The sequence below is a fragment of the Apium graveolens genome, chromosome 4 (assembly GCF_009905375.1).
Source record: "Apium graveolens cultivar Ventura chromosome 4, ASM990537v1, whole genome shotgun sequence".
In the NCBI taxonomy this organism is placed as follows: Eukaryota; Viridiplantae; Streptophyta; class Magnoliopsida; order Apiales; family Apiaceae; genus Apium; species Apium graveolens.
In genome coordinates this window covers 65,303,931-65,376,019 of record NC_133650.1, presented here as the reverse complement: position 1 = coordinate 65,376,019, position 72,089 = coordinate 65,303,931, and the positions used below count along the sequence as shown (strand labels likewise).

The 72,089-nt window shown below is 34.2% G+C and overlaps 3 protein-coding genes across 3 annotated transcripts; 2 read left to right on the top strand and 1 right to left on the bottom strand.

The window, feature by feature from the left end:
* Positions 1–14,951: 14,951 nt before the first annotated feature.
* On the bottom strand, positions 14,952–19,341 carry LOC141718593 (uncharacterized). Its single transcript, XM_074520971.1, has 8 exons — positions 19,033–19,341; positions 18,589–18,927; positions 18,301–18,439; positions 17,168–18,027; positions 16,290–17,072; positions 16,060–16,246; positions 15,281–15,484; positions 14,952–15,148 (listed from the first exon to the last, which is right to left on the bottom strand). Exons 1-8 carry the CDS (start codon positions 19,339–19,341, stop codon positions 14,952–14,954), a joined length of 3,018 nt encoding a protein of 1,005 aa, XP_074377072.1.
* Positions 19,342–31,751: 12,410 nt separating this feature from the next.
* LOC141718026 (plant UBX domain-containing protein 1-like) lies at positions 31,752–36,359 on the top strand. Its single transcript, XM_074520356.1, has 7 exons — positions 31,752–31,975; positions 32,081–32,180; positions 32,287–32,355; positions 33,170–33,237; positions 33,427–33,556; positions 33,675–33,779; positions 35,893–36,359. Exons 1-7 carry the CDS (start codon positions 31,955–31,957, stop codon positions 36,096–36,098), a joined length of 699 nt encoding a protein of 232 aa, XP_074376457.1. The 5' UTR covers positions 31,752–31,954; the 3' UTR covers positions 36,099–36,359.
* Positions 36,360–37,283: 924 nt separating this feature from the next.
* LOC141716752 (glucose-6-phosphate 1-dehydrogenase 6, cytoplasmic-like) lies at positions 37,284–43,438 on the top strand. The gene is made up of 16 exons (XM_074518936.1): positions 37,284–37,367; positions 37,784–37,971; positions 38,143–38,228; positions 38,427–38,493; positions 38,594–38,780; positions 39,034–39,191; positions 39,282–39,350; positions 39,812–39,870; positions 39,969–40,005; positions 40,232–40,303; positions 40,743–40,890; positions 41,386–41,481; positions 42,098–42,168; positions 42,539–42,654; positions 42,942–42,987; positions 43,073–43,438. The coding sequence occupies exons 2-16, from the start codon at positions 37,801–37,803 to the stop codon at positions 43,238–43,240; spliced, it is 1,551 nt and encodes a 516-aa protein (XP_074375037.1). The 5' UTR covers positions 37,284–37,367; positions 37,784–37,800; the 3' UTR covers positions 43,241–43,438.
* The last annotated feature ends 28,651 nt before the right edge of the window (positions 43,439–72,089 follow it).

The window sequence follows — 72,089 nt, the reverse complement described above, 5'->3', positions numbered from 1 at the left end:
AAATCAACAGCTAATAACCCCTAAATCAAAAGGCCCCAAATTTCAATTGAAAACATTCATACGGGTTATAAACCCTAATTTTGAAATTCGAGAATTAAACCCACTTTTGAGCATGTTATTGAACTCTAAATCAGACGTTTGACATATGAAAATTATCAGGAAAACAAGCTCTACAACATGCAATCATCAAATCATACAAACAATCATCCGAACAAAAATTCATATTTTTAATAAAAATAATTCGAAAATAAATAAATTTTCAGAAAATAAACCTTGATTTCTGCTGTGATTTGGAACACAGAATCTGATAGAACACCTCAAGACCTTCGGATTGAGTACTCGAGCTTTGAAAACATAGATCAATAACACCTTTGTTTTGCTGTTTGATTCTTGGAAGATTATATGAATATAAGGTTTTTCTCTGGAAAATTATATAATTAACTGTCTGCAAATGATTTTGATACGAAATAAAATACGGGAAAAGGCTATTTATATTTACGGAAAAATAGTATCTCGTTGGATCATTCCGGATATAAAACGGTACGTTTATTTGTAAAAATTGATCCAAACGGTATCGGTTTTCGGGACAGTTATCCAAACCAGTACAATTTGTACTGCGGTCTTGGTCTCAGCGCCTGGTTACACGTACTACGATGTGATAATTGGGATAATTTAATAAAAAGCTCCCGTTTATCGAAAATACGAGTTTTATTGATTTACCGAAACGAATATTGTATCGAAAATATTGCGCCGGGACCCGCGCAGGACAAACCGTACGCCGGATCGAAAAAGTCGAAATATGGAATATGCTCGGAATATTACAATTCGGTTAGGAAGGAGTTCTCGGAAGAGTTTCGGGTTCCAAAAACGTAACAACGGATGACGTCGGATGGTTCCCGTTTTTATAAAATATATTTTAAAAACCCGGAAAAAAAGATTTTATAAATTTCATATAATTCTAATAAATTCATAAATCAACATAAAAATAATTAGGAAGATATGACAATTATCTATATTTTATTTTGGACATATAAAAATTAAAATACTTAATTAATAATATTTTTAAACATCCAAACACATTTAACACTTAACACATAATTCACAGAATAGATACTGAACACATATAATAATTATTTATTAACAAAAATAATTACACGATATATCCTGGATATTACATCCTTCCCCCTTTAAAAGGATTATGTCCTCAGAATCTCCTAAGAAAACAAATGAGGGTACTTTTCTTTCATATCACTTTCTAACTCCCAGGTTAACTCTTCAACCTTTGGGTTTCTCCATAACACTCTTACTAGCTTTACCACTTTATTCCTCAATACCTTCTCTCTTTTCTCTAGAATCTCTATCGGACTCTCTACATATGACAAATCTGCCTGATGCTCTATTGGCTCATATTCTATTACATGCCTGGAGTCTGGATTATACTTCTTAAGCATCGATACGTGAAAAACATTGTGAATGTGCTCCATGTGCGGAGGTAACGCCAATTCATAAGCTACTTTGCCAACGCGCTTTAGAATCTCAAAAGGTCCGGCATATCTTGGGCTCAGCTTTCCTTTCTTTTCAAACCTCGTTAGTCCCTTCCACGGTGATACTTTCAGTAATACCAAGCTTCCTTCTTCGAATTCCATGTCTTTCCTTGACTGATCTGCATATTTCCTTTGACGGTCCTGTGCGGCTATCAATCTCTTTTGGATAATTTCAACCACTTCTTTTGTCTGCTGTACTAGTTCAGGTCCAAGTATCTTGCGTTCTCCTACTTCGTCCCAATACACTGGAGATCTGCATTTGCGTCCATAAAGGGCTTCATAGGGTGGCATCCCAATACTGGCATGATAACTATTGTTATAAGCAAACTCTATGAGAGGTAAATGCTCGTCCCAACTTCCTTTGAAATCAATAGCACAAACACGTAACATGTCCTCAATTGTCTGGATCGTTCTTTCACTTTGGCCGTCCGTCTGTGGGTGGTAAGCTGTACTCATATTCAATCTTGTTCCCAAACATTCTTGAAAACTTTTTCAAAATCTTGAATTAAATCTTGGATCTCGATCAGATACGATAGACACAGGAACTCCATGACGAACTACAATTTCCTTCAGGTACATATGGACCAACTTGTCGAGTGAAAATCTTTCATTTATAGGCAGAAAATGAGATGACTTGGTAAGTCTATCCACTATAACCCAAATGGCATCATGATTAGCCTTTGTCCTTGGTAATCCAACTATGAAATCCATGGCAATATGTTCCCACTTCCACTCTAGAATTTCCAATGGCTGTAGCAATCCACTTGGTCGTTGATGTTCAGTTTTAACTCTCTGACATGTATAACATCTGCTAACCCATTCCGCAATCTCCCTCTTCATATCTGGCCACCAATAGTTTTTCTTTAAATCTCTGTACATTTTGGTACTTCCTGGATGTATTGAATACCTTGAATAATGTGCTTCCTGTAAAATTTCATTCTTTAGCTCCGTCACTGGTGGAATCCAAATTCTTGAAGAAAACCTAAGAATACCTTGATCATCCTTCTGCGTGCACAATTCCTCACCTACCAAACGATTTATATCTTGATCCATTACATCTTCCTGACACTTCTTTATTTTCTCTAGCAACTCCGGCTGAAAAGTTATACTATACACTTTTGCTTCATTAGGCCTGCAAACTTTAATCTCCAATTCCAGTTTCTGAAATTCCTTATATATCTCTTCAGGTACTGATAACACATTCAACTTTTCCTTCCGACTTAACGCGTCTGCTACAATGTTCGCTTTACCGGGATGATAATTAATCGAGCAGTCGTAATCCTTGATCAATTCTAACCATCTCATTTGCCTCATATTAAGTTCCTTTTGTGTGAATATGTACTTTAAGCTTTTGTGATCCGTGTAAATCTCACACTTTTCTCCATACAAATAATGTCTCCAAATCTTTAAAGCAAAAACTATGGCTGCTAGCTCCAAATCATGAGTAGGATATTTCTGTTCGTGTGGTTTCAATTACCTTGACGCATACGCAATCACCTTATCGTGCTGCATAAGAACGCATCCTAGTCCTTTATGAGAAGCATCGCTATAAATTACGAAATTCCCTTGATCGTCTGGGAGTGACAAAACAGGTGCTGTGATTAATCATTGCTTCAATTTCTGAAAACTTTCTTCGCACTTGTCGTTCCATATAAACTTTTCATTCTTCCGTGTAAGCTTTGTCAATGGTATTGCAATCCTTTAAAAATTTTGAACGAATCGACGATAATATCTTGCTAATCCCAAGAAACTTCTTACCTCGGTGGGTGTTCTCGGTCTTTCCCAGTTTGTAATTGCCTCGATCTTTGATGGGTCCACTTTGATCCCTTCATTACTGACTATGTGTCCTAAGAACTGAACTTCCTGTAGCCAAAACTCACACTTCGAGAATTTAGCATATAACTTCTTTTTCCTTAAAATCTCCAAAGCTATTCTCAGATGTTCTGCATGATCCCCTTCCATTGTTGAATAAATTAAAATATCGTCTATAAACACAATAACGAACTTGTCCAGATACTCCTTGAAAATTCTATTCATCAGGTCCATAAACGCTGTCGGGGCATTGGTCAATCCAAAAGATATCACTAAAAATTCGTAATGTTCATACCTTGTTCTGAAAGCTGCCTTTGGTATATCTTCTGGCTTAATCTTCAGTTGATGATATCCCGATCTTAAATCAATTTTGGAGAAGTACTTGGCTCCCTTCAGTTGATCAAACAAATCATCAATTATGGGTAACGGATACTTGTTCTTGATTGTAAGCTTGTTGAGCACCCTATAGTCGATGCGCAGTCTCATGCTTCCATCTTTCTTCTTGATAAATAATACCGGGGCTCCCCACGGTGACACACTGGGTCTGATTACTCCTTTCTCTAACAGCTCTTGCAATTGCTTCGCTAGCTCTTTCATCTCAACAGGCGCCATTCTATACGGGGCCTTGGATACCGGTTCTGTTCCCGGTGCTAAGTCGATTGCAAATTCAATTTCTCTATCTGGAGGAAGTCCTGGTAATTCGTCGGGAAACACATCTGGAAATTCATTCACTACTGGAATATCTTCAAGTTTCGCTGGCTCTTGACTTCTGTCAATCACATATGCCACGAAATGTTCGCATCCTTGCCGTAGTAACTTCTTGGCTTGAATCATCGTTAAAAACTTCTTTACTTATTTCTGGCCCTTGAACGTTACTATTCTTTCGTCTGGCGTCCTCACCATTACCTTCTTATTTCGACAATCTATCTGGGCATCGTGCTTAGATAACCAATCCATTCCTAAGATAACGTCAAATTCTCCTAACTTAAATGGTATCAAATCTACACAAAACTTACTACCAGAAATCTCAATCTCACAATTCCCACAAACTTGGTTAACAGATACACGTTCTTGATTTGCTAATTCCACAGTCATTATTTCATTTAAATTCTCAACTGGACAATTTAACTTACTAACAAAATCTTGTGAAACAAACGATCGAGTTGCTCCCGAATCTATTAACACTTTGGCACATAAAGAATTCACATTAAGCGTACCTGCCACGACATCAGTATCCTGGATAGCATCCTTCACATACATGTCAAAAACTCTAGCCCTTAGAGTCTCACTCACTGCTGGGGTAGATCCCGTAATCCTCAATGCATTACTGACTGGGGCTGATGTCTTGCAATCCCTGGCTATATGTCCTGGCTTTCCACATTTAAAGCACGTAAATCCAATGGCTGGAACCTTCACTGCTGGATTTCGGATAGGCTGATCCTTATTTGCTGGCTCTCTTGCTGGCTGATTTCGGCACTCCCTTGAATAGTGCCCTTTCTGATTGCACTTGAAACAAACTACATTCAACTTATTACAAACTCCCCCATGCTTCTTCCCACATACTTGACAATCTGGAAAAGTTAATCTCAACAGATTTGGCTGATTCGCATTAACTGGACGGTTGCCCTGGCTTCCGTCGCCTGCATTTTGTCTCCTGAAATTAAAATTCCTCCCTGGCTGAAACTTGCCCTTCTTTAAATTTGGAAACTTCCCTGGTTGTGACTGACCTTCATTCCCTTCAAATTTCCTTTTCTTGCTTTCTTTCTCCTTCTGTGACATCTCACTCTCTGTCTCTGCGATCATAGCCTTTTGTACAACTCATGTGTAAGTATCTAATTCAAAAATGGCTACCTTCCCTCTGATCCATGGTTTCAAACCTTGCTGGAATCTTTTAGCCTTCTTTCTGTCAGTATCCACATACGACGGCACATACCTTGACAATTCCTCAAACTTGCTCTCATAATCTGTCACCAACATGTTTCCTTGCTTTAGTTCTAAAAACTTCAACTCCATCTGATCCTGGACAAACCGAGGGAAATACTTTTCTAAAAACAATTCCTTAAACCTTTCCCAAGTAATAACATCTGTACCTTCCAATGTCTTCATCATTTCCCACCAATAGGTGGCCTCATTCTTCAAATAGTAACTTGCAAACTCAACCTTCTGTTCTTCCTTTACTTTCACTAAGGCAAATGCCTTCTCTATCTCCTTTAACCAAACATTTGCTTCAATCGGTTCTAAGGAACCCTTGAATTCTGGTGGGTTTACTGCCTGAAAAGTTTTGAAAGTTACCTGGGGATTGGTCTGTCTTTGTTGTTGTTGTGCCAGGTGAACTGTTTGTTGGGCCAAGATTTGAAGAATCTGGGCTATTGCTGGGTCTATGGGTCCTGGATTTGCATTCTGGTTTGTATCATCTTGGTTGTTATTGTTGTTGTTGTTGGTTTCTTCATTCTGGGTGTTTGTGCGGGTATTTCTTCTGGGAGGCATTTTCTGTAAAGAATCAAACAACTTATTTAGCTTTTAAACCAAATTCTTTGCAGAAAAGAAAAGTTTTGGTAAAACAGAAATATTTCTTTTTGAAAACAGTTATAACTAAGTAAATTGCATGCTTCTTTACAGAATATAAACAGTTATGGACAACAGGGTATATGGTATCACAGGGGTATAACTGGTGGAATAAATAAGGTAAAGTAAAACAGGTGCAGTAAAATGAATGACAATACTGGAAAGGAAAGGTGTTGATATATATAGATCAAAAGTTTTGGGTAGTACAAGTGTAAAGACGCTTCGAAAGTAAAAGCAAAAAGGGTACAACAACCTACTTATTAGTCAGCATAGCTAGTCTATAAATACAACTCAAAAGTCTACTAATACACACTACACACTACTGTACATACTACATAACCATCACAATACTGCTCAGCATCTCCATCTCTGGATCTCTGACTCAACTCCACAGAAACTCTGGTCCTGCCAGCCTCTCAAAGTCCTCCATCACCTCGGTAGCCCAGCCCATTAGTGCATCAGGACCTCTGCCGGGTAGTGTAGCTCCATGTAGCCTAGCCTCAAGAACCCTCCGTGTCACATGAATCTCCTCTCGAAGCTCCCTCACACCACGATCAACATCAGTAGTCCTAATGATATGTTGTAGCTCTCTAATCTGGGCCAACAAGGAATTACGTTCAAATAGAAGAGTCTCATACCGGTAGTAAGGAACTGGGGGCAATGTAGACTGGAATGGGGCACTCGCAACTGAATGCCCAGTGAAACACAATATTATTAAAAAATTATTATAATTTAAATAAAAATTAATTTAAGCCGCTCTACACAATAATAATAAAATTTTACGTATACCTACAACATTAGAAATGAAAAGTGACGAGTTCAATAAATCAGTATACGTCTATCGAAAAATCGGTACACATGAACCTATAATAATACTAGAAATGCACAAAAAGTCCATCGGACCGGATTTTATCCCGACTTTAAAAAACCCGGTTTTTTTTGGAAACCAATTGGGTCAGGCTTTTTTAAAAATCGAGTTGGGCCGAACTAGGTTTCCTAAGAAATATAAGGTGTGGCGTCCTCCAAACCCGGGTCAGAAGTTTGGGGTCCACACACATACACCTTATTTATAACCTGCTTATAACAATAATAAAGATAATAATAATATGCAGTGACCCTACTTACCAATTACCACAGATCGCAACAGGTTAAAGTATGCACACAAGCCAACCACACTTACTTATATTATAAACCGTTCAAATCCCAACTATCCAACTCAGAACTGAGTATTAAACATTATTACAAACTTTTACAAACTTAAATTATTCCAAAAGAAGCCTACTAGCTTAGCTCGATCAACCTGAACCCCCAGCTCTCGCGCTGGACTGGGGATCCTCGGTACCAACCGGTTCCTTCTTAACTGGAAAAGAACATAAACAACATCGCACAAATGAGCTAACTAGCTCAGCAAGTCACAATGACAAAACTGAGAATAATGATCATCAGGTAAATATGGTTATGATATCAAGTGAACAATGGATTATGATTTAGAATTGGATATTATATTTTCATTTTAAAAACCAAGGTTAGGCTGCTGATCAGTCACACACTAACCCCGAGCAAAGCACACAGCACTGCTCTAACTACTGGATCCAAGGCACACATTGGCCTAACTTGACCATTATATGGTCTGACCACGAATCTGGTCCACAATTTAAAAAAAACAATCCAATTCTACCATAATAACAGAATAAGCAGTAATAAACAATAAACATGATCATTAACAACATTGGACGTTCAATAATGAAAATGGTTTCAATCTGTATAAAGATCAATATGGCATTTCCAAAGCTTGGCTGTTAGGTAATGAAAGAATTGGATAACAAAAGAATCAACATTTCAGGGTTCCAAGGATTTGGTCTTTCAAAGCATAAGATACAATGGTTTGAATGTGTAAGCAATTTGGTTCAGTGTTTAATATTTAGTTTGTATGTATTTGTGGAGTAATATCGTATATTTGAGGTTCGTATTTGGGTATACAACAATCAATGGTCCAGAAAGAATCAGGTTTACGGCTCAAGATCAATAACTGGAATCAAGGTTTTGGGTTCAGTGCTTCAAAGCATTTGCAATATAAAACAGGAATATCAATCACTACAATATCTCGAGAAAGTTCAGAACACTTGCCTGATACTAGCTTACTATACTGCACTCGCTTTCAATCACCACTGTTTTACTCCTCGACTACCTGTTTTCCTTTTCTACGCCTTGCCTCTACTGCTCACATATCATAATCATTTATCAATATTCAACTCATACGATTCTATTCGAAACATACTTCTATCTACCCTTCGTTTTACCCAAATCCGTTAACGGATTGAAAGTTACGCAATAAACAAGTAAACATCGACTATATATACCGACAATTAATCAACAAGTCACATATAACACATAACACGTGATATAATCAATGATATATCCTTTATAAAGAAGTCTCGGGTCATAAATAGACTTTCAGATATTTAAAATAATTTTAAAAAAAATTTCGGAACTAGAACGGGTCGTTGGATCAATTTCGGAATAATAAACAGGGTTCGGTTGGCCAATTCTGCCTTTGAAACAATTTTATAATAATTATCGAGCCTTAGAAACAATTTTAAAATAATATTGTAAAGCTCGAAACTATTTTTCGGAATTTTTAAATCATTTTAAAATAATTAAATCCAATTAAATAATTAATTAAAATCAATTAATAATTAATTAAATCAATTAATTAATTAATTTCCGAATTAATTGACCAATTAATCAATTAAAAATTAACTGAAATTAATTAACTAATTCAGATTTATTTTTGAATTAAAAAATAATTTTTAGAATTAAAATAATAATTTTTGGAATTTTCAGAAATTAAAATCGAATTTTTAAAATAAAAATAAATAGGAAATATGATTTTTGAATAAATTTAAAACAGGAATCCTATTTTTGAAAACTCTGGAAAGTTCAGGGACTGAACTTCATCGTTTTCAAAAGATGAGGTACTAAACTGCAATTTTGACATGGGTCGCCGGAAAAACTTCGGGGGATGGCCGGAGATTGCGTTCTCGGCATCCTCACTCCACCACAAGCTCCAGATAACATCTACAGACAACCAGGATTCGATTCATGCAATCAAAACATATCAATAACCCCAGACTTGGCCGGAAATTGGCCAAGAACATCGCCGGTTTCCGGCGAAACATCGAAAACTTAAAAAGACAACTCCCTACGATTCAAGCATCCTCTGTTAACGAGCTATATACCAATCGATTGCAAATTTTATAAGGAACATAATCCACTATAAATCAACAGCTAATAACCCCTAAATCAAAAAGCCCCAAATTTCAATTGAAAACATTCATACGGGTTATAAACCCTAATTTTGAAATTCGAGAATTAAACCCACTTTTGAGCATGTTATTGAACTCCAAATCAGACGTATGACATATGAAAATCATCAGGAAAACAAACTCTACAACATACAATCATCAAATCATACAAACAATCATCCGAATAAAAATTCGTATTTTTTAATAAAAATAATTCGAAAATAAATAAATTTTCAGAAAATAAACCTTGATTTCTGCAGTGATTTGGAACACAGAATCTGATAGAACACCTCAAGACCTTTGGATTGAGTACTCGAGCTTTGAAAACATAGATCAATAACACCTTTGTTTTGCTGTTTGATTCTTGGAAGATTATATGAATATAAGGTTTTTCTCTGGAAAATTATATAATTAACTGTCTGCAAATGATTTTAATACGAAATAAAATACGGGAAAAGGCTATTTATATTTACGGAAAAATAATATCCCGTTGGATCATTCCGGATATAAAACGGTACGTTTATTTGTATAAACTGATCCAAACGGTATCGGTTTTCGGGACAGTTATCCAAACCAGTACAATTTGTACTGCGGTCATGGTCTCAGCACCTGGTTACACGTACTATGAGGTGATAATTGGGATAGTTTAATAAAAAGCTCCCGTTTATCGAAAATACGAGTTTTATTGATTTACTGAAACGAATATTGTATCGAAAATGTTGCGCTGGGACCCACGCAGGACAAACCGTACGCCGGATCGAAAAAACCGAAACAAGGAATATGCTCGGGATATTACAATTAGGTTAGGAAGGAGTTCTCGGAAGAGTTTCGGGTTCCAAAAACGTAACAATGGATGACGTCGGTTAGTTCCCGTTTTTTATAAAATAGATTTTAAATACCCGGAAAAAAAGATTTTATAAATTTCATATGATTCTTATAAATTCATAAATCAACATAAAAATAATTAGGAAGATATGACAATTATCTATATTTTATTTTGGACATATAAAAATTAAAATACTCAATTAATAATATTTTTAAACATTCAAACACATTTAACACTTAACACATAATTCACAGAATAGATACTGAACACATATAATAATTATTTATTAACAAAAATAATTACAAGATATATCCCGGATATTACATAAGGCACGTTTTAGGCCCGCAGAGCCGGGTCGAACCGAGCTTTTTATTTATATATTAAAAATTATTTTTATATTATATAACTTGAACTGAGTAGTTTAAATACCAGATAAAATAATATCTAGATATATCAGATATAGTACTTTAGACACCGAAATAAATAATTATTTTTTAATATAATAAATAAATTATCATATATACCTTAATTGATTCTAATATTATAATATAATTTTTAAAAATTATAAAAATATTGTATATTTATAAATTTTATATAAAAAATTCATTTTTTTAATCTGGCGCTTCAAAATATTTGGGATCTTATCTGTGTCGAACCAGACTTTTATCCGGGATTTTTTAGATCCGGGTTTTGTTAAATCTGGTATTTTATCCGGATTTTTTGACTTTCGGGCCGGGCGAATTTTCGATAAAAAAGGAGGCTCATTTAAGGTTCGCAGGCCAGGCCGAACCGGACCGGATTTTTTTCCAGGATCGAATTTTCGGGTTTTTTCAGATCGAATCAAATTTCCGATTTCGAATTTTTTGAACATCGTTTTTTAAACATCTCTAAATAATACATTTATACAAGTAGATAAATGAAAACAAAACCTATAACTTCTTTTAAGAATTACAAAACCTGTAACTTAAAAATAATAATGTGCATCTTTCGCCTTTTTATAAATCTAAACCCATCTTTTTAATTATGATACATATTTAAATGGTAATTTTAATCATTTTCCTATATTAATTAGGATATATATTTTATTTATAATATATTAAGCTAAAACTTGAACTCCTTTTCCTTTATTAATTATTTTTTAATTGTTAATTAGAATTCATTGTTTACTTATTCTACAATATCTTTTTTATTTATAACATATTAAAATATATTTTAAAATTATGAAATTTAATCAAATTAAAAAAAATAGATTAAAATGATATTAAGATACCCAAGGCGGCTGCAAGCTTTTCGGCACACAAAACTAACTTTTTATACTGTTCAACTTGGTCACAACCTAAACTTTCAATATCCAATGCAACCTATGCGAAGAAACTGGCTATCTTGTACCAAATGTAAAGCAAAACTGTGTTAAAAATTTAATCATATATTTCTATTATTTTTATTTGAAGAGCTTCGATTTTTTTTTTTTAAAAAAATCACTAACCTTTACGGACAAAGCACCACCAAAACAAAGACTACCCATAAATATTACTAGGAGCAAAGGCCATAAGATAGGTATACAAAAGGATCCAGTCTATTATCAATACTAGTCTTATACATACTTTAGTTTTTTTTTTCAAAAATGTCAATCAAATTTAATTGAATTTTAATTTTAATAATAAATACAATGAATAATATATTTATTATATATATGTTATTAGAGTTGTATAATATTTTTATTATAATATATTGGTGATTTCTTTTCAAATTCATTTATTTTTTATGGTTATTAAAATTTTTCATTATTTTTCTAAATCAAAAAATGGAAACTTCGAATATAGATATTTGTAATATTAATAATTTCAAAGAGGAAACTTCAAACATGTTATTTTTAAAAGATTTAATTATAACATGTTTACAAAAGTTTTACCGCTTTTTTTTTTAATTTAATCATTTTTTCTTTTTCTTCAAAATAATATGTACATAATAAATCAACTTTTTGTACTTAGGTAATAACGATGTTAATAATATTTGTCAATAAATTAATTTTTAATTATTTCAAACCACATTATTTTGTGAAATTTTAGAATTTTTAGATTGTATATTATTATTTATTATTATACTCATGCTATTTACTTTACATCTTAATTACTATCCTTTAACTATTTTTACTATTTTTTTATATTTTTAAAAATATTAACTTTGATAAACTTTAACTGAGATATGTTACATCTACAAATATATAGACACATAATTACTTTTATTTCACAACTTTTTTTGTTTTCAAAGAAACAATACTTTTGTCTCCTAAATGTACTTTTAAAATTTTTTGGTTCAATTTTTATATTTTTAGGCAATATGATTTATTTTGGTCTTGTGTTAAATTAATATCTTTAGAACAATGATATAGTAGAAATTAATTTGATTATATTTATTTATTTTGTAAAAAAAGTGAGTAGTTAGAAATATCAATGCTTATTTTTTGTAATTTATTAAATAACATGTTATATCTTTATTTGTAAATTATGACATTGTAAAAGTACTTTTAATTTTTTTGGTTCAACTTTTATATTTATAAAAAAATATATATATGTTGTGTCTTTAGTTATCATTCATTTATTATTTATTATTTGTTTTGTGGGGTTATATAAATTTATTTTGATCTTATGTTAAATTAATTTCTTTAGAACAATTATAGAGTAGAAATTAATTTCATTAAAAAGACTACTTAAAAGTGAGTATCTAGAAATATCTATTTTTATTATTAGTAATTTATCAAATAATATTTTATATCTTTATTTGTAAATTATGACATTGTAAATGATTATGATGACATTTTGAAACTTTCTTTATAATAATATATAGACACATAATTAGTTTGATTTCACTTTTTTTTGTTTTCAAAGAAACTATACTTTTGTGCTTTTCAAATTTTTTGGTTCAATTTTTATGTTTTTAGGTAATATGATTTATTTTGGTCTTGTGTTAGAATAATATATTTACAACAATGATATAGTAGAAATTAATTTGATTATAAAAACTCCTTTTATGTTAATTTATTTTGTATAAAAGTGAGGAGTTAGAAATATCTATTTTTATTTTTTGTAATTAATTAAATAACATGTTATATTTTTATTTGTAAATTATGACATTATAAAAGTACTTTTAAATTTATTTATAAATTATGACATTGTAAAAGTACTTTTAAATTTTTTGGTTCAACTTTTATATTTCTAGGGATATATATATGTTGTGTGTTTAGTTATTATTCATTTATTATTTGGTTTGTGGGGTTATATACATTTATTTTGATCTTATGTTAAATTAATTTCTTTAGAACAATTATATAGTAGAAATTAATTTCATTAAAAAGACTACTTAAAAGTGAGTATCTAGAAATATCTATTTTTATTGTTGGTAATTTATTAAATAATATTTTATATCTTTATTTTTAAATTATGACATTGTAAATGATTATGATAACAATTTGAAACTTTCTTTTATAGTAATATATAGACACATAATTAGTTTTATTTCACATTTTTTTTTGTTTTCAAAGAAACTATACTTTTGTCTCCTAAATGTAATTTTAAAAATTTTTGGTTCAATTTTTATGTTTTTAGGTAATATGATTTATTTTGGTTTTATGTTAAATTAATTTCTTTAAAACAATTATATAGTAGAAATTAATTTTATTAAAAAGACTACTTAAAAGTGAGTATCTAAAAATATCTATTTTTATTGTTAGTAATTTATTAAATAATATTTTATATCTTTATTTTTAAATTATGACATTGTAAATGATTATGTTAACAATTTGAAACTTTCTTTTATAGTAATATATAGACACATAATTAGTTTTATTTCACATTTTTTTTTCAAAAAAACTATACTTTTGTCTCCTAAATGTACTTTTAAAAATTTTTAAAAATTTTTGGTTCAATTTTTATATTTTTAGGTAATATGATTTATTTTGGTCTTATGTTAAATTAATATCTTTAGAACAATGATATACTAGAAATTAATTTGATTATAAGAACTCCTTTTTTTGTTAAGTCCTGTTTATTTATTTTGTATAAAAGTGAGTAGTTAGAAATATCTATTAAAACATTGTAAATGATTATGATAACAATTTGAAACTTCCTTTTATACTTGTTTATTTGCCTTATTTGCCTTCATAGAGAGGCCTGATCAACTAAGATTTAGGCAGAGTCGTGGTTATATTTTTTTTTATATTGACAATATAAACCCAAAATTGGTGTGTTGTTAGAAAAAGTGCTGTTGGAAAAAGTCTCTTGTAAAAATCAGATGACTGTTTGGTAATTTTTTTTGATTCGTATATGTTTTGATGCAAAAAATTAAAAATAATGATGCTTTTGGTAAGTTTTGATGGTGAAATCAGCATCTGCTTCCCGCATCAGCTGAAAATCAGCTTTTTCTAAAAGCATGGGGGACTCTAAGCACTTTTTAGAAAAACAGCTTTTAAATTTTACCAAACAGTTTTTTAACTGCTTTTCAGCGAAAAACTGTTGCTGTCTGCAACAGTTTTTCAACAGCAATACCAAACACACCCATAATATAATTCACTCCGTCCCAAAATATTTATCCCATTTTAACTTTTTGTACAATTTATGTTAAGTGATTAACTATTAATTTACGTCTAATTTATAAGATTAGTCCAGTGTAATTTTGTTGAATTTGTATTTATGAGTATTTTAATACAATAAAATTTTTATATTTAATATTAATAAGAAATTAAAAATATTAACAATCATATATTGGCAAACTTGAACAATAGAAAGAGAAATTGTTTTGAGGGACTTTTCTTGGCAACAAAACATAGCAATTAGTACTTAGCATCATTAATGTATAAGCTGATAAAAGATTCTTAATCCTTCGGCATGCTAACAGACAAGATTACATCATCTCTTGAGCTAGCACTCCATCATCACCCTGAAGGTCTATTACTTCATCATCCACTTTTGCTAATATATCCAACTCATGCACATCCATATACTGCTCACCAATTGGACCAAGGCCCGTATCATTACACCATAACTCAAATACCCTTCCAAAAGTTTCAACTATAGCAACCCTCGTATCCCAAGTTTCAGCTCCGTGACAAGCAAAATAAGCAGCCAAAAGATTTGCATTTGCATCAATATTATTGACATCGAATTTGAAGATTTTATCAGCCCATCACTGAGTCAGTTGTTGGACTACATGCATGTGTTCATCGATGATACCATGAGTTTTCGCATTCCTCCATTCCCAGTATGCATTTTCATGATCCGACTCGAGGATAACGTCAAAACGATCTTCTAAAAAAGCCCTTTTCATACCTTCAAGAAAGGTATAAAGCTCATTTTGCCTCCTTGCTCGAATACCCAGAGTACCAGCCACCATACGAACTATCATACCTCTGAAGTTTCTAATCACAAGACCTATACCTAAGATATTACATTACCATTAGGGAGAGGTTGATCAGTAGAAAAGAGTCAACATTGATCTTATACCTTCCCTCCGGAGGTAATGTCCACAAGGATCTAACTCCTTGAATTTGTGAGTGATTTGTCAAGTGTATAAGAGAAATAACGTGAGAGTCACCTACTTAAATAGCTGCATAAACCCCTGTGATTCTCCAAAAACCCTGCACTCTTTCCCAAACCACTAAACTGAACTATCTGAGCCAATAGACGTTTGGTTTCTAGGACATTAAATGAAACTGCACACTCTTTTTAGTTCACTCACTGTAAAACCTAACCAGATTGTATACATTGAAGAAGAGAATGAGCCTGTTTGTTCATTTCTCACAAGAATGATGAGTTTGTTACAAAGCTTGAGTAACTAGAAAAGAGACCTACTTTAGTTATATACAAGAGGAGGGAAAATATATTGTTTTTAAATTAACTAATTACAGTTGACTATCACTAATCAGTTGACTATCACTAATCTGTTTATATTGATCAATCCTAACACCCCCCTCAAGTCAAGTTGGAGGGTGAGTTAGACACTCCCAACTTGCCCAGTAGACCATGATGGTGCAGTCCCGTCAAAGGCTTCGTACAAATGTCAGCAAACTGTTCTTTCGATGGTGTATATGACAAGGAAATGAGCCCAGATGCAAGTTTGGTGCGAACAAAATGACAATCTAATTCAATATGTTTCGTTCTCTCATGATAAACAGGGTTCTTGGCAATGTATATGGCAGCCTGATTATCGCATTTAACAGGAACAGGGAACAATGTCTGAGACGTCAAGTTCATAAAGAAGACGAGAAAGCCAGGCAAGTTCAGTAGTTAAACGTCTTAAAGAACGATATTCTGCTTCTGCAGAGGACAATGACACTGTATGTTGTTGCTTTGATTTCCAGAAAATCAGATTTCCCCCAAGCAAAATGACAAAACCACTTACAGATCTTCTACTGTTTGGACAAGATGCCCAGTCAGCATCGCAGTAAGCTTCCAGTGTTAAAGAAGAATTCTTAGTGTATAAGAGACCTTGGCCTGGATCATTTCTGAGATATTTCAAGACATGAATAGCCGCATCCCAGTGAGGCTGTCGAGGCGAAGACATAAACTGACTTAAATGTTGAACACAGAAAGACAAATCAGGGCGAGTATTTGTGAGAAAATTAAGTTTCCCTATCAATCTCCTATATTCTGAAGCATCTGTCAGCAAGGCACCCTGATCAGGTAAGAGTTTAATACTAAGATCTAAAGGTGTCACAACTGGGGAAGAAGTTGAGCAATCAAAGTCGGACAATAAGTCCATTGTGAACTTTCTCTGGGAGATGATCATGCCATCTGGAACTTCAGTGAATTCCATACCCAAAAAATATCTTAATTTGTCGAGATCTTTGATCTTGAAAACAGAATCAAGATATGCTTTAATATCCACAATTTCGTCATCATAATTCCCAACAACCAAAATATCATCAACGTACACTGCTAAATACACCACCAAAGAACCATTCCTTTTATAAAACAGAGAAGAATCATTTTGAGAAACTGTATATCCTCGAGACAATAAAGTAGTCTTCAATTTAGTGTTCCATTGACGTGATGCATGCCTTAAACCATAAAGTGATTATTCGAGCTTACAAACTAGAGTTGAATCAGAAAGTATAAGACTTGGAGGAGGAAGCATGCATCCTCATAAAGATCTCCGTGAAGAAACACATTATTCACGTCCAAAAGAAATAGATTCCACCCTTTCTTGACTGCAGTGGCAACCAGAGCTCGAATTGTGGTCATCTTCACAACTGGGGAGAAAGTCTCAGTGAAATCAACTCCTTCAACTTGTGTAAAACCCCTAACCACCAACCTGGCTTTATATCTTTCAATAGTGCCATCTGAATTTTGTTTAACCTTAAAAACCCATTTACATGATATAGGTTTCTTGCCAGGTGGTAGTTTAACTAAAGACCAGGTTCTATTTGCTTCAAGAGCAGCAATTTCTGCAGAAATCGCCTTTTGCCATTCAGGATACTTAATTGCTTCCTTATATGATGATGGCTCAGTAGGAGGTGATATGTAAGAAATGATATTTGCAGAAAAACAAGAAGATTGCACAGAACTGACAGATGGAAAAATGGGAGTACACATAGAAGTTATGGTACAAAAACAAGTAGTATTATGACAAGAACTAGCAGTTTTGGCATAAGAATGAACATAGTCATTTAAATAATTTGGAACTTTGGAAGATCTAGTTGATTTACGGACCTGCGGTGGATTATCATGAGAAGAACCATTGTTTGTATCAGAATAAGAGAAATCATTAGAAGAACTTGGAGTATGTACTATAGGAACTGGTACATCATGATAATAAGTAGACTCATCTTGAAAGTCAAGTATATGTAAAGGAATGAAATTACCAGTTTTGTGACTAGTGTAAGGAAAAATGGACTCGTGAAACACCACATCTCGTGAAATAAGCACATAATTATTTTCAAGATCAAGAAACTTGTAAGCTTTCTTTCCATAAGGATACCCTAGAAAAATACAGGGTATAGCACGTGGTGTGAATTTATCTCTATGTGGTTTTGTTGTAGAAACATAACTTAAACAACCAAATGGTTTAAGTCTCGAGTAGTCAGGCTTAAGAGAAAATAATAGCTCATATGGAGAACAATTATTCAACAGCTTAGATGGAAAATGATTTATCAGATATGTTGCAGCAAGAACACAATCCCCCCGGAACTATTTTGGTAATCTGGATTGGAATAAAAGAGCCCTAGATGTTTCGAGAAGATGTTTGTGCTTACGTTCAACTACACCATTTTGTTGTGGTGTGTGTGAACATGAAGTTTGATGAATTATGCCATTAGATAGAAGAAAATCAGAAGCTGTTTTGCTGAGACCAAGCTCAAGAGCTGTTCGGACAATCTTAACTGTTCCTTTAAACTGATTTTGAAACATTAAAATGAAATATTTGATGAATTCAAAAGCATTACTCTTAGAACTCAACAAATGAGTCCAAGTAGTACGAGTAAAATCATCAACGATGGTAAGAAAATATTTGTGTTTATTATACGTTTGAACTGAATAGGGACCCCAAGATCTATGTGAAGTAACTCAAACTTTGCAATTGTATGAATACTACTTTTTGGGAAAGGAAGTCTATGTTGACGTGCTTTCGCACAAACATCACAAGCAGAAATTAATTTGGCATCACGAGAATCAATATGACATATAGTCTGTAGTTTAGACAAGGGTAGATGGCCTAATCTATGATGCCAAATTAAAGCTGAAACAATATCTTTATTACAATTGAAATGACTGAAAGAAAATACATTTGTAGAAGAGCACTTTTTTGTATCAGGAGGAGAATGGAACAGATACAGGCCCCTCTGAGAACTACCAAGTTCCAGTGGCTTCCTCAGAGAATGGCCCTGTAAAACACAAGAAGTGGGTGTGAAAAGTATGGAACAATTAAGGTTATGAGTAAGTTTACTGATCGACAGTAAATTGTACTTAAAATAAGGAACATATAGTACATCTGTGAGTACTATATCATGGGTCAAAGGAACAGTCCCAGCATGGGATATAGTGATGATTTCCCCATGAGGTAAAGAAATGTGTATAGGATGGGGTAAAACACTCAATGCAGTGAACAATTCTTTTTGTGAACACATGTGATCGCTCGCACCACTATCTAATATCCAACTAGTACTTTGTGCATCAGAAAAATATATAAAAGAAGTTTTCCTTTGAGAAGTAATACCTGCAAAATTTGCAGTGCCAATAGTAGAGTCTGAAGACTGAGCTATTTTGAGCAGATTCATTAGTTGCGAAATACTAGTCATTGCAGATGTGCCAGAAGAACCAGAACTGACAGAATTGGCAATAGTAGGAGCCAGAGGATGTCATAGTGTTTCTGAGACTTCAACTTGACCAGCCATTCTCTTTCCATTGTTAAATGGTTTGTTGAATTTAAAATCTGGTGGAAAACCATGGAGTTTAAAGCATTTATCAATAACATCAATAGGTTTTTTACAGTAATTGCAGTGAAGTTTCTTGGCATCAGTGCCCCTCTTTCCAGCCGCGTAATTCCCATAGTTTGTGTTGTAATTAAATCGATTTGAGTTCACAGCTAATGAGGCAGAATCAGCAAGAAAATGACTATTAGAATGAATTTCTCTCTGTGTTTCTTCCTGCAGCAAGAGACTATAAGCCTGGCCTATTGAAGGCAAAGGAGATCTCATCAAGATAGATCCTCTTATAGCAGTAAAAGAATCATTTAATCCCATTAAAAACTGAATCATCCTTTGATCCTGCTGAAATTTGGACAATTTCTGAGAAGCACCACAGGTGCAACCACATGAACAAACAGGAATTAAGCATAGAGCATCAATATCGTCCCATAACATCTTCAACTTGCTGAAGTAATCAGCAACATTACAGTTTCCCTGTGAAATTTCAGTGAGTTCCTCCAAACCAAAAAGTTGAGCCCCATTTGAGGTACCATATCTTTCTTATAACTCATTCCACATTTCATGAGCAGAATTGGAATAAATGACACTACGTCCAATCGCCTTAGACAAAGCTCCAAGAATCCAAGAAATAACCATATCATTGTACCTTGACCAAGACTTAATAGAGGGAGATGTGTTGGCTGGTTTAGGAATTGATCCATCAACAAAACCTAGTTTGTTTCTAGCAGATAAGGCTATAGTCATTGAACGTTTCCAGTTACTGAATCATGTTCCGTCAAATGACTCACTGACTAACTTCATGCCAGGATAATTAGACGATTGAAGATGATAAGGATTATCTTGATTGAACTGTTGAGAGTCAGCAGAATTATCATGATTGTTTTGTTCATTAGTACGAGAATCAGCCATTGAGTACGTTTAGGTGTTTGTCAATCTACTAATCACAATTGTAATCACAAAGAAATGATCTCTATAAGATAGATCTAATCAATTTGTCCACAACAATGTGTACACACAGCGGAAATAAGCAAAAACGGTTACAATCACAATAGATCTGGAAATCGTGATTAATCGAAAGAAATTACTCAAATCAAGAAAGAAGCGGAACGAAATCAAAAAAAAACACGAGAGATTACGAAATGAATCTCGAAAGAAGAAAAAAAGATTTCAAGGTGAATCTCGTAAGAGATCGAAATCAAACACGATTGATTCAATGTTATTCAGAAAAATTGAAGAAAATCGATTACAAGAAACGATAGTATCTTTGATTACGAGAGAGATCTGTGAGAAAGGAAGAGAGATAGATTGAGAGAGATTACGATCCTAAGAACATGATTTCACCATTGATGACCTTGCTCTGATACCATGTAAAACCTAACCAGATTGTATACATTGAAGAAGAGAATGAGCCTGTTTGTTCATTTCTCACAAGAATGGTGAGTTTGTTACAAAGCTTGAGTAACTAGAAAATAGACCTACTTTACTTATATACAAGAGGAGGGAAAACATATTGTTTTTAAATTAACTAATTACAGTTGACTATCACTAATCTGTTTATATTGATCAATCCTAACACTCACTAGAATTTTCTCTAATCTAAATTTAATTCTATCAACCACTAAAAAACTTTTCTTTTCTACCCTAAGAAACTATTAATAATATAAAAACTAATTAACATCAGGCTTCTCGAATTCGAATTTGAGCAAAATCCTCATCCCGCCTTCATGAAATAAAAATCATCTGCAGTCTTATCTATGTACAACACTGCCTCCTTTGAGTCACTGTATATCACACCCCTCTTGCATTTAAAAGGGCTGGAAAGAATTACTGCCATCAGCTGACACACTGCTTCTAATTCAATTTCAAAAACACTTGCAGCAGAACAAGGTCCTGAGAAAATGATTAATAATTTACCTAAATGATTTTGGAGATAGCCACCTATACCACCTTTTACATTCACGTTATTTGAATTGCACGCTCCATTTACAAAGCCAAAAAAAGATTCACGAGATTGTAGTAAGTAACTGCTCCATATTTTTTTTATTGCATGACAACAGACACCCCATTGGATTGGCATGCCAGCAATTCCAACTCAAATTGATGACCAAATTAGCTGCTTCACACCATTTGAATGTTATGTACGTAATTAAATATTCTAATTCTTCATCCGAGATTTGAGAATTCTGAAAAACTTTTTGGTTTCTTGCAAGCCATAACATCCAAACTATAGCCACCAGAGTAATGTTCAAACCCACTATTAACAACTGAACTCTTGTGCCATCCAAACATTTGCCAAAATTCAGAGAAGGATAACCTATTATGCATTCCATACATATCCCACCAGTTAAACACATACTGTGCCACCTTGCAATCCCAGAAAATGTGCGCAGTGTCTTCTGCTTGATTTTGATAAGAACTGCAATATGTGCTAGTGATAAAGTTCCCACCTAATCTGTGATGTAATAGAGTTTTAGTAGGTAGAATATCATGACCTAATTTCCACAAGAACATCTTTACTTTTGGAGGTACTTTACATTTCCAAATAATGCTCCAGTTAAAACTCCCATTTCCAATATTTGAAGCAACTAGATCATTGTATTCTACTCTGGTGGAATAAGGTTGGTTTGCTTTAGCTCAAATCAACACACCTTCATGGCTCGTCATTACAGTTGAATCTAAAAACTGATTTAGCTTAATCACATCTTTAAGCTCTTCAACTCTGACTTCCCTAGACCAGAGATCAGAAGGTGTAGATGGATCATCAAACCAAGCGTTTAGAAAATTATGCACAGTGGAATTTTTAATCTTTGATAATCTGTAGAGTCTGCTAAATTTCAACATAATCACCCAAATATTGGTCCACTTATTCTCCCGAAACAAAGCCGTGTTACCATTTCGCAATTTCCATTTGAACTGATTCGTATTCAGAGAAAAATTAAAAAACTTTTGATTTTTAACTTCCAAAATACCTTTCACCACCTCAGATACAAAACTCCCCTGACCACGCTTGTCTAAAGGGTCACTCAAACTGCAATTATATTTACTCCTTAACAACTTGTTCCAAACTTTATCCCTTTCCTGAATCCATTTAGCACTCCACTTTTCTAACAAAACAGCATTTCTAAAGCTAAGCGAGGTGATACCCAACCCACCATCCTTTCTTCTTATGTTTAACCAAATCATCCCATTTTAGTAAATGTAACTATTTTTTTGACTACCAAAACTGAACTCCCCCTGATAAAGCTTCTTCTAATCTTGTCAAGCTTTTGGATCACTCCAATTTTATTTTGGATTTTTTTTCAAGAGGGTCCCAGAAAACTTTCTTTTTAGGCGATAAAACAATAATTATCCCTAAGTAGGTCATAGGCCACTGCACTATCTTACAGTTTAGGATATGAACTCCTTCTACCGGTGTGACCCAGTTGCCTCTCATTGCATATAAACAGCTCTTTCCAAAGTTGATCTTCAATCCTGATAAGATTTGAAAATTAACTAAAATAATTGATTCCAGAGAATTTTTGTTGTCCTCCACAAATAAGATTGTATCATCATCAAATTGTAAGTGAGATATTTGATCACTCCTACTTGAAATTTTAACTCCCTTGAAGATGTTAATCTCCTTTGCTTTTTGCAGCATTTTATTCAGGACTTCAACTACTAAATTAAATAAGAGTGGAGACGGGGGATCCCTTTGTCTCAAACCTGTTGAAAACTAAATGGACCTCACAAATATTTAGACTTTCGAAAATAAACCCAACACACACTTGTATATATTATGTAATAATAATAAGTTACAGCTTCTTTCTATTACATGCAGAGAGAGCTACGACTCTTTTTTTTCTCCGTTTTTTTCCTTTCTTAGTACATACTAATATATAGCAACTCTTTTTGTAGGCTTCAGAATACTCATGTAACTGCTTACGTATGTTGATATTTGTTTTCCCATGCAGCCTAGCAGGATAATTGCCACCTTTCAAGGATTATCATACGCGTATATGAAACAACTATTAACTGCATTCCCACATAATATTCAAACATAATATTTAAGTAACTCCTTCATTTTCTGTAGTGTCGACCTTAATACTCGGGAGAATTAACCATACTGTAACATTCAAAGAAAGCTGCACTTCCTTGCTGTCTTCGGGATATCTTATTATTCTGGAAGTCTTAGTGCCTACCTTTTATTCCGGAAGACTTTTTATATAGAGTTTGAATTCTAACACTCCCCCTCAAACTCGATTTTGCATTCCGAGTTTCATCTTCATTTTATGAAATATCTCCGGCTTCAACGGTTTCGTAAATATATCTGCTAAATTTTCTTCCGTCCTGCAGTGCATCAGCTCAACGATTTTATCGTTCACCTGTTCTCGAATAAAACGATATTTAATGTTGATGTGCTTGCTCCGACTGTGTGACACCGGATTTTTTGCTAGTGAAATAGCGGATTTATTGTCCACAAAAATAGTAATTGGTTCTTCCTTGACAAGATTTAACTCGCCCAAAACATAGCCTAACCACATAGCTTGACAGGTGCACGCTGCTGCTGCAACATACTCCGCCTCACATGTTGAGAGAGCAACCGTCTGTTGCTTCTTTGATGACCATGAAAATATCGCGGAACTGATATGAAAAGCATATCCCGAAGTGCTTTTCCCGTCATCCAAGTCACCACCATAATCACTGTCTGAGTAGCCAACTAATTTTGAATCTTGAGAATAGGTGTAAAATAAACCATGATCAAGTGTACCTTTAATGTATCTCAAAATTCTTTTAGCTGCCATGAAGTGATCTTGCTTCAGTTTCTCCATGTACCTACTAACCAATCCAACTGCATACATAATATCTGGACGAGTAAAATTTAGGTACCTCAGACTTCTAACCAAACTTTTGAACAACGTCGGATTTACAGACTCCCTCGTTGAATCAACTCTGAGCTTTATGATTGCTTCTGCTGGCGTGCTCAGTGGCTTGCACTCTTCCATTCTGAACTTCTTCCTGTTCGGCATATTTTTTCTGAGACATAAAAATCCCATCTTTGCTTTATTTTACCTCGACTCCAAGAAAGTATGACATTTGACCAATATCTGTCATCTCAAATTTATTAGTCATAACTTTCTTAAAATCATCAAACATACCAGGATTGTTTCCGGTAAATATCATGTCGTCCACGTACAAGCAAACGATCATAATATCTCCCCCTGAATTTGTCTTTGTATAGAGGGCATGCTCGTATGGACTTTTCACGAAACCATTTTTCTGGAAGTATTCATCCACCCTTGTGTTCCATGCTCGCGGAGCTTGCTTCAAACCATATAAGGCTTTCTTTAGTATGTAAACTTTGTTTTCCTGGCCTTTCTGAACATATTCAGGAGGCTGTTCAATATAGACTTCTTCTTCAAGATAACCGTTAAGAAATGCTGACTTGACATCCATTTGAAATATTTTCCACTGGTTCTGAGCTGCAATTGCTGTCAGAAGTTGTATGGTATCAACTCTTGCAACTTGAGCGAATACCACATCATAGTCAATGCTGTATCTCTGCTTGTAGCCTTTAGCCACCAACCTTGCCTTGTGTTTCTCCACTTCTCCATCCTGATTCATCTTAGTCTTGTAGACCTACTTGACGCCAATTGCTTTATATCCTTTTAGAAGATCTGTGAGCTCCCGTGTGTCATTTTTCTTGATTACGCCAATTTCTTCATCCATGACTTTGTTCCATTTGCTTTCTTCAGAAGCTTTCTCAAATGTAACTGGGTCACATTCATCCATTAAGCAAAATAAGGAATAATCGAAGGATGTTTGTACCAGACTTGTAGCTTCGTAGATATTATCCATACTCCGCATCTTTCGTGGTGCTCCCCCTGAGCTGCTGCTTCCTCCCGTGGATGGTGTCGATCCAGGAGTTTGTTGATTTGGACTTGGTGGAGGAGTTTGATCATCATCTCCGTAATTTTCAATGTTCTGGTTATCACCACCATCATCATCGCCATAGAAAAATAAACCAGCAACTTTTCTTTCATCCTCGCTCCATCTCCAGTAATCTGATTCATCGAACTCAACATCTCGAGAAATGATTAATTTCTTCGTCAGGGGATTATAGAATCTGTACGCCTTGCTCTTTTTGTCATATCCGGTAAATATGCACTTCTCGCCTTTATCATCCAACTTTTTTCTTTTCTAATCAGGAACATGGGCATATGCAATACACCCAAAAATTCTGAGATGTCCCGCTGATGGTTTGCTCCCGCTCCATGCTTCATTTGGAGTTTTGTTTCTGACACTTTTTGTTGGACAACGACTTTCGCCCAGAAAGTTCTTGGCAAGTGCTTTCCTTTCACTATACTCCTTGCCATGTCAAGAATTGTGCGATTCTTTCCTTCTGCAACGCCATTTTGTTGAGGAGTATAGGTCGTTGTCAACTGATGATTGATTCCATGTGCTTTACAAAAGTTCTAAACAGATTAGAAGTATACTCGCCTCCTCTGTCTGATCTGAGTACCTTTAAATAATGACCACTTTGCTTTTCTGCCAGTTCTTTGAACTCCTTGAATTTATCAAGAGCCTCCGACTTTTCTTTGATGGTATACACCCAACTTTTCCTGCTAAAATCATCGATAAATGTTAGGTAATATCTATTACCTTCAAGTGATGAGATATCAAATGGACTAGCTATATCTGTGTGAACTATCTCCAATGGTCTCCTAGCTCTCCATGATTTTCCAACCGGAAAGCTTTGTCGATGTTGCTTCCCTTTGACACATGCTTCACACAAATTTTCTAGGTTCATTGATTTCTGGAAAGCCGTCCACCATCTTTGTCTTTGCAATAATTTCAATCCAGAAAATCAAAGATGGCCAAATCTTAAATGCCATAACCACGAGTCATTTTTAATGACTGATTTCAAGCACTTCTGCACTTTCGTCTGCATATCAAGTGTGAACAGGCGATTCTTTGACATCTCCACATCTGCAATTAATTCTCGAACCTGATTTCTGATGATGAGAGAATTATCCTGAATCTGAATATTATACCCTTTCTCCACAAGTTGGCCAAGACTGATGATATTATTTTTCAAAGCAGGTATAGAATAAACATCATTTATATACTTTTTCTCATCATTCTTTGACACAATTGTAATTGTACCTTTTCCTTTGATCAGAATTTTTGACGAGTCACCAAAATTAACTTCTCCGCTGATGATCTCGTCTATCTCCATAAATAAATCTTTTTAGCCAGTCATATGATTGTTGGCTCCTGAGTCAAGATACCAAACATTCTTCTTGCCTTCCTCGTCTCCTTTGTAAGTGAGGAACATAGCAATGCCAACATCTTTATCTTCTTTTGCTGCTGCAAAATGACTTCTTTCTTCCACTTTCAGAGATCTACACTCGTAACTGAAGTGACCATATTTATTGCAATTATAACACTGAAATTGAGATTTGTCACCTCGTTGAAATCCGCCTCTTCCACGGCCTCTGAAATTTTGACCACGACCAGATGGTTGATAACCTTGAGAATTCTGGCCTCTGTTAAAGGACTGCTTTCCACGTCCTTGTCCACCTCGGTAGCCACCTCTAAAGCCACCTCTTCCACGTACAGAACTACTATTGCGAGAACTGTCACCGATGGATATTTTCCTTTGCAACGCCTTCTCCAAATGGGTTGCATCATCATATTGATTCATCCGTTGCTCATGCGCTTGAAGTGAACCAACAAGCTCGTCAATCGAAATTTTTGACAAATCTTTTGATTCCTCGATTGAAGTTACAACATAATCAAACTTTCTGGTTAGCGAATGGAGAAGTTTTTCCATGACCCGAACGTCGTCGAGACTTACGTCGTTTCTTTTCATTTCATTTGTTACGACTTTCAAACGCGTAACAAATTCACCAATATTTTCTGAAGTCTTCATCTTCAAATTCTCGAACTCCCCGCGTGACACCTGGAGCCGCACCTTTTTGACTTTTTCGACACCCTGGAATGATTTCTACAGAATCTCCCACGCGTCTTTTGCCGTTTTGCATCTAAATTTTTTTCAAAGGTTGATTCATCAACACCTTGAATAATTATATATAGGCCCTTTTTATCTTTTTTCCGGGTCTCTTTCAAAATCATCTTCACATTTGTAAGGGCTGCTTCAGCGGCTGTATCTGTGGGCTCGTCATATCTGCTTTCGACAATATCCCAATTGTCGTAGGAACCAAGTAACACCTTCATTTGAATACTCCAATTCCCGTAATTTGTGGCCATCAACTTTGGAATGTTGGGTTGCAGCATCGTCGCCATTTTCACGAACGGAACCTGGCTCTGATACCACTTGTTGAAAACTAAATGGACCTCACAAATATTTAGATTTTTGAAAATAAACCCAACACACACTTGTATATATTATGTAATAATAATAAGCTACAGCTTCTTTCTATTACATGCAGAGAGAGCTACGACTCTTTTTTTTCTCTGTTTTTTTTCCTTTCTTAGTACATACTAATACATAGCAGCTCTTTTTATAGGCTTCAGAATACTTATGTAACTGCTTACGTATGTTGATATTTGTTTTCCCATGCAGCCTACCAGGATAATTGCCACCTTTCAAGGATTATCATACACGTATATGATACAACTATTATACTGCATTCCCACATAATATTCAAACATAATATTTAAGTAACTCCTTCATTTTCTTTAGTGTCCACCTTAATACTCGGGAGAATTAATCATACTGTAACATTCAAAGAAAGCTGCACTGCCTTGCTGTCTTCGGGCTATCTTATTATTCTGGAAGTCTTAGTGCCTACCTTTTATTCCGGAAGACTTTTTATATAGAGTTTGAATTCTAACAAAACCTCTATTTGGCTTAAATTCCTTGGTAGCAACACCATTGACCAGTATGGAGATTTTAATGATATGCAAAAAAATTCTAATCCACCCCAACCACCTACTACCAAACCCTGATGTTTCCATCATATTTAACAAAAAATCCCAGTTCACTGAGTCAAACGCATTCTCAAAGTCAAGTTTGAATATAAAACCCTTACAATTTCTAGCATTCAAACTATGACAAACCTTACTAACTTGAAAGATGTTTTCTGCTACTTGTCTACCAGAGATACAAGCAGATTGAGAAGCCCCAATCAGTTTATTTATCACTTTTTCAGTCTACCTACTAACATTTTTATGAAAAGCTTAGCAATGAAATTAATTAAACTGATAGGTCTAAAGTCTTTTGGTTCCTTTGGAGATTCAGTTTTAGTAATCAAAGTCACAAACGAGAAATTAAACTCAACATGAAGAGTATCTAATAATACTTGTAAAAATAAAGTATATTATTACCACTAAATAGTAAAATTATGCATATTTTAGTTTTACGTAAATTTTTAAAATATTTGTCAAATTGAATCTTAAATTCTAATGACTCTGAATGGAGTAAAATAAAGGACTCCCCACTAAACTTTTAATATTTTGTTTTTAATATAATTGTATAGATTGTTGGATATACAATTACTTATTCATCTCGTAGACAATTAAGAGCCAATATTTTATAAAAGTTTTAAAAATGAGTTAAGACATTGTTGGACTTGCTCTCGCTCTCTATTCTCAATTTAAGTTCGTCTATTGAGGTTGTAATTTAGTTTTATTAATAAAATATGTTTTCCCTCCATTTCTTCCACAACTTGTATTCAAATTTATGTTACAGTTGCCCGCAAGGATTGACTCAGTTGGTTAAATAGGGGATAACTATCACAAGTTTGAATTCCACGGGAGGAGAATTTATGATTATGCCTCATGAGTCAGAACATGTCGTTTAAATGCGGGTTACCTACGATAAAAAAAATTATGTTACAATGGTGTTTATATATAAATAAAATACAAATAAAGATCAAGTATAACAAGTGTTATTGGAATTAACACAGTAATCAATGTGATAAGTAATAACTTAGTAATAGTGTTGGGTAATAAATACAACACAGGGGTGAATGTGTTTTGGACAACTTTAATCTTTTTGAACCGTTTTTGGATGATGAACAAAGTAATCTGTAATATAGAGATAATATGCTTTAACAGAATAATTAAAACATGCACATGAACACACTTATCTTTCAAAACTCACTTAATTTTATATTAAAATCAAGCTAGTATTTTGCTACAAATTTCCGTGTTCTTTGTTGATAAAGAACTCAGCTTCTCTCCTGAGAGTTATAAGATTTTTCAGATCTATTTGTTACTTGTAAAACAAAGCATCCAGTGTTTAGTTTATAGAATAGTAACCACTGGCTTTACACACCATGCAATAGCATGAACTAAACCCTACTTTAAGTTAACTAAAACTTTTTATTTCTGGCTGAGTGTATCTTTGCAAATCGTGCATGTCTGTGACTTTACTTTGTTAGTTAATCTTGACTTTTGATCTTGTACTCTTCAAGCTGCTTTTGTAGACTTTTCAAATTAGTGATTGATTTGTTTGTTGATTGATAATCTTGGATATTTAACTGGTCTGCACTTTGTACTTTGAGTTTTACATCGAGATCTCCAGTTTGTTACATAGAGAACTCTAACATCTCGATAAGTATAATGGCTTATCGAGATCTTTTATTGCTCCATGATTGTTTTGACTTATCGAAATCTCCGAGTTCTCTATAAGAGATTTTGGCTTGTGGAGGTCTCTAAATTTTTGCATGTAAAGTTGACTTGTCGATATCTCCAATATTCATCTCTTCATTTTGACTTGTCGATATCTCCGAGTTCTCTAGTGCATAAATGACTTGTCGATATCTCAAAGATCTCTAGTGATACTTTGACTTATCGATATCTCTGAGATCTCTAGTGATAATTTGACTTATCGATATCTCTGAGATCTCTAGTGATAATTTGACTTGTCGATATCTCCAATCTTCACATCTTCATTTGGCTTGTCGATATCTCTGAGACTTCTCTATAAGCTTTCCTTGAATTCTCGATAAGTCATTCTGGAGTTCTCGAATTACTCCTCTATATCACTTAATCTGTGACTTGTAGATTTCTTGACTTAGAATATTTTCTAAAAACAGATTTATTCAACTCCAAGCTTCTTCATACTATTTTTGAGGCATGATCTTCATGATTTTCTTCTAGAGTTTATTCTTAGGCTTGAAACTATTTACTAGAAAAATACTCCAGTCTAATCTAATTACACTTTTACAGACTTAAGTGATACAATACAAGATGTAAACTTAGATTATCATACAACTTATATAGGGCTGTCAATTTTACTTAGTCTTGTTATAGTACAAACATGTCTTGCACAACAAATAGTGTAATAGAGCCCCTTTGGGTTCCTATGAATTTAATTTATATTATTTTCACGAGTGAACTAAATAAAAAATCAAGTGGCTTAAAGTTACTCGAAAACTTAAATTTGAAACTATTTTGTATAATTTTTGTAAAATTAAATATAAAATATTATTTTAAATTATGTATTTATATAATATTAATAATAATTTATTTAAATATTTTTGTTTTATATTGTGCAACCTAGGTAAATTCAAAATGACACTAAATTCATTCATTTAATTCCGTGTTCATGTAATTTCATGGGGTCATATGCCTATTTTTTTTTTTCCAAAATGGCCTATGCGGCCTGATCTCGGTCGCTCAATTGCCCACAAATTCCTGTCGCTCAATCGCTCAGTCGCGGCCCCAACAGAACCAATGGCCCCAGCAGCCCCAACGGCCCTAGCAGCCCCAACACTCAGTATAGGCAAGCGCCACAAGAACAACAGCCAACACCCTTCGTTTATACTTATGCTAATTTGATTATAGCCACTACTAAATATAAGCACACATCAGAATTTACAGGAGACACACTCCCAACCTTTTCATTGCCATCACAACCCAAAAGGATACAAGAGAATATAAGCCAAAACCATAATGTTTGCCTATCTTTCTCTATACAGTTTGTTTATGAGTTTGCTAACCCAACCAAATTGACCAAATCCGACTCTCTTTTCGGCTGATTAAATTGATATAAAAAATCAATACTTGATTGAGTTAAAAAAAAATTCAAATGGACTTAAATGGGTTAGGTGAAGCATTCACTTATTTTCGTCCAATCAATCCACCCCAATTTAATTTACAAATTTAATTGATAATTTAAATATATATCATCATATCATATACGACTACACATTACATAATATATTTTTTATTTTTAGATGGATGATTACATTTTGTATTAATGCACTAGATTAACGCAAATTAAGTCGATATACAATATATATGATTAAATTATGAATTTATATTTTGCGTTTTGAGTTGAAAAGAATCTAGTACCCAAAATGCCAAATGCCTGCAAACGCCCCTGGTGAAAGCAAAATCATAATTTTGGAGGCGGTTTTCGCGTAGGTGCATAGCCTGTGAAATTAAAATCAATCCCTTTGATAGGACAGCATTTGGGCATTCACTTGGCTGGCTGTATTAGTATTATTCTCACCCCCCGCCGTTGATCTCCATGGATGCCAAATCAGCTAAGGTTTACTATTTATTCATATTCCAACCTTTTTCCTTCCAGCTCTAGTCAAAATAAACAAATAATTATTCAACTCTTAACTTCTTTTCAACTTTATGAATCAAACAGGCAAAGCTCCACGCAGCTAAGCACAAATTAGGACGAGATTTTCGTGTCTTTCAAACATCCATTGTTTCCCAAACTCAAATTGATGCTTCTAAGAATGACGGTTTTAACTCTTTTTTTCTTTTCAATTACTGTCTTGTGATATGTTGCTTTGAGTTTACACTATGGGGTTTTGGCTGCTCTCTAAACATTTTGTTCCATGTTGGCAGATGAGGAAGATGACATGTACGATTTTACTCCTGCGGATTATTATCGTGTTTTGGGTCCAAAAAAGCAAGGTAGCTTAGCTTTTAATACATAGTAGTAGATTTGGGTAGATAACACTGTTTATATGGTTTTATTGTCTTTTTATTGGCATCATGCTATGAGTATGAAGCTTACGAGTATGCTCATATATGCTCTATTTCATATGTTCATTAAACTTTTGTATTTTAATCTTTACGAGTGTTGGATCCTCACAAGATCCAGTACATACTACTACACATTTTTTATGTGTTAGGAACCACATTCATTTCGCAAGATTGCATGCCTAGGTTCCTTACATATCGGGAATCCAATTGGTATGTGTTGCGATCCAACACGCAACTATTTTGTAATGGATCTACACTCATGTGTGGAGATCTATATTATTAAAATATCTGTAAATGGATGCATAATAAAAGCATGTAATGTATGAGATTGAAGCTCTAGCTAAGAACAATGAAGATTTTAATTTACTGAAAATCCTATCATTCCAACCAGGTGAAGCGTGTTTATTTATACACACTGGTATATGTCTATATGGGTATGAACCTTACTTGATCCTTAATTAGAAATTTCGTAATCCAGGTTGTCTAGGTAATGGGTTAGACCTTAATAAGTAATTAAAATTTTGGGTATAATCCCAACATTTATTAGTGATAATTACTTGCTCAACTCCAAAAGATTGGTGCCGGGTCGGGTTAGATTAACGGTTTTATGTCCACAATGCCGCTGGGATATTTTTCAACTAATGGCATACTGTGTATTGTGCTAGGCATGTCTGTTGAAACGTTAAGCTATGGAATAGTTCCTACAACTGTGATGTTTAACAGTGAGTTGATTTTCGTGCAGATAACGTGTTAAAGACTCGAAAAATCCGAGAAGCTGAAGAGGCTGCTCGCAGGTCAAGGATAACTAAGGTGTTTAAATGACTATTACTTTTTAATATTTCTTGATGAATTTACAATTTTAATTTTTTTTCATGGGTGGAGAGGGAGGCTGGTTTCATGTTAGATGTGGTCAACCAATTTCGGGTTAAGGCCGAGTGGTTGTCTGGCTGAACTTTTTAAGAAGTTATATCATGGATAAAAAAAATAAAAATTCTGCAGGCTATAATTCGGGTTCGGTTCCCAGACAATCACACTTTAGAAGTGACATTTTATCCTTCAGAGACCATTCAGCTCTTATTTGATTTTCTCAAGCAAGTTCTTGCACGGCCAGAATTCCCATTTAACTTATGTAAGCACTAAGTCTTAACACGTTTTTTAGGTAATAGTTTATGTATACTATAATTTTTGGCCTTTTTCTAGAGAGTAGAAGATGAAGTACTAACAATTAGTACTTGATAATCTTTCAGATACTACTCCTCCTAAGAAGCTAATTAAGGATATGGCGCAGGACTTCTACTCTGCTGGCTTTGCTCCTGGTGCAATTGTCTACTTCTCACAGGATCTACCAAAAGGTTGGTTCAAATTCTGTAATTACTTTATAATTAAGTAGCTGCTGGTTGGTCACTGGAGTAATTATAAAAAACAAAAAAGAGAGGAAAGTGTGCTTTAATAATGGCTGGCAAGCATAATTTATGCAATGTCCTAGCTCCAATACTATGATAAGTTTACCTAAACGTTCAGAAGATGTTGTACTGCCTAGTGCCTATTCTAAATACGCGCGCGCGCGCACACACACACCCTCACACAGACTTTTAAAGGGCTTGCCGAACCAATTTTCGATAATAACGTATAAAAGCATTATAAATTTTTCTAAAAAATTGATTTCTTAATATCTCTTTGTTAGAACAATAATAAATTAAAAAGGAAAAGAAATATAGCAACATCTCTTTGTTAAAACAATAATAAACAAAAAGGAATAAGAAATATGGAAACTGTGTTACTATGAATTCTAAAATCACATTTATATGGGCACATTGGATTTGGCACTTCAAGTTTATCACTAAATGCAATGTCTTAATTTAGTAAAGTGTAACGCTAAAAGATATGAAATAATTTGCCATCAGAAATTTCTCCTCATGCTTGCTCTCTATGTTTACTAGGGCATAATTGCTAAAATTTTTTTTTAGTGGTTACGCTGTTTATGAATTCCGAATGTCATATTACTATTGAATATAAATTTAAGAATCCATACCTGTAAGATTTCCCATGCCTGCTTTGTTTTATACAATCCGAGTCACAGACACACCGAAACTTGCACGGAATTTCCGTGTATGGCTTCAGTAGGACTGCTCGGTGGATTTATTTTTCGTAGATTTAGTTTCATGGGTAAGGAACGACTGATGGAAATTCAATCAACTCATGCATATGTGGCGGTCAATTTTAATATGAATTAGGGTTACTCATGTATTTAAAGGGCCACTGATGTTAAGAGTAAAAGGCATTTCTGTGTACGTCATGGTACAGAAGATACGAACCTATATTTAGTAACCCTCAACGCAGTCTTCCACCACTGTACTCAATCAGATAATAATTATTAATAAGTATAATATATTCTTAAGACTTGTTTGAAATTAGTGGATAATTGAGCCATGCTTCTGTAACATGCCTTTGTTCATGTGTCAATAAAGTAGTTTTTTTTATTAATTTTAAATTCTATAATTAATGACTTTGAGGTTAGATTAGAAAGAATTATATACCTAAATAGTTTCTCACATTCTAAAACATAATTGGGTTTGAATCACCACTATCGAAAACAGCCAAAGAGAAGGAAGATGTTAGTAAAATCAGTAAATGTAACATAGCAGTTAATTTGCCTAAAGAGCCTTTGTATGTGTTTACTCACATTTGTGGGTATTGGGATCTGAATTGTTCTTTACTTGTTTGGTAGACACCTGAAGTTACCGGTCACTATTTTTCTTACCCTATGCCTATAAGCTTTTTAGTGTTAAGATCATAAACACTTGGAAATTTTAATATCCTTAGCAAATTTATTTTTGGCGTAGATAGAACAGTTCCAATTTCTTAACATCCAAAACTAATTTACTACTTCACCAAGATACCGTATGGGTTTTAAAAACATTGCATCTATATGTTATTAAAATGACGTATATATGTAAAGGGGACATGTATAATCCTGAATCTATTACTTTGGTTACATCAGCTTGTCCAAGAATAAACCTTAAGACCTAAGCCTCGTGTTATAATGTGTGTATCTCAGATATTATCCCCATTAGTTGCAATAGTTGTGAGTCAACTTTGAAATTTCTTACTACATTTTATTGATGGAGGAATCCTAGACCCTCTTTCTCCCTATTTTCTGATCAACTTTCTATATATTTTGTTTCTGTATTTGGAATATTATGTGGTGTAATAAGAAGTTTTAAATTGTAGTGTAAAAGGATATCTGAGTAATTCTTGACATAAATTTGTTCATAACTATTTACATCTTTATGTAGTATCTAGATTGCCTCTGAATTTAGTTTCCAATTAGTAAAGAATATGTCTGGAGTCTATAATGGCGTTAGTAAGTTTGCCAGTATTTGTGTTTTTGTTCTACATTTTTTTAATTCATATATATATTCCCGCTAACATCCTAACCATTATATCCGGATTCTGTTTTTCCAGATGATAATGGAGAACATGAATCAGGTTTCTTCCTTCAAGAGGAGATCATTTCATTGAAAGGATTGGAACTCATAGCTGAACAGGTGGAACCTGTCCAACCTGCCCCAGAAAGTTCAGAACCGGCAGTACAAATCCCTTCCGCAGCTGCTAAAGAGCAAAAGGCCGCTGATAAAAAGGCCATCAAACCAAAATGGTTGAGGATGTGATACTTTTGAGTCCAAAACTGACCTATGTCATTTTGAAAATGCATCCATGTTCAGTTCTATTACAATTCAATACCTATAGCGTGAATGGACATCCAGCGACAATTCGCCATCTGGACCGTTCATAACCTTTGGATGTATTATAGGTATTCTAGTGAGCAGTATATGACGAGAAACCCTAATATGTTCCAACCCAATGGCTTTCGTGCATTGTACATGTATTATGATTGTTTTGACTATTGATAGAATCCGTTCTACTTTAAAGAGTATTAATGCAATCATATAATTACCTGGAAACCTATTACTTATTAAGCACTGTTATTACTTATTAGGTACCGTCTTGTGAACTAAAATTTGTCGCTTAGAGCGGTTTATCTTGGTTCACATGGTTGTCAGACTATTGCGTGAACCCGTGGATTTACCCAGTGTGCACGCGGCTGTGAGTTCACCACGATAAAAAAATAAAATAAAATAACATGGATTATAAATAAGATTTGCAGACATTGCACTCAAGCGGTCGCAGCCGATTTTCTTGGTGATTTTTGTCCCTCATTTCCATATAATTTCTTTCCATCAGACCCGGTTAACATTATTGTAATTGCTCTGACCAACATAACTATCAACAGACGATCTGAGAAGTCAATGGATGTTTATTTACTTGAATACTATATGAATTGAATTCATACTGCGCCCGCATATTTTAATTTCCTTCCAGAAATTGGATAATGCATCCCACATATTTTGTTTACTGAATAATAATATTTGGACCGGATTGTGTGTATAACTATGTCTACAATGATACATAATATCATCCTGGATTTTTTTTTTTTTAGTATTATTATTTTAAATTCTGATCTTGTATAATGAAGATTCAAAAGATTTCTGGTCAGCCCAATTTAGTTGTACACTCTAGAAGTTGTATCACAATTCACGTTGTATATTTATTTATGGTCATGTTACTTATAAAGCTAGGCACTTGATTGTGAACTAGTCAGGTCAACCTTGCTTTTACACACAGTTTACACTTAATTTCCCATATTACATTAACAATTTTATTATATATCAAAAATAAAAATTTCGCCCTCAATGGAATTTTGTTTATTTTACTTGAAAAAAAACATTTATCTCTCATCTCTCTTTGTGTCTGTATATATTGGTACATATCTGACTAGGATCATATGAAAGGTACTTCTACCACCTCTCTTTCTCAAACTCTTTTTGCTCCCTTTTCTGTTGTCACCTTAAACTTTCTCCTTCAAACTTCAATCTAAGGTTTGATCTCTTTACTTTTTTTGTTCATCTTATTAATGTTTGCTATCTTCATCTTTTATGGAAAACATTCATTGTCAAAAACTTGTTACACAGTTTTGATCAATATGGGATGGCCCAATTTTTTTATTTCTTTGTTAGCAAGACCTTTGATCACAGTTAGATACTATAGTTCTCTACTTATATAATACTCAGCTCATACTAAGAAATAATTTAAATCACTTACCTTTTTGAGTCCTCAACTTTTTTGATTACTTGTTGTTAGTCATTTACTTAGCTATATATTTTGCTGATGATGTTTCTGTATATTTAAGCAAGTAGGTATTGATCTTTATTGTAAGATTTCCCTCTTATTGGTGTTATGTTTGATATGCATAGTATCATTATAAATTTTGTAAAATTTCATGTAAATTTATTAGGTAAATCAAGCTTGAAGATGGCATCTGGTGCATGGACTATCGAAAAAAGAGCACCTCTCAGAAATGATTCTGTACTGAAAGAAGAGAATGTGCCTGAAATTGGTTGTCTTTCAATTGTTGTTCTTGGTGCTTCTGGTGATCTGGCCAAGAAAAAGACATTTCCTGCTCTATTCAATCTCTATCGTCAGGTTTGCTTGAAGCTTCCTTGAAGTTTCATGCATATTAATATTGGAGTTACATTTTGTTGAGTCGGTAGAGATGATATCACTGCTGTTTAAATATTGGAATTTTGTGCAGTTAATGAGATCATACATTTAATTTATTTTGTACTGACATGGAACTCGGATGGATATGCACAGGGTTTTTTGCAGTCACATGAAGTCTATATTTTTGGCTATGCAAGGACAAACATATCGGATGAAGAGTTAAGAGATCGAATTCGTGGGTAAGTAATGTATATCTAAGGAATGAATTCTACTTGCACAGTAAAAACTTAAAAACACAGTTTTTATGAGACAATTTTGTTAATTTAACATCACTAGAACATTTACCCAGTGGATGCATGTGACAGTTCTGTAACTTTTCCCCTTAACTCATTAAATAAATTCGATGGATTGACTGACTTGTGAAATGGAAATTGCAGATATCTTGTTCCAAGCAAGAATACTGCTGAGGGGCATGAAGAAGATTTGTCGAACTTTCTGCAATTGGTTAGTGAATAATTTGTTTCTATTTTTTGTTAAACAATTACATATATTGTCTATTTTGCATCAGTTCATGTCATTTATTGACTAGTGATTATTCACACAGATCAAATATGTTTGTGGCTCTTATGATACCGAGGAAGGGTTTCAATTACTGGATAAGGAGATAGCTGAGCATGAGATATTGAGAAATAGCAAGGAAGGATCATCACGTAGACTATTTTACCTTGCTCTTCCTCCATCAGTATATCCTCCCGTCTGCAAGATGATCAGAAAGTGCTGCATAAATAAATGTATGTTGTTTATGACACAATTGTCTTTCATTGGTCTAACTGCATCAACTTAATTTGAAATCCATCTGTCATAAGATAAACTAGATACTGTTAGGTTCAATTATGACTTTTATAAAATAGTCATGTTAAGTTCTAGTGGTTCATGTTTTGGCAATTTTTAGGAATACGCAGTCCAACTGAAACTGGACTGCCTAGGACTTGTTCACTATGTTATGTAAAACAAGTTCTAATTTCACGATGGACTTTATTTCAGCTGATCTTGGTGGATGGACAAGGATTGTTGTCGAGAAGCCCTTTGGCAGGGATTTGGAATCAGCCGAACAACTCAGTAACCAGATAGGGGAATTGTTTGAAGAGCCACAAATTTATCGTATTGATCACTACTTGGGAAAGGAATTGGTTCAGAACTTGGTAATAAGTGTTGACTTTTTTTCCTCACTATTTGGCATCTTAGGTGTTCTGTATCTTTATCCTTGCTGCATTTGGTTGTTTCTTTTGCAGCTGGTACTTCGTTTTGCAAATCGCTTCTTCATGCCACTTTGGAATCGTGACAACATTGACAATATTCAGGTTGGCTGCCAATTCTTTTTTCCTCTTCCTAACTGGAAGCAGCTGCATAGTAGCTAATCTCACAACTTGTTGTGTCATTTGTCGCTTTGTAGTAATTTCTTATAACGGTTATTACAAAATACCAAAGAATTTGAATTGTTCCTGTTTGGAAGTAACGGTTTTGAAGTTCGTTATAGAATACCTCATTAACTGCAAATTTTGTGTGTTTTTATATCAATATGTGCTAAAATAAATAGTTCCCATATCTTCTGAAAAATTTCGGCGGAAATTCTATCTTCTAGATGATGCTTGAGCTTCATCACATCACGACTCTACTTTTTCTTACATCCTTTAGATTCTTGGTCTGACATGACATAGTTTATTGTTTTTCCCCTTCCCTGTTAACTATAATAGTTAATGAGTATCAATTTGCTTAATGTTGTAATTAATTTGTTTCTTTCTTTCACCCTTAATACTTGCAGATTGTATTTAGAGAGGATTTCGGGACTGACGGGCGTGGAGGATATTTTGATCAATACGGGTATGTTCTGAACAGTTACCTGTTGCTAAATGATCTTCACCAGAACATGCAATGCATATATTGATGTCATTTGTTGTTTGTTTCATCATTCCATGCAGAATTATCCGCGATATTATACAAAACCATCTCTTGCAGGTGAGTAAATTATATAAAATAGAAACCTTTTTATATAGTGCCTTCCTGCTTGTAGAGCTATAGAACATTTTGCATGCAATTCCCTTTTGATTTTAGTCTGCGGTTGAAACAATAATACCTGTAGCTTCTGAAACATAGTTGCAACATCTTTTCTTTCTCTTTTTTCTTTTGATCCAGAGTTCCCATAATGAATTACATCTCTAATATAGATCTTCATGCACTGTAGGTTCTGTGCCTTGTCGCTATGGAGAAGCCAGTCTCACTCAAACCTGAGCACGTTCGAGACGAGAAAGTGAAGGTGTGTTCGAGTGCTTTAGTCTTCCTTTTTCTGAAAAATTCTGTCACTAATATATGATGTCTTTGACAAGTTCTGTTTACTTTTGTAACTCCTCCTTATACAAAAAAAGACCTTTGCAAAATAGAAGGAGAAGGTTCATCTGCATTTTAACCGCAGACAGCATGTGGTTCCTTAGAAAGAGGAACTTAAATAAAATTAAGAAAGTACCCTGCAAGTTCCCCTTGTTTGGGCCAATTCCAAACCAGATGACACCTAAAATAATACAAATGTATTTTCATTCATGAGTATATCAAATCATACAAGAAAAAAGTTCCAACAAACAATTGCTTTAGTTTGTCAAAGTGTCCAAATTTTTAAAACTGTTCGAATTTAAACATTGTTTCCTTAGTTACCAGTTTCAACTTTCACCTGACAGGCTGACATGTATTATGAACTTCAGGTTCTTAATTGTGTTGTTCCAATAAAAGATGAAGAGGTTGTGCTTGGGCAATATGAGGGATATCTGGATGACCCAACAGTTCCAGATGGCTCATACACTCCCACATTTGCAACTATGGTTCTGAGGATACACAATGAAAGATGGGAAGGTATGTCAAATCTTCATAAATATTTTCTAAGGGTAAAATTTCATTTTAGTTTACTTGTTAATTTTGCCAGAATTTTCTCTTAAAACAGTTGTGGAGAATCCTTCTTATACTCTTCTACTGAAAAGTGAAAAAGGATCGATCACCATTTCTGAATCAAAGCTTCTTAATTTAAAAGTCGGAAAACATTCTGAAGGAAAGAACATGCTTAAAGCAAAGTAGATTTCACGTATAAGCGGGGCATGTTACATGACTAGGGTGAGGATAGATAGAAGCTTCTTTTAGTAAACTGAGACAAACCGTGTAAGTTTAACGAGTTAACCAAATAAGGGATTCCTTCTTTTGAGCAAAATGGTCTTTTTTAGGAAGAAACAGTTTATTAAGTGGCTGAGTACCACATTGGAGTTATGTTTTTGCATCATCAATTAATTAGCTAAACATATTTTATAGCCTCAAGTGTTCTTATGAACATTAAGATATTTTCTATTATTGTTTTAGGTGTGCCCTTTATACTAAAGGCTGGAAAAGCACTGAACTCGAGGAAGGCAGAAATCCGAGTCCAGTTCAAGGATGTTCCTGGTGACATTTTCAAGAGTATGGCATCTGAGTTGCTTTAACTTATTAAAGTTTTTCACAATTCCAATATCAACTTCTATGTTTTTTTTTGTGGAAAACTTAAGAGCAACAGCTAGCACTTTTGAGGGTATTTTTTCCTTTGAATATTATTTTGCCGTTGACAAGATATGGGGACGGATAGAACTACCACTCCATGAATCTTATTTTCTTTTATCTTGGCCTGTTCACTAAATCATACCATGAATTCCGAGAATCTAGAATTATTGATGGTAGTACATGTTACATGTTGGATAAACTACTATTTTTGCCACCCTAGTTAGAAACATATGTCTGGTTAAAGCAAAAGAATTAATTTGACCTCATGCTCAAGTACTTACTGTAATATACCTTTCCATTACATCTCAACTAAAATTCCTTATAATTTCAAATAAAATGTTAAATAAAGATGATACCAAAGGGTAGTCTTATTTGTAGACATGTTCTTCAATATTTTAGATCTATGACAGAGCAACTACTAAAATGCTCTAACATTTACTAGAACTAGGTGCATCCTTCGTAATATTTTTAGTTCTGTTTGATGAGTTGTTTCGGATAGAAAATTCTGAACTCCAAAGTCAACTACCTTACTGTGCAGGCATTAAGCAAGGAAGAAATGAATTTGTTATACGCCTGCAACCTTCAGAGGCCATGTACATGAAGCTCACAGTATGTGACTGCCCCTTTTTACACATTCTACGAATTTTATAAAAGCTAGTTTCTAAAATTATCTGTTTTATTACTACAATCTACATATTATCATGAAGTCGGCTACATATTATCATGAAGTTTGAACTAGTGCTAAACATTTCAAAGTTGTTCTGCTATAAGCTTCCTAAAATTTCTTCACAAATATAGTACTATATTATTTACTTTTTTTACCACGGAGTTTTTATTTGTTATTTTACAGTATGGGGATGGATATATATACACCTATCTGACTATGTGCTAGTTTCTAATATAAGGATAAAATTGTATTGCAGTATTAGCTGGGTTTAGGGGATAATTATTAATTTGCTGTATTTTTTTCTTACTGTAGGTTAAGCAGCCTGGCCTAAAGATGTCAACTGTCCAGAGTGAGATGGACTTGTCATACGCACAGCGTTATCAGAACATCACCATCCCGGAGGCTTATGAACGTCTGATTCTCGATACGTATGCATCCATTTTTTAATTAAATAGTAACACAACGTTCTTTTCTTCTTTCCGCGACATGCTTTCTTCCTATCTTATTAACTAAGATTAACCAATACAAGCCACCAAGTGTGATCACGTAACTAACACATATATTCTTGATCAACACAAAAGCTGTCTACCAAAACAATTCTGCAAATTGATATTTGCACACTCACTAATATCATTAACCCTGCAGAACTGCATATTAAAATCATAGAATCTATTTATGCACCAAGTAAAAGATATTTTACGTGTTCTTCCAACAGGATTAGGGGTGATCAACAGCATTTTGTTCGGAGAGATGAACTAAAGGTACACAAATGAATCTTTTGATCTGCAAACAAAACATTTGGTGCACCCGGACATTTTTACTAATTTTCGTTTTTTTATACATCAGGCTGCCTGGGAGATCTTTACACCTCTTTTGCACAGAATAGATAAGGGCGAGTTCAAATCAATTTCATACAAGCGGGGCAGCAGAGGGCCCGAGGAGGCGGACAAGTTACTTGAAAAGGCCGGTTATGTTCAAACACATGGATACATCTGGATCCCTCCTACTTTGTAGAAGTCCTTACTACAGAAATGCGACTGCATGTTGGATAACATGTCTAGACAATGACTTGTGTTGTTATGTTATGTTGTGATGTTTGTTTTTTCCATAAGTACATGCTCTAAACTTGTAGCCTTGACGGTGGGGTTTGTGTCTGCTTTGCACTTGTGCTGAATTACTAATAGTACTGAATGTTTTTTTTCCACAAGTTAATCATGTCTCGGCTCATCCCAAGATTTATCTAAAAACAAAACTACTTTAGTAACATACAAGCTACTACATTAAAAAATAAATAATAACACCAATATTAATCACATATAAGGTAACAAATATATAATCCAAAATTAGATTAAGATACCATAGGACCCAGACAATAACTTATACGTTTTAAGAGATAACTTGTCATCATATCCCCTAAAATTTATTTATTAGTGATTCTCAAGATTTATTATTATCAAATCCCGTAGCATTTATTAATTCTTGAGTATTTTTTTCTTTTCCAAAACATAAACCTTCCAAAAGAATTTACCTAACCTCTATATAAACAACTGTCATTGAACAGATATTACCCCATACACACACACACACCTGTCGTGACTGATTTTACCAATCTCCCAACATTCATTCGTCAAAACAACCTCAATCTTTCGAAAAAAAGTACTATGGTGATCAGCGGAACTACTAAAAATCCAGTTTCCAATGATCATAACAATGAGGATATCGATATCAAGAGCGGAGTTGATGTTAACAATGAGGTAGCGATGGAGAAAGCAACTGAGGAGGTGGTGGCGGAGAAATTAGTGAGGAGAAAGGAGGAGAAAAGAGTGAGGGTTTTGCCGCCACTTTTGACAAGTTTAAACAGAAACGGGAGGCGTGGGTTCAGCTTGGAGAGTGTCAGAACACAAGGGAGGCTACAAATAATGCTTGTTCCGAATCATTTTTCGGAGGTTGTGAGGACTAGTGAGTACGGTGATCGAGTTAGCATGGAGCTTCTGGAATCAGGAGATCGTTGAGTACGTGCTCAACACACAAAAAGACTTGTCTGTTTTGTTAAAAGCTCAATTTTTCTTTCATGTCAATTTACAAAATTTTGATTGAGTATTGAGAATGACATTTTTATTTTCTTTATATTTTTATGGGGATGATACATCTGCTTATGGTTTTTCTATATTTATGAGGGTGAATTGTTTCAATTTGACTTCTTAATTTTTGTATCTATTAATTGATACATCTTGTTATGGTTTTTTTGTTATTATGATAGAGCAAGATAGATAAATTGGGACGAGGGAGTAATTGTTAGTTGACTATTAATACCTATATAATACTTAATGCTCACAATAATATATATTAATTGACGTATCATTAATATTTTTCATCATTATCATTATTATTATGTACTTTATATATACATTAATGTAGATGTAAAATTTATTTAATTAAATCATTATTTGTTAAAATCTATTAATTTTGCATGATTAATACAAGATACATATACATACATAAATACATACATATGTATATACACACACATGTACTTATTTGAACCCGACTAAGGGGTCAAAAGCAATTACTCGAATTGAATACCCGGCCGAGATACTAACTTTTACACATCGGTCACATTTTTGACACATAATAATTTTAACCGCATTTGTAACACATGCACATAAAATAATCTTAAAAGATCAAAGAATTATACATATTTTCATGTCCGTGCATAATTTAATAATATTTATTTCACACTTATTCTCTCAATTGATGCATCATTAATATTAATATTTTTAAATCTCACTGAAATAAAAATTAATTATTTTGGTTTAGATTTATGTTTGAACAGTAGGTCCATATATACTATATTTTGTCAATAATAATAATAATCATAATAATTAACATATCATCCAATAACTATACGTGAAAAACATATCACATATAAATCTAATGTATGAGTTAGATGTCAACTAAAAAAACTATGTATCGAGCATACATCTGTGCATTGAACTATTTATGTATGTAATTAGATAACTTATATATATTATTGTTATAATTTAACTATTATATATTTATGATACAAATAAATTCAAATTCAGAAAAAGATTAAGAAACTTTTATGTATATAAGTACAATACAAACTTGTATTGATATTTGACACTAAGTGTTGTATGACTGATCAATCACAATTTTAACACAACACATACACGAAATATTTTTTAATCATACTTCTGACATACAAACAAATAAAATTGTTATGAATAAATCAACATTTTACACATATTTAGAGAATGTTCGTGCATCACAATGATTAATGATAATTGTGTTATGTATAAGTAACCGACCTCCAAGATATCTTTTTATTATTTTATCTATTGTCCATAGTGAGTTATGTACCTTTCTATTTATCAAGTGTTATTTTCTTTGAAATGTATAGTGGAAAATGAACTCAGACACATGCATAATTTTTGGTTTATAGCCTTAATTAAACATATGATCATGTCGGTTTATATTGTTGTTTAACCGCGGGCTTACACGTCACAACTTGAAATAATGGTATTGATTGAATCAAATTAATCTTAGTAATATTTTTGTATTAAATTCAAATGAAACCAGAAAAAGCCTAGCATGTTTTAAACTATGTATTTGTTCATATTGAATCAGGAATGTAAAAAATTACTAAGGTCAAGAATAAATATTTAAATAACAATCAAAAATAAAATTATAAGAATATAAATTATTATATTCTGTCAACCACAAACACTTTTACAACAATCCCCATAGATCACCCTTAACAGTGGACAACAATAAATACCACAGACATTTCTGAAATAATACTCGTGGATCGCCATAAGTAGTGGACAATAATAAATACCACTCTCGGCCTCTATTTTTTAGCTTAATGTCAAATTTCAAGGAATACGTTCAACCCAAATATCATCATACCCAAAAAATAAGCCATATACACAAACAAATACATCCTCAATCCACCGGGCAATGACATATATATATTGTTAATAATTGCAATTAAAACAAATACTCGTAACAACATTGCAACCACACCCTTAATACTCATTATATCCTATATATAATTGGAGTTAGGGGTTCTAGGGGGATGGGTTGCACATAATATAGATTGCACGTGCTTAATATAGACTATATTTATTTTATTTATTGTATTATACTATTATAATATCTAATAATTTGTATAATAAACACAATAGGTAACTAATTAAGAAATTGAACTATAATTAGATATTATTAAATAATATTAAATAGTAATAAAAGTATTATATTATACAAGAAATAATTATCTTAATAAAAATAAATATAAGTAAAAATTAACAAATCATTTGTTAATCCGGTTAAAGTAGTATCATTTAAAAAAAATTAAAATGGGTAATTTTGATTTAAAATATTTTTGTGTAGATAATTTTATTTTTATCTTATAAAATAAAAAACACATTTAGATTATATTTAGGTATAAGTATTACATTTATTTTTTGCATTTTACAAAAAGGAAAAATTACGGATTGTTTTTTAAAAATTTATAGTACATCAATCCTATAAAATATAAAACGAGGAAGGAATATAATAATAGTAATAATAATAATAATAAAACTTTTACAAGTTATAATTGAAATAAAAATCTAATAAAATATATTATATACTATATTTATTTCATTTATTCTAATATTTCATTATAATACTTAATAATATGTATAACCAAAAAAATATGTAATTGATTAAGAAAGTAAACTATAATTACACATAATTAAATTATATAAAATAATATTAAAAGTATAATATATATATATATATATATATAATACAAGTAACAATTATCTTAATAAAAATAAATCTAAGTAGGAATTAACAAATCATTTGTTAATCGGGTTAAAGTAGATCATTTTTAGAAAAAAAATTGGAATGGGTAAGTTTGATTAAAATATTTGTAAATATATAATTTTAATTTTTATCTTATAAAATAAGATATACGTTTAGATTATATTTAGGTATAAATATTACAGGTATTTTGTTTCATTTGGTAAAGATGAACATTACGACTTGTCTTTTAAAAAAATTAAAGTACATGAATTTTATAAAACATAAAAACTATCAAGAAATATAATAATAATCATAAAAAAATTATTAGAATTCAAAATTGAAAACAAACTAATAAAATAAATTAAAAAAGAACTATCATAAAAAAATGTAAAATATTTTTTTCCCAAATCATTACTAGAACCGAAAAAGTATGAAATCTTGTTACAAACACGGTAAGATGCAAACCCCAAAAATTTTCCAATTTTTGATCAAACTCCACAAGATTAAGAAAAACGAAAATATATAAATAAAAGAAAAATAACTACGTAAATATATGATGTGAACTAAAATTATATATTCTTAAATGATATAAAACAATATCAAAAGTATTATATATATAATACAAGCAATAATTTGATTTAAAATATTTGTGAATAGATAATGTTAGGTATGAAGTGAGGGGTGAATGTGTTTTCTTGTTTTCTTATGAACAGTGAGTGTTTGTGGCTTGTGGAACTAAACAGTTAGAAGAATTTGTAGTGATAAAATACTAAATGTATACACATAAGCAAATTATCAAAAACTCACTTGATTTGTATTAAATCAAATTTGCCTTACTACAAATCCGTGTTCTTGAAAATAAGAACTCAACTACTTCTCTTTAAAGAATTACAAGATTTCCTAGATCTATTTGTTACTACTAAACAAAGGACCCGTGACATGTTTTATAGATCAACATGCACAGTTTACAGAACTTGCAATAAAATAGACTAACATATTTTCTAAAGCTTCTTTGTCTATTTCCATTTCTAGTACAGTATATGTGTGCAAAATCTGATAGGTCTGTGACCCTCCTTTGTCTAGTTCATCTTGACCCTTGATCTTGTATTCTTCAAACTGCATTTGTAGACTTTCCAATTTAATGGTAGAATTGTTGTTGACTGATAATCTTGAATCTTCAAGTTATACGTATTCTGAATTCTGAAGTAGTTTATCGAGATCTTTTTTGTTGTGTAGAGATATAACATATCGATAAGTAAAATGACTTATCAATATTTCCAGTTCTCTACATAGGTTTTTGACTTGTCGATATCTCTAATTCTCTACATGAGCTTTTGACTTATTGATATCTCCAGTTCTCTACATAAGCTTTTGAATTGTCGATATCTCTAGTTCTATACATGAGCTTTTGACTTGTCGATTTCTCCGATTCTCTACATGGACTTTTTGACTTGTCGATATCTCCAGTTCTCTACATGCAGATTGACTTGTCGATATCTCTTAGGCCTTCTCTACAAGCCATTTTAGACTTCTCGACATACATCTCTTTATTCTTTGATCTGTGACTTGTCGATATCTGACTTAAAATATTTTTCCTAGAATAATATTATTCAACTCCAAGCTTCTACACTTCTATTTGAGGCATGATCATGATTGATCTTCTTCCCGAATTTATTCCTTAGCTTGATGGTTGTTCATAGAAAAATCCTTCAGTCTAATCTACTTAGCATTTTTATAGAGTCAAGAAATACGATTATAGAATACAATGGGATTATGATACAACTTCTCCTAAGGGTTGTCAAGGTGATTTAGTCTTGTTATGTACATGCATGTCTCACACAACAATCTCCCCCAATTTGCGAGAAGATCACTCATCACAAATTCATGCCTGATAACAAGACTAAACCCAAGATAAAATTAAAATAAAACTGACAAATTTACAAAGTACAAATATTATATAATTTTGCAGTTACATACAAAGTTGAATTTACATTATCATCTGAATTTCTCATAACCTGGTTGTTCTCTAATCAAATATTTGAGTCTGACAAGACACTCAAGTTCTTCAATAATTTCAGTTCCTCTTAGAGTTTCTACTAGTTTGAGCCATTCACTTAGGGAGTAACTTTCAAGATGCTGTATTCTGTACCTTGATAATTTATGAGTCTTGATATAGAGAAACACACCATTTGGAGAAACTCTGCTCAACCCTTTTGCCTTTAGCTCATCAGACCTTTGCTCAAATATCTCAATTTCCTTGGCATATTTCATTTCATCTTCTTCCCACTCAACCTTTTCTCTAGCATGCCTTTCATTCTTCTCTCTCAACCTTTCATCTAACTCAGCCTTCCTCATCCTGGTAAAAGCATCCTTTGCATTCATCAAACTGATTACCTTTTCAAGCTCTATATTGAAGTAGTTCTCAATAACTTCTTTGTTTAGCAAGTTAAAAGTGCCATCCTTAAAGTAAATTCTTACTTCTCTCAAAGATTCAACACAGACTCTGACTATTTATTCCGCTAGCTGTTTGTGGTAGTCATCATCCGTTATTTCTAAGATGGGTAGAAAATCACTCTGATTAAAACAGTTCCAAAGTGCACCAGCTTTAACTTTAATTTATTTTGGTTTTCTCCCAATAGACTTGAAATGAGTTTTAGTTGGAGGTTTGAATGAAGGAGGTATAAAGAGTTTTTTTTAAGGAAGTTTGGTTTGTTATGATATGAATTTTGAGTAGAAAGTTGGCAATATGTTTTGTACAGGTACTTAGGCTTTGAGGTTTGGATGTTATGAGTTTATGTTTGACTAGGTGTTTGGGTTGAGGTTGGCAAAGTTTTGGATATTTGGGTTACCGGTGTTTTCTTGGAGTTTTTTCCTCCCTTTCCATCTCCCTTCTTTGCTCCATCCTTACCCTTCTTCTGACTATCCTTGCTAGACTTAGCATCCTTATGACTCCCACTACCTTTACTTGATTGACTTGAATTTGAGCCAAAAGATTTCTGCTCATCTTTCTTTGCTCATCATCATCATCCAAGTCATCATCCTTTTTATTTATTTGAGTCCTTGGTAGCATTATGTCTACATTCTTCAGATATTTGCTAAAAATCTTAATCATCTCCACATCCTCATGAGTTTTGTTATTTTTTGGCCTTCAAATCAGTCTCTATGGTCATCATCAATTTATAGTTGCCCATGACACAATGCTTTGGTAGTTGGAAGTGTTTGTATCTTCTAGTGTTAGGGTAAATATAGGCCACTCCTTTGCTTGGTTGTAGGTAAGTTTCAGGGAAAACTTCTATTTGACCATTCTTGAGTTCATGAACCAAAAGAGTATCCTCTGGACTCATCACCTTTACTTTGTTGATGAAGATGTCCAATTATGAGGATCTTCTTAATTGTAGAAAAGAAAGAGAGACATGCATGCACCTATCAACTCCAGAGTCATTTACATTCACAACAACTCTCTTCTCTTTGAAACCGTGTCTTGTCACCACCACAACACCAATATCAGGAAATTGATGTTATGTTCATAACCTTCTTGTAGGTGAAGCGATTGAAGTTGAGGGAGACTCTCAGGACTTCAAGAAACTCAGCAAACTCCTTATCAAGAAAATGGCCTTCAGCTTCCATCTTGAGTCTTTCAATCCCAATATCATCTTCACTTTGGCTTGATTTTAGTTTGGGCTCCATCATCTCCCCCTTAAGCTTGGTAGCTAGAAAGGTGACTTGTTGAGGGATCTGGGCCCTTATTATATGTGGAGTTTCCTGTAGAGGGACCTTCAAAGCACCTATGATAGCTCCCAAATACACATTTATCTACATTTAAAAATATTTCTGGGAGTCTATCAGGGACTTGATATCCTGTTATTAATTTTGAACCAAAGAGGTGAGTTGAGAGACTTGGGATGTGAGAGATTCATTTGAAACTTTAAGTTCTGTGATTTGACTTTGAAGTGCCTGAACTTGATTTGAGGCAAGTGTGGAAGGACCAGGTGTGGAAGTGGTACAGATAGATGAGCCAAATGTTTCCCGCAGCACTCCCTTGATCTCCTCCATCACCAAAGCTAAGGGCTCATACCTGGCCTTATGTAGCTGATCCAGTTTGACCTTGATGTCATTGTTTTGAGAGATTTGACCCTGGATAATTGTATGAAGAGCCACAAAGGATTCCTTGAGTTTTTTTACACTAACTTCCGTAGATTTAAGATCTAGCTTGGCTATCTTGTTAGTGAATTTGCTGAAGTTGTTTTTGATCTCCCTTTGACTGGGCAGAAGCTCATCTATCTTAGTAGTCACCATGTGCTTGACTTGATCTTGATGTCTGTCCAGGGTCTTTTCTAAGGCCCTACCAATAAAGTTAAATGCCTTGAGTTGAGCTTTGTGAATATCTGTGACAACATCATAGACCTCTTGAGGTGTAAGCTCTCTTGCATTACTGCCAAGAATGGTGAAATAGTCTTCCCTGAATCTAGAAAGAGCTTCCTCCATATCAATTATGAAAGATTTAGATAGCCAATCATCTATATTCCCATCTCTCTCAGCTTCATCTATAATCTTGTTATCTTATTTTTCAACTTCCTCTCTGTAGGTGAGAAGAATTACTTGATAGTCCTGGTTTGACATATCAAATGTGAGTAGTTGTTGAACAATGTTAGCAAACCCTTCTATTTGATCTATGAGCATTTTATCTACAGTTTGGGGTTAAGGTTGTGTATCTTGAAGCCATTGAGAGAGGAGGTGAGAGGGTTGTGAAGATGTAGAGGGTTAGTTTGTGTCTATTTGGGTTGAGGTTCAGGTGGATGGAATGGTTTTTAAGGTGGTATCTGTGACTGGAGTCACAGTTGAACTCACAGTTGGAACTGTGGTTTTGACAGTGTGTTGTTCACTTGGTAAGTGAACCTCCATTTGTATTGGAGGGGAGTTTACCAGGTTACTATCATGTATCATGGCCTCAAACACTTGTTCTTCTTTCAAAGAACTGGCACTTGAATGTGCTATTGTACTTGCCTTCCCAATAGCAGGATCACTCACCTAGCTTCAATTGTCAAGGGAATTTCAGCTAGGGTTTTGAGGGGAGTTGTTTCTGAATGAGAAACCTCCAATTGAATTGGAGAGGATTTGAGTAACTCCCATTCAAGAGTACTACCCTTAAACCTAGCAGTCTGTGAAGACTGTTGTACACATGAATGTATTGGGAACTTTAATCATAGGGTCTTCAGTAAAAACTGATCAAAGCCCTGTGGCTGTGATAATGTCATCAAGGTCTACCTAAGCATGTAGCTTCTCACCATCAAGAGATGTGCTCTCACTCAACTGTGTGCCATCCAAATTGCTTCTTTGACCCTCTTGAGCTCTCAAGAGGGTGTGCAGACTCTTTATATGGTGCTTTTGGAAGAATGCTTTGTTCAATACTGATACTTTGTTGAGAAGGTGCTATTAGAGTCTGTTGTAGTCCCTTGTTTACAACTTTATCTTTTTGAGAAGATGCAAAGGTGATCATATGAGTGGTCAACTCTATTTTTCTTTGCTTCTTTGGATTTTTGGCCAAGGGCGATACTGTTTCAGTTGGTTCCTCACCAGTTTTACTAACTACTACTAAGTTTGTTTGCTTCCTCTTATTCTTACTAACTCTATCCTTTTGAGAGGATGAAGCAGTTGGTTCACTACTCATTAGAGGTTGTGAAGAAATGGTTGCAATTGTGGTAGGCTCCTGTGGGTATTCCTGCATTTGTGGTGCTACAGGAATAGGAGCCATAGCTGAACTAGAACCTTAAGTACTTCTCATATCAGACATGGGGTAAAAGTAAGTCTTTAATTTGTCCAACATAAAGTTAGTGACATTCAGACTTACCTTTACCTGATTCTTTATGTTAAGTGATCCAAATAGAATTTTGGACACCTATTTAAACATGCCTATTTGACTGACATCTATCCCTTCAGTTAAATATATGTCATGCACTTTATAATCTAAAGCAAATATAATAAATCTAGGAAAGAAGATTTCTTTACCTCTACTTACCAAAGATAGTGTGAGTCTTGTGGTGAGCTCTCCCAGTATGAGGCTTTTCACATCAATGTGCTTGTCATATGCCATGGAGTCGACAAGTTTCTACGCCATATTTGAGATCTTATCAAAGCCTGTCTTCCTGCATGTGTGTCAAACATAAAGGACCATTCCTTCCCCAAGTGCTTTTTATTGAGCCTGGCCAAATCAATCTTTTCTGCATAGTGGATGAAGTCCATAAATTCTGAATTTTTTTCAGAACTAGGAGCTGCACTCATCTTCTCTGTGGGGATGCTCAGTTCCCTATTTAGATCAAGATCATTGAATTCCATAGCTACCCTCTTGATATTGTAGTTTACCACTAGTGTCATCACTTGATTGTCATCTTCATGAGAGGAGATTACACCACTATTCCAGAACTCATTTAGAACGTCCAAGTACAATACAGGGTTAATTGTTAGTGTCCCTGCAAGGTAAGAATCATCCACGAATTTCATAAAGCACTTGAAATTATCAGGTGCCTGTGATGGGTCAACAAAAGCTAGAAAGATGGTTTTCCTCCTTGGGGATCGTTGCTTTATCAGTGTTTGGGTTGGATGTCATTTGAGTGGGTAAGTATTTTTAAGAGAAAGGAAGCTTGAAAAGTTTGAGAATGGTGAAAAATCGCGGAAACTAGTCAATTGAGATCTCGAAAACATAAAGAGGGGTTATATCGATATGTATGGGTATTTATAGGGTAAATATGTGACTTATCAACAAGAGAAGAAATAACGGTTGAAAATTACTTGTAGAGAAGCCACGTGACCTATAGAGATCTCATGTCGAGATGTCACTTTCTTGACTCTTATCGAGAACTAGATAGTGACTTATCGAAATGTTGTACAAATATCCAGTTTATCCTTTTGGAATGAATTATTCTAATTTATATTGAAGAAATTAACATAAAATTAGAATTGTTTTTATATCAAAAGTATTTTAATAAAATAATTTATTGAATTAAATTGTTTTAGTTCTGAGTTGTTGAGAAGTCTAAAATATGAACTGTAGAGAACTCCATATTGAAAAGTATATCAACATCTCTACAATACTTGTTGAGAAGTCATAAAAGACTTATTGAGAAGTTTATCAAGAACTCATGAAAAAGAAGTCATAAAATGACTTGTCGACAAGTCATTTGGACAGTTTTTCTTAGAATTAAAAAAATTAAAGTTCAGTTTATTTTTGAAGAATAAATATACAGAGAATTCTGAAATCTTTATAGATCATATTCCTGTTAATTCCTAATTAACTCAAATTTATTTTGATTTATCAAGAATTAATTTACTGCAACATGTTAGCTGAGTTCTTGCCTTTAAGATGAAGAATTCAACATGCCAATTTCACTTACAAGTCTAGTGAAGGTTGCTTCATCCAAAGATTTAGTGAAAATATCAGCTAACTATTTTTCTGTTGGAACAAAACAAGCCTAATAGTACCATTAGCAGCATGTTTTCTAATAAAATGGCACCTTACATCAATGTGCTTAGTTATAGAATGATTAACTGGACTAACAACAATAGATATTGCATTAGTATTGTCACACATAATTGGAATCTTTTGTAACACTAGACCATAATCCATTAGTTGATTTCTAATCCAAAGCACTTGAGCACAATAACTTCGAGCACCTATATATTCAGCTTCAGCTGTGGAAGTTGACACATATTGTTGTTTCTTACTATACCATGATACAAGTCTTTAACCAAGTAATTAACAGCTTCCACTTGTACTTTTTCTGTCTACCCTGCATCTAGCAAAATCTACATCTGTATATCCAACATCAAAACCAGTTCCCTTAGGATACCATAATCCCAAGTTTGGTTTTCCCTTCATATATCTGAAAATCCTCTTAACAGCCATTAAATGTGATTCTTTAGAATTTGCTTGAAATCTAGCACACAGACATATGGAAAATATGATGTCTGGTTTACTTGCAATAAAATATGGTAAAGATCCAATTACTCCCCTATAGCTTGAGATGTCTACACATTTTCTTTTCTTATCTTCATCCAACTTGGTAGTTGTAGACATAGGGTAGATGCAGGTGAGCAATCCAGCATTCCAAATTTCTTTAGAAGATCTTTAACATACTTAGTTTGACTGACGAAAATTACATCACTTCTTTGACTAACTTGAAGGCCAAGAATGTAACCCAATTCTCCCATCATGCTCATCTGATATTCACTTTGCATGTGTCTTGAGAATCTTTGACACAACTTTTCTTTAGTAGAACTATGATATCATCCACATAGATTTGAACTAGAATGCTGTCATCACAATATTGCTTGTAGAATAGAGTTTTGTCAATTGTGCCTCTAGTGAATTCATGTTTGAGTAGAAATTCTGATAGGGTGTCATACCTTGCTCTTGGTGCTTATTTCAATCCATAAAGAGCCTTCAAAAGTTTGTAAAAAAAGTTTGGAAGTTCTTGATCTTCAAATCCAGGAGGCTGTTGCATATAGACTTCTTCTTCAAGTTCACCATTAAGGAATGCACTTTTCACATCCATTTCATACACCTTGAAATTGGAATGTGCAACAAATACAAGGAAAATTCTTATTGCTTCAAGTCTTGCAACTAGAGCAAAATTTTCATCATAATCAATTCCTTCTTCTTGTGAATAGCCTTTTGCAACCAATCTTGCATTATTTCTTATAACAATACCATTTTTATCCATTTTGTTCCTGTACACCCATTTTGTTCCAATAATACTTATGTTTCTTGGTGCAGGAACCAATTCCCAAACTTTATTTCTTTCAAATTAATTTCCTCTTCTTGCATAGCAGTTATCCAATCAGGGTCAAGTAGAGCTTCTTCAGTTTTCTTAAGTTCAATATAAGACAGAAAGCATGCATGCAAACATTCAATTGTAGTGACACTTCTAGTCCTTACTCCAGCATTAGGATTGCAAATTATAGTGTCTCTTGTGTGACTTCTATCCCATTTTTTGATGTGATAATTCTGATGACTAGAACTGTCCTCATTCTCTTCATTGTTGGCATGACTTGCAGAACTATCATCTCTTTCTCCCCCCGAGTTTGTGCCATCAAATTCAGGTTATCTTCTTTCTTGAGATGAATTCGCATTGTCAGAATTCACCCGTTCACTTGTCTTTTCCTCCACTCTATTTTATGCATTATCTTCAACTTCATCTTCAGAATCACTGTCAAGGTTGAAATTATCAAATATTAAAGTTTCAACTTCATTTTCATCAAGGCATTCCAAGACTGGATACTTGTCATCAACAAATGTCACATCTGTGCTTTCTATTATTTTCTTTGGCTCTAGCACATAAACTCTGTAGGTAGTCCTTTCCAAAGAATATCCAATAAAGATAGCTTCAAATACTTTGGAGTGAAATTTCCCAACATACTCAGAGTTGTCTTTTAGCACAAAGCACTTGCTTCCAAACACATGAAGATGCTTAATAGTAGGCTTTCTTTTTGACATGATTGAGTAGGGTGACTTGTCAATGTTTTTATTCAGTAAATATCTGTTCTGAGTGTAATATGTTGTGTTGACAGCTTCTTCCCAAAAACTGGTTGGTAACTTGGCATTCTGCAACATTGTCCTTGCAACTTCAACTAGAGTTCTATTTTTCCTTTCAACCATACCATTTTGTTGAGGTGTTCTTATAACAGAGAACTCTTGAATAATGCCTTTATCTTTACATAATTCACCTAGTATTGCATTTCTGAATTTTGTACCATTGTCACTCCTTAGTCTTTTTTCAGAATTTTGATCTTCAGTCTACTTCTCAATTTTCTTTATGTGTTCAAAGATAATGTGTGGAGTTTCATCTTTTGAATGCATAAATTGCACCCAAGTGTACCTTGAGTAGTCATCCACCATCACCAATGCATACTTCTTTCTAGATATGTACATGACATTTATAGGGCCAAACAAATCCATATGGATAAGCTGTAGTGGAGCACTAACGGAATTCACATCTTGGCTTTTGTAACTAGACCTATTCATTTTGCCTTTTTGATAAGCTTCAACAACTTCATTTTGAGCAAATTCCAAAGATGGCATGCCTCTGACCAATTCTCTTTTTACTAGAGTATTAATTACTTTGTAGTTCAAGTGAGAGAGCTTCTTGTGCCAAAGTTTATTTTGTTAAGTAGATTCCTTGGTGTAGAAGCAATATATCCTTTCCTTGTTTGCTGAGTTCACGTCTGCAACAAATAGGCTTCCCTTCCTTACTCCTTTCAGAGCAACTTCACCAGTCTTTTTGCTTGTGATTGAGCAATCTTCTTTATGAAAAATAACCTTGAAACCTTTTTCTGTAAATTGACTGACACTTAGAAGATTCACTTCAAAAACTGCAACCAGTGCTACATCTTCAATGACAATATTTCCATGAATCAAACTGTGATATCCCATTGTGAATCCCTTGCTGTTGTCTCTAAAGGTCAGCAAAGGGCCAACCATCTCCTCAAACTATGATAGCAGGGCTTTATCACCTGTCATGTATCTGGAGCATACACTCTCAATGATCCACATGAATTTACTCTTCTTGCCCTGCAAATGAAGAGGTTTAAGTGTGTTTAGCTACCTAAGCAGTGTTGGGAACTTTCTTCTTCTTGACAGAGTTAGCAGAAGTAGAACTTGAACATTTAAAAGAAACAACATTCTTAGTTTAATTAAACATTTTATTCTATGATCACAGATTTAAAGTTGACTTCTTTTAGATCTTTTCTTAACTTATGACAGCTGGTCATAAATTTCATGTTGCATAAAATGCAATCAAACTTGTCACAGAAAGAGTAGGGGTTACTTGGTTGTGCCTTTGCAAGCTCCATATTTTGGCTCACTAACAACCTTTTTACAAAGGCGAGTTAGATGATTTGTTGAGCTACATCGTTGACACTGCTTTCTGGGAGCATATGTAATATAGGCATAATTTTTGATTTTGTTGACACCTATCTTCTCATTTCTATTTTTTTCTAGTGCTTTCATTCTTGATCTCATTTAACGGTGTCTTCATAATTGGACTAACTTCAGGCTCCTTCTCACATTCATGTTAATTTTGGATTTTGCATTCTTTTTTTTCTTCATCTTCATCTGCAATTTCCTGCTTGATGACAAACTCCACTTCACTGAAGTTTACGTCAAAAGCTTTGAACAAGGGTGCATTCACCTTTTTGAGCATCACAGGAACATCTTTGTTCACACTTTCCTTTCCCTTGTCAACATCACTTTTCTTGTGAGATGCAACAACCTCATAGTCCAAGCCAATAACTATATTAGAATAAGGCTTGTTCTTCTCATGGTATTGACCAACTAATTGAGATGCATTTTTAAATGATTTGATCTTAAGATTATTTTTCTCAACTTTGTCTCTTAGCACATCTTCTACTTCCTCTGCACACTTTACCTTGTTCTTGAGGTATTCATTTTCCTGTATAGCTGCTTCTAGACTAACAAGCTGCATTTCTAGTTCTTGTTTCTCAATCTTAAGTTTTTCATTCACTTTTGGCAGCCTACTCACTTCATCAGTAACTTCCACCATGCTTGTGTGAATGTGAAACATTTCTAGTCTCATCTTTTCAATTCCTTATATTGTGTAGCATTCAAATCAGAGGTGGTTTGAATAGGTACCTCAGAATTAGATGCAGATGACTCTCCTTGCTCCAAGGCCGTGAGAGCATAGTTTCCATATTCTTCAACATCATCTTCATCATATGTGTCATCCCAACTCTTACAATCATCAATATAAATTTTTCCCTGTTGTTTTCTTAGAAGTGCTTCATACTTAGCTTCAAGCTCCAAATAAGCCTTATCTTTCTTCACTTTCTTTGGCTTCCTGCATTTTATGGCGAATTGACCAAGTTCATCGCAGTTATAACATCTAATCTTTGATCTGTCCATAGATCCTAACCTATAGCTACCTTTTCTAGTTGTATTTGTCTAAGTCTTTTCTTTCCAGTTGTTGTTGTTGTAGGATGTTTAACCTTTACCCTTGAAATACCTAGGCTTCTTGACTCTGATGTTTGAAAATTTTCTTGCTAGATAATCCATAGACTAGTCTATTTCATACAACTCATCATGAGTATAATACTAATCTTCTTCCAGCTCCAGAATGACTTGTTTTTGAGGTTCCTTTTTCTTCTGCTCGATAGCTTGAATAACTTGAGTCTGGGGTTCAATTTCATTTTCAGTCATTTTCTTATCATTGGATATCAAGGCACTTGATACATCCACAACATGCCCTTGACTCACTTTTAATGACTCTCTTTGCATCATTTCCAGCTCATAAGTTTTGATAAATCCATACAAAAATTCCAAAGTTATTCTTCATAGATGTAATATATGTGATTTTAAAATGATAATAATAATAATAATAATAATAATAATAATAATAATAATACAATTATGTTTAACAAATTGAGAGTCCAAATAATAATAGGTGGGTCAATAGCCCATATAAGAATAAGCCCATGCCATATTATATTTATAAGGAGTTACAACAAGAATAAAAATAAAAAGCCTAACAGAGTAATTAGGACAGTAGCCGCAGTAGAAGAAGAGTAAAGCGACGCGCGCAGAGAGCTGAGAGTATCTGTTAAAACTTAAAAGCCATAAATGACGAGGTAGTCTTTTGAAACATGTGTTAGAGTTTTATCACTTTATTATTAATATTTGTGATCATTTGAATTAATCTTATATGGTATTTGATTAAATCGTACTGGTTCACGTGCAACAATTAAGAATCAACTTTTGTTTATTAATATATAAGGCTAGTACCATGTTAGGTCACACACACACTGTAGAGGGGGTGAATACAGTGTATAGTACACTCAAATCGAACTTTAAGAACTTAAGTAACAGAAAACAAACTTTATTGAAACAATAAACTCTGTTACAGTATGGAACTGTTACCTCTCAGTGATGAACAAATATCACGAGAGCTGCAAGGGTTATAATGAATAATCTTTTCTAATAATGATAACACTTTTAGTGTAAACCCTATATCTGTGTTTATATACTACACAGTTACAAGATAATCGCTAATTGATATGGAATATAATTCTGCTTCCTAAAATATATCAATCAGATATCTTTTCTTCCAAGTATTCCATTCTTCATGGAATTCCTTCTTCATGCATATCTCTTCTTATGTTTATCTCAATCTTCTTTCCTTTAATCAGCTACTGTCCTTATCTGATTGTCCTTCAGCACTTAAGTTCTGATATCTATCTTCTGATGATTATCTCCTGATAATATAAGTACTGATATCCTTAAGTCCTGACTTCCAGTATAAGTACTGATCAACATTTAAGTACTGATTTATCCTGTTCACGTAAGATCTGAAAGCTAAACATAAAACATATTAGCCATGACATTATAAAATATATCTAACAATCTCCCCCAACTTGTAAATTAACAAAATATACAAGTTTAACAGATATTTGATGATGTCAAAAACATTAAGTACAAATGCATGAGAAATAGACTAGATAACTACAACTTACAGTCCTTAAAGTTTTTACCAATTTCAACTTCTGATAACAACTTCAATCTGTATAAATATCAGATTTTAAGCAGTTGTAGATCTTCGACTTGACTGCTTCATTTTCTGATCTCTCTGATGTCAGGAGTTGTTCTGAGATAGTTCTTCAACAAACATTTCTCAGCATATCTTAGTTCATCAATCATTCTCCTTTTAACACCTTTAAGCTCTGCAGTATCTTCACCAGTTTGAAAGATTGCAGCTCTGAGATCATTAATCTTTGCTTTTCTCAACTCCTGATCTAGTCTTATGACATAAGCTTTGTCAGACTCAAGATTGAATTCAAGTCCCTTAATACCAAGATATGTTCTGATTTGTGCAGTATTAGGCTTCATATCAACAATATCACCATTGTGATCTCTGTACTTTGGAATATATATGCTGTCAGACTTAACAGAATAAAGCCTTTTCTGTCTCTGAATCTGTTCTTTTAAGTAGTTTGCAGCAGTCTCTGTTATTCTGTCATCCACTTGAAGTAAGAAAAGTACATGCTCCAATTCTTCAAAATACTTCAAAGGAATGGCATTTTGTCTTATATGATAAACCCTACCATCTGTCATGAAATACAACATGATGTATTCTTTCAAGTAGGTATGGTAAACTATCTGTACAGATTCCAGTTGATTCAATCTCTCAGGAGTTGCTCCAATACCTGGTTCACTCAAGGAAGTTGGATCATTGGTAGTGTTGTGTACTCTTCTTTCATCAGCACTTCCCAATCCAGTTTTATCTCTAGCTTCCTTTCCAGTAACTACTCTTGCTTCAAAACCACTTGCAGTAGTCTTCAAAGATTGAGTCTGTTTTGTTTTAGTGAATCCTGGTAGGAGTGTCTTTGATCTATTTTCTGATATCAATCTAACTTCAGCTCTGTCAGAGGTTACTTGCTTCTTCTGAATATCAGAACTTACAATTTCTTGACTCTGAACAACTTGAGCCATGTCAGAGGTTGTTTTAAGAACTTTTCTTGAAGTCAGAGCAAGATCATCTTTTTCATCAGCAATTTCTTCTTCCTTAGGAGGTACATAAGCCTTGATAGGTTCACCAACCTTTTCTTTACCCTTGGATCTTGGATCTATCTGTGGTTGTGATCTAACCAATGTTACTTCAGTATGTGTCCTTTCTTTGATCACAATGCCTTTAAGTTTTGGAAGTGACTTTTTACCAGAAGCTTCAGATTTAGATGTGACTTTCTCTGATTTAAGTCTGGCTTCTTCTTCCTTTAAACTTTCCAAGTCCATTCCTGGATTTTCTTGAAGAAATAACTGTCTTGACATTTCCTCATCAAGATCTAGAAGTTCATCAGAACTTATCCTTTTACCAGCAGCAGAACTTATTCTTTTCCCAGTATCAGAACTTGTTCTGTGACTAGCTTATCTTGATGTAAACCTTCTACCTTGACTATGACCGCTACCCATTCCAGAGTTTCCTTGGTCATCTTTTCCATCATCCTTTCCTTGCAGTGTCTTGTTGGTTTTGCATTTGGACTTAATTACCTTCTCCCCCTTTTTGGCATCAGCAGGTAGTAAAAGAGAGATAAGTAGTTCCACTGAGGTCTGGATGTCAGTAAGTTGCGATTGCTGAGAAGCTTGAGTTGTCAGTATTTGATCAATCTGAGCTTGTTGTTTCTCTTGAGTTTTCTCAATATAAGCAATCCTGTCAATGGTAGGTTGAAAGAACTTTTTCTTATCAATTTTCCAAACTTGTTCCTGTTTGATAAAGTTCTCCTGAATCTTGTGTAGCTCTGCATGAGTAGTTGAATGAAGACCTTGTAGATGTTTAGTACTCAATGCAGTGACTCTAAGCTGGGTTTTAAAATCATCAGAATTTAACATTTCATCAGCTTTAGTCAAGTGCTCAGCAAGATGTAAAGCATTTGGAACACATGAAACTGAGTTCCATTCCTTAGTCCACTCCTGACCTGCAGGAGTTTCACTCCAAGGCACTGGTGCATCCCTGATAACAAACTCCTTTATCAGTTCAGACTTAGGAAGAGTCGGTGGTGGAGTATGTCCTGAAGGACCTGCTTCATCAGCATCGACAGTTGGAGCAGCTTCACCAGTATCTCCAACATTTGCAGCATCAGAACTTAAAGAATCAGTATCTTCTGATAAGACAACAGTGTGAGTAGCAATAGAGGCTTCAGCATCCTCTAATTGCTGATCTGATACTAAGTTCTGATCAACAGCCATATCCTGATGCTCACCTAAAATCTGATCATCAGCATCTTGATGCAGAGAAGGTGTTGTTGATAACTCTGGAGTTTGAACAGCATCAATAACAGGTGTTATGGAAGGATTATTTGCTGTTAGAGCTTCTAAGAAAAGTATTTCAGGCACAACCAGGTTCTGAATATCAATTTCAGCACTTGTGCCTGGATCAACAAGAGACACAGATGGTGAATTAGCCTTGTCAGATACAGCATCCTGAGATGGAGTTGATGGAGAAGAAGTGACTTGAGCAAATTCCTTATCTTGTGAGATCAGAGATTCCTGATCCCCTTCCTTAGCTGCTTACTCCTCATCATCTGAAGCTGGCCTTTGTGCCCTCTGTTTCTTGTACTTCCTTGTTGATTTGGATTCCTTGGGAGTTTCAGGAACTACCATTCGTCTAAGCCTCTTGAGAAGCCTAGAACCCCTAATTGCAGAATCCTTCTGAGAAGTTGCTTTCTCAGCTTCATTTACCACAGGTTCTGAAGAAGGAATCTGTTCCTCAGAATCTGATTCATCTCTCAAAGTAATTCTCCTCCTCTTTTGAGGTGTTTGAGGAACAGTCTTTGTTCTCTTTGGCTTAGAGGATGTAGGCTTCACAGTAGGTGCTGAAGAAGAAGGTTGAGCAGTCTGTGAAGTGGAAAGATAGGATTTGAGATAAGTTCTGAGGGTAGGTTGAGTAGAATGAGAGGTAGGTACTGAGGTTGATGGATTTTGGGTGGTTGGAGGTGGTTGGACATCAGAGTAAACAGATCTATAAGTATCAGGATCAGCATGTACCAGGATCTGTTTTACAGACTTAGGAATCTGTAATGATCTAACCACTTTCTTCTTAGTATCAGCATTTACCAGGTCATTAAAGTATCGTTTTGCAACCTTAAAAGGTGGGGTTTGAGTGCTGACTAAATGAGGTTCATCAGTACAGTAAGTGTAAATAAGTTGACAGAATCTAGCAAAATAAACAACATCTCGATCCTCTGTCATCCTATCCCCAATAAAACCAATTAAAGCAGGTGCAAAATCAAAGTGAGTTTGATTGATAAGTGAATACCCGATGTGCTGACTCATGATTGGGATAGCATCAAAGTTTGAACATTTGTTCCCAAAAGCTTTGGTGATGCAATCAAAGAAGAAACTCCATTCTCTTCTGATATTAGCCCGTTTCAACTGTCCAAGTTTCGTCAGACTCTTTTCTTATCCCAATTCAGCCATTAACTCCCGAAGGGCTGAGTCCTCTGGAATTGAGAAAGTACAATCTTCTGGAAGATGTAAAGCCCTGCGTACTGTACCAGGAGTGACTACAAAGGATGAATCACCCACTTGGAAGATAATACTGGGAGTTCCACATTTACCACCATCATCAAAAACTCCAGTCCTCCAGAACCTCATAACTTGTTGACTTGAAAATAATTCAGGCTGAGTTAAGGCGTACCCAACCTCACTATGTGCAAGAAGATCTTGCACAAAGTGCAATTCAGATGGAGCTTCAGCATGATCAAGAATTGCAGCATAGTTGTTTGGAACAAACTTTGCTCCATCAATGATTAAATCCTTTGGTGCCATGTAAAAAAAAATATTGAGTTTCAAGGATGCCTGTTAGGCGTTTGAGATAATGTCTGTATGAAAAGCCAACATGAGAAAGAAGGAGAAGGAGAGTAAAAGTAAGGAGAGAGATAAAGTATAAAGAAAATAAAAGCTTAAAGAAATCTTCTCTCTGTTGTACTTATACTCTGAAAAAAATGTTACCGTTGGACACCTGTCAGACATGCAGTAATAACGGTCAGTTACTGGGCTCGAGAAAATAGGAATCATTACTTACCCAGTTGCCTTGTTTCAAGGAAAAACCGTTCCATTAATCAAGAGAAACAGTTTTAATTCAAAATTTAAACCATTAGTACTGATTGAATTATTTTTCACTGCATCATTGATATTCTGAAAATACATCACATGAAAATGACCAAGATAAATTAAAGGAGTAAGTGCTGAAAATGAATCAGAACTTAATATGAAACACAATATATATGGTCATCAGAACATCAATCAGGATTTATCAACACAAGATGAAATAACTCAGAGACAAAATCTTGAAGTAAAAACAACTTTCATTAATATATCAAGACAATACATTTATGAAATGGAAATTACATCAATATATATACAAGATTTTCCCTAAGCTCCTGATCCTAACATCAACAGCTTTAGTCCTAGCTAAGAAGCCTGACAAAGCTGAGGATGAAGAAGAACAGGAAGAAGACAAGATTAAGTCATCTTCCTCTTCCTATCTTCGACGAACAAGATGGCGAGTCGTATGATTCGCTCTTGCTGACGGATAGCTTCCCGCCTTTCCTCCTCCAATCGCTCCAGATGGCGATGGTAATCCATAGAGAAGAATAGAAGGTGAGTCAACACCTCCTGTGGGACAGAATCCCAGATCTCCTCAGGAATGGCTGTTACATGCCACTCCTGCTGCCACTCGGCACAACTTAGCTCCATAGTGAAGGTTTGGTTGTTCAAAAACATGTTGTATCGAACCATTGTGTTTTTGACAGAAGAAGGAGGATAAGTGTGTGAGAAGAATGTGATGGAAAGACTGATGTGAAGTGGTTGCTTATATAGGCAAGAGAATGCCAAGAGACGCAAAGATATTTAATGCTGACAGGTAGAATTAATTCTACCTCGTCTCCCTAGACTTTGAAAAAGAATAACAGTCATTGGAAAGAGGAATCATGGTCTAGACCGCACAAGACACAAGAAATAGTGGACTGTTCAAGTACAAATACCATTAATCCTAATCATAGTGACTATTAATCTTCCACTTCAACATATTCGAGTTCGAACTGAGACTGTTATCAAATTTTATTCACATATAAGCCAAGTAAAGGATTAGACTGGGAAACCAGAACTTAGACCTATACCAGAACTTAACAGTCATCAGAACATAATTTCTTAACTCGAAAAAGGAATGCCCATCTTAGTAAATACTCATACAAGTTCTGAGTTATGGACGTCAGAACTTAATCATCAGAACGTGTAACTTAGAACTTGTCCTCAGAATTTGTGCAATAATGACACAATGACTGTTTATCTAAAATAACATAGACCACCACAGAAATTTTCATCATTCAGATGGAGTGATTAGTGTGTGCATTAAGCTAAAAACAGAAAAAGAGTAAAGTCTGATTCACTTTAGTACATCTTAGAAATAAGGCATAACTAAAATTTTGCTAAAGATCTGTCATTATCCTGAAACCTACTGATGAATGAGTTCATGCTTGAGTTCATCTCAACTGTTTTGTGCTAATTGTATGCATCTTTTGCAATTCTATTTTACAGTGGCTTCTCAGTGTAAGTGAGTCACGACTGTTTATCAGAATTTATGCTATTTTCAGAGTATTTCTCCAGTAATCATAGAGTGTGAAAAGTCACCAAGAAAATATTTTGCTTTTCTAATGCATATTTACTTAATACCAGCAATGCACTTGGGTCGTCCCTTCCATATTTTTACTCTAGATCTCAAAGGAGTACCTGATTTTATTCTTTGATCTTTTTGCTTTTTCTTTTGATAAGTGAGGTTTATCAGCACTTAGTACATTCAGCAGTTTTACTAGTATCAGAACTTAACAGATGAGTAGCATCATTCTAATTTGTGACTTAGTAATAAGATAGACAAAGTAAACTTAACTAAGCTCAATTATCAGAATTTGCTAGTGTCATAAGATTTCCACTGAAATAATTACTTCTTCCATGAAATCATTTGTTTATTGAAGACTACTAGGTCAGTATCTAGCACAGTTATCCTCATAGGATTGAATAGGTACTAGAACAAACATATCACTTATCAGAGTTTAGAAACATATATAAGACAACAGTCAGTACTTAAAGACATTTATCAATTAAGCACAGAATATATAATGAGATTAATTCTGTAAATACTGAGCATAAAGTCTGATAACACAGAACAAGTCTAAGCAGATTTAGAGAAAGAACCTGAAACCATTCCAAGTTCATTTACTAATCTTGTAAAAGTAGCTTCACATAATGGTTTTGTGAAGATATCTGCCAATTGTTGATCTGTGGGAACAAAATGCAATTCCACTGTACCTTCATCCACATGTTCCCTGATGAAGTGGTACCTGATGCTGATGTGCTTTGTCATTGAGTGTTAAACTGGATTACCTGTCATAATAATAACACTTTGATTATCACAGTAAATAGGGATTTTGAAATATGTTAACCCATAATCCAGTAACTGATTCTTCATCCAAAGAATCTGTGCACAACAGCTTCCTGCAGCAATATACTCTGCTTCTGCAGTTGATGTGGAAATTGACTTTTGTTTCTTGCTGTACCAAGAAACCAATCTGCCTCCAAGAAATTGGCAGCTTCCACTTGTGCTTTTCCTGTCAATTTTGCAACCTGCAAAATCCGCATCTGAGTAACCTATTAGTTTAAAATCTGATTCTCTAGGATACCTTAATCCCAGAGTAGCTGTTCCTTTAAGATACTTAAAGATTCTTTTTACAGCTGTTAAGTGAGGTTCTCTAGGATCTTCTTGAAATCTTGCACAAAGACAGGTAGCATACATGATATCAGGTCTACTAGCAGTTAGATAGAGTAGAGAGCCAATCATACCTCTGTAGTCAGTAATATCTACTAATTTACCGGTATCCTTATCCAGTTTTATCGCAGTGGCCATTGGAGTGGATGCACTTGAACAATCTTGCATTCCAAATTTCTTTAGCAAGTTTCTGGTGTACTTGGTTTGACAAATAAAAGTGCCTTCCTCATTCTGCTTGACTTGAAGGCCCAGAAAATAGCTAAGTTCCCCCATCATACTCATCTGATATCTTGACTGCATTAGTTTGGCAAACTTCTTGCAAAGTTTGTCATTTGTAGATCCAAAAATGATATCATCAACATAAATCTGGACCAGAAGTAAGTCCTTTCCATGGTTGAGGTAGAACAGTGTTTTGTCTATTGTCCCTCTGCTGAATCCACTTTCCAGAAGAAACTGAGCTAAAGTCTCATACCATGCTCTAGGAGCTTTCTTAAGTCCATAAAGTGCTTTATCAAGCCTGTAGACATAATCTGGATGTTTGGTATCTACAAAACCTGGAGGTTATTCAACATATACCTCTTCCTCTAATTCTCCATTGAGAAAAGCACTTTTCACATCCATTTGAAAGACTGTAAACTTTTTGTGAGCAGCATAAGCCAAAAATATCCTTATGGCTTCTAACCTAGCAACTGGTGCAAATGTTTCATCATAATCAATTCCCTCATGTTGAGAATATCCTTTTGCAACCAGCCTTGCCTTATTCCATGTAATTATGCCATCACTGTCAGTTTTATTTCTGAATACCCACTTTGTACCAACAACAGATCTATTCTTTGGTCTTGGCACTAGGGTCCAGACTTTGTTTCTTTCAAATTCATTCAACTCTTCCTGCATTGCTTGCACCCAATCAGCATCTTGAAGAGCTTCTTCCATTTTTTTGGCTCAGTCTGAGAGAGAAAAGAATTGTAAAGACACTCATTTGAAGTACCTGTTCTAGTTCTGACACCTGCATCAGGATTTCCAATTATCAAATCAGGTGTATGTGATTTTGTCCACTTCCTTGCAGATGGAAGGTTTTCTCTAGAACTGGATGCTCCCCAATGATCCATGCTATCTTCATTTTCATTTTCTGATGCTCCCCCTGAAACTATGCTCTCTGAGTTGGATTCTTCAGTATTTAGATTTTCAGCACTATCAGAACTTGGCTTATCAGAACTTGACGAATCAGAACTTGAAGAGCCAGATGCATGTTCTGATGTTTCTTGAGATGTGGTAGGATCTTGAGTATGCTCCCCCTGCATAGGTGCATCTTCCTTTAACGTAGTCACCACAGTTTCAATAACATCAGAGTTTAATCCATCAGAGTTTGCAGTATCAGGACTTAGACTCTCAGGATTTTCAGTATCAGAATATGAGTCTTCATTTTCAAATCTCAGCTGATCATGGTCAATGAAATCTTTAAGACCAGTGATCTTCTTGTCATCAAAAGAGACATTGATAGATTCCATGACCACTTTTATTCTCAAATTATAGACTCTGAAGGCTTTTGTGGAAAGTGGATATCCAACAAAGATTCCTTCATCAGCTTTTAGATCAAACTTTGATAGCTGTTCAGGATGAGTCTTGAGAATAAAACACTTGCATCCAAATACATGAAAATATTTCAGATTTGGCTTCTTTTTCTTCACCATCTCATATGGTGTTGTTCCATGCTTGTTAATGAGTGTTGCATTTTGAGTAAAACAAGCTGTCTGCACAGCTTCAGCCCAGAAATAGGTTGGAAGCTTTGCTTCTTCAAGCATTGTACGTGCAGCTTCAATGAGAGTTCTATTCTTCCTTTCAACAACTCCATTTTGCTGTGGAGTTCCAGGAGCAGAAAATTCCTGCTTTATTCCATGGCTTTTGCAGAACTCTTCCATTATCAAATTCTTGAACTCAGTGCCATTATCACTCCTTAAAATTTTCACAGAATCTTTGACCATTTTATCCAGCTGTTTGACATGATCAATCAAGATAGATGCAGTTTCACTTTTTGTGTGCAAGAAATACACCCATGTGTATCTGGTGAACTCATCCAATATGACCAACGCATACTTCTTCTTTGCAATAGACATGACATTTACTGGACCAAATAGATCAACATGTATAAGATGATAAGGCTTAAGAATTGATGAATCAGTCTTGCTCTTGAATGAAGATTTTCTTTGTTTGGCTTTCTGACATGAATCACAAAGACCATCGGGAGCAAATACTGTGTTTGGCAATCCTCTCACAAGATCTTTCTTGACCAGTTCATTTATATTGTTGAAATTTAAATGAGAGAGTTTCTTATGCCAATTCCAGCTTTCTTCAACTGATGCTCTACTTAACAGACAGATTGCAGAACCATCAGTACTTGTTGAAAGCTTAGCTTCATAAATGTTACCACGTCTGTATCCTTTCAGAACAACTTTGCCTTTAGATTTACTCACAATTTCACAGTGTTCTTCAAAGAAGTCAACATGATAACCTCTGTCACAGATTTGACTTATACTCAGTAGGTTGTGTTTAAGTCCTGAGACCAGAGCTACTTGTTTAATTATGACATTTCCAAGATTGATATTGCCATATCCCAATATTTTTCCAATGTTGCCATCTCCATAAGAAACACTTGGGCCAACTTTCTCCACAAAGTCTGATAGCAGGGCCTTATTTCCAGTCATATGTCCTGAACATCCACTGTCCAGAACTAGAATATTTTTCCTGTTGCCCTGCAATCACAAAGACCACTAATTATTAGTTTTAAGGATCCAGACTTGCTTGGATCCTTTGGCCTTATTAAGTTTGTTAACATTTGCAGCGGATTTAGCATCAGAGTTTATGTTAACATTTTTCTTATCAGAACTTACACTATCAGACTTTGAATCAGAATTTACACTAGAAGGAACAATGGAAACTTTCTTCAAAGAAGGTTTTATTTGATAATAATCATAGTACAAACTATGATATTCCTTACAAGTATAAATGGAATGCCATAAACTACCACAATAAAAACAAGGATTTTGTGGTTTGTATCTAACAGACTGACTCTTAACTCCTGATTTTGAAGGTAAGGAGTTAATATTCTTATTCTTCCTGCAAAAAGAAGCCAGATGGTTAGAACTTCCACAGTTATGACATGTTTTCCTAGGAGCATCAGGAACAGGTTTATAATCATTGCTTTTATTCACACCTTCCTTTCTATTCCTATTTTTCCTAGGTGATTTTACCTTGTTTGCATTCTTGACATCTTTCAGCTTATGCTTAAGCTGCTTCTTTGTCATTAAGCCTATGTTCACTTCAGCTGTCTTTTCCTGTTTTAGTTTGTCAGAAGTTAATTCCTCTTTAACTTCTGATTTCTCATTTTCAGACTTTACAGTTACAAACTTAACAGGTTTAAACTTTGGCTTTTGCTTAACAACAGGCTTAATTTCTTCAGTTCCTTTATCATTCTTATCTTCTCCATAACCTAAGCCCTCTTTCCAGTTTCCACTACTTAGCAAATTTTGAGTTGTTTTGCCAGAGTTAGTCCAAGTCCTGATAATCTCTCTTTCCTTTTCTAACTCAGTTTTTAGAGATTCATTTAATTTTAGAACTTCATTCCTAACATAAAAAGCATCATCTCTATCCTTCCGAGTTTGATGGAACATGACTAACTCTTTTTTTAAGAAATCATTCCTTTTCTTAAATGCAAGATTTTTAGAAGTTAATCTTTCACATGTTAAAGTTTGATCTCTATAGCTAACAAACATGGTTTTAAGATATCTTCTCAACTCATTAATATCATCAGTATGAAAAGCATAAGTAGTCTGAGGTACCTTTGTTTCAGCAGCTTCAGAACTGCTCTCAGCACTTTCTTTATCAGCATTTGCCATCAATGCATAGTTCTCCTCACTTTCAGAATCTGAGGTGTCTGTCCAGCTTTTTTGCTTTGTGACAAGAGCCTTGCCTTTGTCACCCTTTACCTTCTTGCAGTCAGGAGATATGTGGCCTTTCTCACCACAATTATAGCATTTAACATTGGTGTAATCTCCTCTGTCAGACTTTCCTCCTCAGCCTTCAAATCTTCTGAAATTCTTCTTATCAGAACTTATGCTTTTCCTGGAAAACTTCTTTCCCTTCCTGAACTTCCTGTATGCAATCTTTGTGATTCCTTTCACCATAAGAGCACACAGCTTCATCATCTCCTCATCAGCATCAGTCTCAGGCAAGTTTTCAGAATCTGAGTCATCATCACTCTCAGAACTTGATGACTCAGTATCAGACTTTATGAAAAGAGCTTTACCCTTGTCTTTCTTTGAGGAAGCTGCTTTGGGGAATTCTTCTTCAGCCTTAAGAGCAACTGTCCTTGACTTTCCTCCTTTCCTCTTGCTTCTTTGTTCCATCTCCAGCTCATGAGTCTTGAGCATTCCATAGATTTCGTCAAGAGTTGTTTCATCAAGTTTGTAGTTGTCTCTTATTGTCGTTGCCTTCAAATCCCAGCATTCAGGAAGAGCTAACAAGAACTTAAGGTTTGAATCTTCAAGATCATACTCTTTATCAACCAATGACAAATCATTCAAAAGTTTGACAAATCTATCATATAAATCATTCAATGACTCATTAGTCTTTGAGTCAAAGTGTTCATACTCTTGAGTGAGTATTGTCTTCCTGTTCTTCTTAATTGTGTCAGTTCCCTGACACCTTGTTTCCAGAGCGTCCCATATCTCCTT

Coding starts and splice junctions, on each gene's coding strand:
- LOC141718593 (XM_074520971.1), bottom strand. CDS start 19,341: ATGACTAGTATTTCGCAACTAATGAATCTGCTCAAAATAGCTCAGTCT. Junction 18,440..18,588: donor TACTTCACATAGATCTTGGG/GTCCCTATTCAG, acceptor TTTCAAAATCAG/TTTAAAGGAACAGTTAAGAT. Junction 15,149..15,280: donor GAGGAATGCGAAAACTCATG/GTATCATCGATG, acceptor CTTGTCACGGAG/CTGAAACTTGGGATACGAGG.
- LOC141716752 (XM_074518936.1), top strand. CDS start 37,801: ATGGCATCTGGTGCATGGACTATCGAAAAAAGAGCACCTCTCAGAAAT. Junction 39,351..39,811: donor ACAACATTGACAATATTCAG/GTTGGCTGCCAA, acceptor TAATACTTGCAG/ATTGTATTTAGAGAGGATTT. Junction 40,006..40,231: donor TACAAAACCATCTCTTGCAG/GTGAGTAAATTA, acceptor CATGCACTGTAG/GTTCTGTGCCTTGTCGCTAT.
- LOC141718026 (XM_074520356.1), top strand. CDS start 31,955: ATGGATGCCAAATCAGCTAAG. Junction 32,356..33,169: donor TTTGGGTCCAAAAAAGCAAG/GTAGCTTAGCTT, acceptor ATTTTCGTGCAG/ATAACGTGTTAAAGACTCGA. Junction 33,238..33,426: donor GCAGGTCAAGGATAACTAAG/GTGTTTAAATGA, acceptor AAAATTCTGCAG/GCTATAATTCGGGTTCGGTT.